The sequence below is a fragment of the Leptodactylus fuscus genome, chromosome 2 (assembly GCF_031893055.1).
Source record: "Leptodactylus fuscus isolate aLepFus1 chromosome 2, aLepFus1.hap2, whole genome shotgun sequence".
In the NCBI taxonomy this organism is placed as follows: domain Eukaryota; kingdom Metazoa; phylum Chordata; class Amphibia; order Anura; family Leptodactylidae; genus Leptodactylus; species Leptodactylus fuscus.
This window is the reverse complement of record NC_134266.1, coordinates 138,591,428-138,645,238: the sequence shown is the minus strand read 5'-3', so window position 1 is coordinate 138,645,238 and position 53,811 is coordinate 138,591,428. Positions and strand designations below refer to the sequence as shown.

Sequence of the window (53,811 nt, the reverse complement as noted above, 5' to 3'; positions counted from 1 at the left end):
GGAGTTCTGCACTCCCTGGTGGGTCTTAAAGATGATATGGAGACCGGATTTCCAAATGTAGAATAGATTTATTTTAAAACAGTAGCACGATGCTTTTCGGGCCTCTACGGGTCCTTTTTCAAGTGCAAAACAATGCTAGACACGCCGGTCTCCATATCATCTTTAAGACCCACCAGGGAGCGCAGAACTCCATTCCAACATGAACCTCTGGTTCCCAACATCTAAATAAACAAACCACAAGACTTGTGGAACAATGTCCTTTAGACAGTCCAGACCAAAGTGGATAAGTTTGGCCATAATGCACAGTGCCACATTTGGCATAAACCAAGCACAGTATATTAAACACCTCATATTCAATGTCAAGCTCTGCGGGGTAAGGGTCATAATTTGCGCTTGTTTTGCTTCTGTATAGCAGAATATTCTAGAAATAAATGTGAGGCCATTTAGCCAACACCTAAAGCTTAGCTGAAACCTGGTCATGCAGCAGGACACTGACCTCAAGTACAGCAGCAAATCTACAACAAAATGGCTAAGAAGGAAAAGCATCAAGGTGTTGCAATAGCCCAGCCAAAGTAAACACCACAACCCAATTGAGATTCTGTACATAAGCAAATGCTGACAAACCTCAATGAACTGAAGCAACGTTGTAAAGAGCAGTGGGTCAAATATCCTCCAGAATGATGTGAGACTGAGTGTGAGTCTTACAAAAATGATGCCTTTAAGTTATTGCTGTCAAAGTTGGTTCTACAAGTCACTGATTCATGGGATCAGCCTGTGAGGGGTCAGCCTGTGAGAGCCATTCACAAATGGCACATCATGGTAAAAGGGGGATCCTTTGTAAAAAGAGCAGATTGTTACTAGATAAAATAAAGAAATGCAAAATCTTTACTTCTGCCATTTAGAGATCACTATAAATATTGGGGGGGGGGGGGGATTCTATACCAGTTTTGTAGTGGAGAGGAATGCTATTGTGGTGCACATTTAATGCAAGGCTTTTTTTTGCGCCCAACATTTGCCACAATCCCTAATCCGCGACTCAATTGCCACATATTCATTACGACTCATGGCAGTTTTCTAACAGTTTTCTTCTTCACATGCTTAATATACAAGTGAGTGACATGTCTGGGTGTACATACTTTTTCACACATGACTTTTCCAATTTGGCTTAATTTTTGGCTTGCATGGAATTCATAGGAATTGTACTTTATATCTCTGGGTGTAGTTTGATCATATGGTCATGTGTTCCTCCATTCCTTCGCCCCCTACAAATAGTACAAGAGAGGGTAGATGGAAGAAATTTACACATGACTACAAGAACAAATTATACAAGGATGGTCTGAAGTCTCTAACCACAGAGATCCAAGTTTATTTTTCTGAGATGCATAGTAGACTTGGTTACAAAGGTGCAGATTCCTGAATCTATTCTCTTATATATTAATGTAAGTTTACTAACTATAACCCAAAACTGTAGGCTGGTGAATGGAAAGCAGCACAACTTTTGGTAGCAAAATGACTTTCTCTATGACTGTTCTTAGCGTCAAGCAACTAAACAAATATATAATGGACATTGCTTATACTTTAAGCACCACACAAATGACATGAATTCATCCATGACATATCAAACGGTATATATAGACATTTCTTGTTACCTTAGGCATTGGCAGAGACAGGCAGGTTCATATATATATATATATATATATATATATATATATATATATATATATATATATATTATTTTGTGAATAACATCTATGCTATAAATCCAGCAAGGTTGGACAGAGCTGAAATTCTGTACACAATGAAATTGTGTGTGTGTGTTATAGTTGCCAACACTGTCAGTCTCATATCACCATTTGTTAAGTAGCTGATTCACCATCTCCCTCTTTCGTGAGATCAGGACTGTGTTACTGAATAGGAAGAAAGTCCCAGGAGACTGTGGAATGGGAAAGGTAGTGAGGTGCATGCAGGGAGCTCACTGGAGCCATGAAAGAAATAGAAGGCTATTTTTGCATGTCACATTGCAAGAGAAGCACTATGGAGGGGTCACTTTTTGCTGCCTCTTTAAACTCTTCCAGGGTGATTTGGTCATCTCTGTCCTTGTCCATCTTTGTGAAGATTTTGTCAACTCTCTGTTGTGGAGTTAGGCCATCCTGATTCATGCGCATCATTATTACCGTGCCAACCATTTTGTAAATAGCCTAAGGGTTAATGGGGAGAGAGCAAAGATAAAATTAACATCCTGATATTTATTACTGTATTATCCTCTAAAAAATATATAGACCTAATATGTTCCACTCCGTAACATTGTCCCTATTTATAGCAAGATCAAATGCTGCCCCTTTGGAAATATCCTCAGCAGAAGATCTATTCACGGTCCTTCAGCAATTATCTTCTCTTATTGTTTTACACTACCTGCAATGTCATATGATTCTAATCTTAAAATAGACACAGAATTAAATATTGGACCACTGTGGGGACAGTATATTCAGTTAGAACACTGTGTACCCTAAGTGGACAAAATTGTGGAAACCTAGACTAATATGGACAGAAAAAGGTGCACAACATCAGGTAGTGATAGAAGAATGAAAAGACTGTGTCCAAGCAAGAAAAGAAAGTCATCGGTATCTATACAAAATGAAATGTCTCAATGTGGTTTTAAGTTGAGTGCAAGTACTTGTTTGGCCCAGGCTGAAAGAATTTGGTCTAGATCAGTGATGGCTAACCTATTGTGCTCAGTGTGATTCGTAAAAATAAACCTAGCTTAACTCATCTTTTTATGGCCCCCACAAAGCATATGATCCCCCTAGTTATGGAACCCACACGGTTTATGACACATATTTATATCCCCCACACACAGTATATGACCTTTTTTAAAGCCCACCTGCAGCATATGACCCCATTTTCTCTCCTCCCTCCCCCACAGAGTAGTGGTTGATAATTTTTACTCACTTGTCTGTGCTCCAGTCCTGGCTGATCTCTGCTGGCGCCTCCAGGGTGCACTGTAGCTGATGCTGAAGAATGCCGGGACGCTGTACGTAACATCCTGGCTTACTTCAGCGTCATGACGTAAATGTAGCACCAAAGGGGGGTGGTCACTAGGGGAGGCAGTTGAGGGCGGCCAGGACAGAAGCGTGGACAGGTGAGTAAAAATTATTGGCAGCTGCTTATTGCAATAAGTATCTTCTGATTAAAAAAAGGACCACCCCCAGTTCTTTTCATGAGGCACCGCCTGAGACCATCACCTTAGGTTGCCTCATGTAAGGTGTGCCCCTGCAGCTGCCACTTGGTTCAGACAATGTGTGCTGCCCAAAATAGACTATAATAGGGTCTGTGTTTTTTCCACAAGAATAATGCAGAGAAAAAAGTGCTGCACAGTAAGTAAACCAAAACATTTACAACATTTTTCAATATGTATATGTTACATATAAACAATATACATTTAACTTCCATATGATTTCACAAGGGAATATTTTCTTGGATGTGTTGAATGTTGGAATTATTGTGTACACATATCTTTCCCAAGGGTTTCATTATGACGTACAAACCTCACTTTTATGTATCGTACCTCAATAATCTCCAGCATTTCCAGTCTTGTAATCTTCCCGTCTCCATCTAAATCATACATCTCAAATGCCCAGTTTAGCTTCTGCTCGAAACTTCCACGTGATGTGACACTCAATGCACAAATGAATTCCCGGAAATCAATAGTACCATCCCCGTTCTTGTCAAATGTACGAAAGGCATGCTGAGCAAATTTAGAAGCATCGCCATATGGGAAAAACTGTAAAACAATATAAACATATATTGTAAAAGAGATAGATAGATAGATAGATAGATAGATAGATAGATAGATAGATAGATAGATAGGCAGTGAAATCTTAGTGAGACAAACAGCCATTTTATTTAACAGATTATCCTCAAGCATATACTGTAATGTTAGCAGTATGTGTCACAGTAATAAATACCTTAATATACAGCTGTTGGAATTCTTGTAAATTAAGAATACCAGATGGACAATCTTTCAGGAATCCTTTATACCAATGCTTCAGCTCTTGTTCTGAGAATTCTGTGCTCTGCACTAAGTCTTGTAGCATCTCGGGGGCGAGCTTACTGTTTGGTTTTCCCATTTTGCCAGTAAAAAGGCTTTAAAACAAAAATTGAGATATTTAGTGATACAATAATTCAGACAATTTTCTTGTCATTTATCACTTGCTCTAAAATTTAAATGGGTGGTCCAGTACTAGACCGTATTCACATGTCCATAAATCATGGCTGTGAGCTGCCTGTGTTGTCCATGGACAGAACATGGTCCATAGATTTTAATAGACTTAGGCCTGGTTCACATCTGTGTTCGGTATTCTGTTCAGGGAGTCCAAATGGGGACCCCACAAACGGAATAACAAATGCATTGACAAGCAGTGAAAGCACACGGACCCCATAAACTTTTGTACAATAAAGAAGACATGGTTATCCATCTGCGCATCAATGAGATTTGTCACATTTCACCCTACCTGTGAGCGCAAATGATTTTCTGTTCTTTTGAATCCTTGGCATAGGACGTCCATCACAGGGCGTCACATATTGGTTACTGCCACCTCTCACCAGTTTTCGCTATATTTGGATGTTGTGACTCATTCACAACCACCTCAGGTGAGGGGCCATGCAGGCTTTTTGTCAGTACAATTTTTAGTGTATTTTTGAGTATTTTACAACAGATCTACACTATGGTCTGCCACTCGCAGCGCTACACCTCTAATGAGGCGAGGTGAGGCGACCGCCCCAGGCGGCAGCACGGGCAATTTTTTTTTTCTCTAAACTAACGCAGGAGAGCTGCAGCTTTCCTGCGCTGGTTCAGATGTCTGCATCTTAGCGCAGGTGGCGTCATCACGCCACCTACGCTGAGACGCAGACATCTTACTGCTGGGTGAAGAGGAGGCAGCAGCAGGAGCAGCGCGAGGTCGGTAAGTAAAATATATATTTTTTTGTTTTATAATAGGCCGCTACCTGCTGGAGTATCCCCCAGCAGGTAGCAGCTTATTTACCAACCTCCCCAGACCTGTTCACTGCCGTCCCTGCTTCTCATTGTACTATAGGCTGCGGAGGGCGGTAGCTAATAGACCCGAGCCTAGGCCGCGATCCCACAACCGCTATTATTATACTCAGAGGTCTTTTCAGACCCCAGAGAATAATAATCGGAGCCCCAGGGGAGGGGAGGGAACATAATAAACAGTGTTACTTACCTCTCTGGGATCCAATGTTAATCCTAGCAGGCTTCGGGCCTATATGGTAATGTCCCAGATGTCACGTGGTCTGGGATATTACCATTTAGGCCCAAAGCATGTTCTAGCAGTACTATATAGGCCCAAAGCCTGTGCTAGTAGTAATAGCCTGCTACTGCTAGCACAGGCTTTGGGCCTGTATGGCAACAGGCTGTTACCGCTTCCATAGGCTTTGGACCTGTATGGTAATATCCCAGACCACGTGATGTCTGACACATTACCCGCGGGACGATTTCCGCGGGACAGTCATGATTTGGGTGACATGTCCCACGGTCCCGGTTGGAGGGAGGTATGTCCCGATTTCAACTCATATCTGCGTCCAGAGGACGCAGATCTGAGTTGAACACATATGCGGCTGAAGCAAGGAGATGTCACAGGTCAGCTCCTCGCTTCGCCGCTGCGCGCCTCTCTCCCTGACACATATGCGGCTGAAGCCAGGAGCTGACCTGTGTCAGCTCCTCGCTTCGCCGCTGCCGCCGGTCTCGCTGACACATATGCGGCTGAAGCCAGGAGCTAGGTCAGCTCCTGGCTTCAGCCGCATATGTGTCAGCGAGACCGGCGGCAGCGGGGAAGCGAGGAGCTGACACAGGTCAGCTCCTGGCTTCAGCCGCATATGTGTCAGGGAGAGAGGCGCGCAGAGAGTGGCGAGGGAGCGGAGAAGGTAAGTTTAATGTGGAGGTGGAATGTGAAACTGGGGGCAGATGAAGAAGAGGACGGCATGACACTGGGGGCAGATGAAGGAGGGGACGGCATGACACTGGGAGCAGAGATGGAGAGGACGGCATGACACTGGGGGCAGAGATGGAGAGGACGGCATGACACTGGGGGCAGAGATGGAGAGGACGGCATGACACTGGGGGCAGAGATGGAGAGGACGGCATGACACTGGGGGCAGAGATGGAGAGGACGGCATGACACTGGGGGCAGAGATGTGGAGACATGAATCTGGGGGCAGAGATGGAGGGGACATGAATCTGGGGGCAGAGATGGAGGGGACATGAATCTGGGGGCAGAGATGGAAGGGGGACATGAAACTGGGGGCAGATGAAGGGTGTATATGAAACTGGGGGAGAGAGAAGGGGGACATATAATTTACGGGTGACTGTAGGAGGATTATACTGTGTGCGGGCACATGAAAAATTAACGAGTGGGTGTAGTCAACACAAAAGTGGGCGGGGCTAAATTTTCCGTGGCACGCTACGCGCGCCGCTCATTTTGTCCCTCTTTCAGTTCTTCAAAAGTTGGGAGGTATGACATTACCATACAGGCCCGAAAGCATGTTAGGATTAACATTGGATCCCGGAGAGGTGAGTAACACTGTTTATTATGTTCCCTCATCTCCTCTGGGGCTCCAATTATTATACTCGGGGGTCTGAGACCGCTGAGTATAATAATAGTTCATTGGTGTGCAACTGTGGGGCATAATAGAGCTTGGAGGGTCCACTGTGGACCTTGTAACCTCTATTATGCCCTACAGCGCCCCCCCCCCGACACATCTAAGGCTAGTCTTGGAAAAACAAGTCTCGAGGCTCCAAGAGTTTGTAGAAGGTTCCGAATTTGGAGGTACTTAAAAAAAAATCATTGCTAGGGAATCAGACTCAGTACGCAACATAGCGAAAGATTTGAGGCAGTCATTATCATATAATTGTGAAATCCTATAGAGACCTCTATCAATCCAACCACGTACTTTCAGCTGGAGAAGGAATGTGATCATGTAAAGCAAAGGCATTTTTATCAAGGGGATCAGGTCCTCAATGGCAGTGTGTGACAGGAGATATTTCCAAGCCCAAGTAGAGGCTTTAATGCTCAACAGAGGGGCCTGGATACAGGAAGGACCGGAGTCCCTGGAGTGAAGAAGACTCATGAGCGGGGCTTCCAACAACGTTTCCTCTATCTGTGCCCATCTCCAATCAGACGACTCAGCCCAGCTAACTTTGAGCTAACTTCTTGACGGTTGCTGCATAATATTTTTTAAGACTCACGCTCCCCCACAAGACCAGAGCCTGTGCATGACATGGAGGCGGATTCTGGACCTTTTACCCTCCCAAATAAAGTGAGATAAAATACACTGGAGTTTCGTTAAGTAGGAGTCAGGAAGGGGGATTGCCACCGTTCAAAACATGTACAATATCAGGAGCAACGCCATCATTTTGACAATGGCTATTCGGCTTGCCCAAGTCAACATGGGTTTGGAGAATGATACCAGAAGGGAAGATACCTTATTCAAAAGTGGGACATAATTCATAGAGTACAAATGAGAGCTCGGGACAGTCAGAGCAATACCCAAATATGTGACACTGTCTCCTTTCCATTGATAGGGAAAGTCGCGGTGGAGGTCCTCCCGTAGGGAGGGGGGGCACTACAATAGGCAGGATCTGGTATGCTACTTCCTCAGCAGGCCACTCCAAAGAAGATGGCTGATGCTACCATAGAGTTGAAAAAGGCCCTAAGAAGTGGCCCCTGGACTCCATAGGCCCTCAGCCTCCTGAACTGGTAGAGCCTGCTGTGACCCTTTCTGTGCAGCGTATCCAGCTAATCAGTCCAGCTTATTATTGATGAAAGAACAAAAGGACGGCGCTCTCAGGTCCAAAGGAATTATTATTGAGGAGCACAACCAGGTACTTATAGGTATTGACTATCCAAATGCCTGTCCCCTGGATGTCTACTGGATTCAGGGCACTTCTCCACTTACTAAAGTCCACCACCATCTCCTTGGTCTTCCCAGGATTAATCCTGAGGTGGTTCCGCTGACACCATTCCACAAATTCCTGGTTTAATTCTCTGTACTCCCTGTCAACTCCATCAGTGATGAGGCCTACTATTGCGGAGTTATCGGAGTACTTTTGCAAGTAACAGCTAGATGAGTTGCAACTAGAGTCAGCAGTGTACAGTGTGAAGAGGAAAGGGACAAGAACTGTACCTTGTGGTGCCCCCGTACTACAGATCACAGTGTCAGACACACAGTCCTGGGCTCTCACATACTGAGGTCAATTTGTGAAGTAGTGTAGTATCCAGTTGGAGAGGTGGTGGTCCACTCCAACAAGGTACTGCTTGTCTCTCGTCAGCCCTGGCTGACTGGTGTTGATTTGTTGAACATACTGGAGAAATCAAAGAACATTATTGTCACAGTGTTCCCTGTTTTCTCCAGGTGAGAGAGCTCTATGAAGAAGGTGAATTATGGCATGGGGAGGGGGGGGGGGGGTGTGTCACGGAGCAAAGGTATACGTCTTCCTCCGGATGGTCTTTTGAATCAACACGGACGCAAGAGGTCGGGAGACAACAGCAATTTATTGTAATCCACAAAGTTAGTAGCCGGCGGCGGTCACATCAACCGTAATAACAATAAGTCCACAGAAGTCACAATCCAATGATAGCTTTGGCTCCTTGGTCCTGTAACTAAATCCTGGCTCTCTGCAGAGCTGTGCACAGGCCGGCTAACACATACTAACTCCTAGCTACAACTATATACTAAGACTGTTACACCTATATCTGTGGGTGGGAAGGGCTGAGTCACAGATCCTTCCCCCCTCACCTATACCAAGGAGAGCAGACTCCCTGTCTACTATGGACAATGCACCATCCAACATCTTCTTGGAGACACTGATCAGATTATCTCCACCCATTGTCCTCACTGGTCCTCACTAGTTAGAGGTATTTGCATACAATGTGCTAACACACTAGACCCTAATCAGCCAACTACACATTGATGTATATAACAGGTTAGAGAATACATTCCACATGAAATATATATTACACATGGCCTATAGTATGGACTCTAACCATCCCGTGACAACCCCTCCCCCTCTCAAAACATGTGCATGACACAATTGGCCTACACAGGTAAATTGGGGAATGCACATCAGTCTCTATAGCTCATATGTCCTGCCGGGATAACCCATCCGCGTTCTGGTGTTGGTTCCCTCGGCGATACTGAATGGTAAAGTTGTAGGGTTGAAGGGCTGGCATCTGGCAGAAAATCCGGTCGATCCATGTTGGCGTCTCTCTGAGCTTGGCTTCGGGTCACTGCTCCCACAAAGTGGCACTGTAGATTTCCAACATCGTTGCCTAACAGAACATCGGCCGGCAGCCCGCTCATCACACCAATTGTGCATCGTTTTGGTCCATAACCATAGTCGAGTTCCACGGTAGCTTTAGGAATATGTTTCCGAGTACCTCCTGCCAACTCGATAGAAAGGCCAGGGCCCTCCTCTAGGGCCTCGGGTCGAACTACTCGGGGGTCCACTACAGTTAGGAAAGCTCCCGAGTCCCGGAATCCAACAACTGTTCGGCCATCCAGTAGGACCTCCTGCAAGTGCTTCCGCTGAAGGTTTGTGGGATGTGTGGCGGAAGGCTGAATCCCATAGACCCCTGGAGGTGGAACAGATGGGTCATTCATGGAGTCATCTGGAAATGGGGCCAAACTTTCTGTCCTAGGGGTGGTTCCCAGGTAGTGAATAGGCCGGGATGCCACGGTGGCCCGTGCCCCCATGTTAACAGGGCAACTAGCTTGCAAATGTCCAGGCCGCCCGCACCCAAAACATCTGCGCTCTAGCATTCTTCCAGTAGGTCGTTGTCTAGGGACAGGGTTGTTCATAGCTGGAGGCCGATGGGCTGGGGCAGGGGTAGAGGGAGAATTGTAATCCTGAGGCCGGGCACGAAAGGTGGGTGGCTGGATGAAGGGTGTCTGGCGGACTGTGGTAGTTTTCCGCTCCTCTGCAAACAACCTCTTCCACTGCGGCTTGATGGTCAGGCCTTCATCTGCAAGGGAAGCAGCTTTCTCAACTGTGGCTGGGTTCCGTTCCAGCACCCACTCACGGATCTCAGCGGGGCACTGGGAAAAGAACTGTTCCTTAAGTATGACTTGGAGGATCTTATCGACTGTGACAGCCTCCTCTCCTTCTAGCCAGCGCTTGCATGCTTGCTTCAACTTGTGGGCGAACATGTGGAAGGAGCTTCCCCCATTGTAAGACAAAGAGTGGAACTGAACTCGGTAGGTCTCTGGAGTGACTGCATAATACTTCTGCACCGCTCTTTTAATGGCCTCATAGTCCCGCTGATCACTAGGGTCCATGGCTCTGAGAGCTTCCGCAGCCCCATCTCGTAGGTGCCCCACCAGATACCGGACCCAATCCTTCTCTGGGACTTCCATCAGGTGGCACTGGTTTTCGAAGTCCTGAAAATATCCATCAACATCCCCAGCCGCTTCATCAAAGGTCTTGAAGTGTTTATGGGAGACATATGGTGGTTCTCTCACTGTTGGGCTAGGGGTCGACGTTTGATTATAATTGCGCGTAGTTATCTCAGCCATTTGCATTTCATGCGCCATTCTTTCCTTTTCATGCGCCATTCTCTGTTCCTCCTTCTCCGTTTCCTGAGCCCTCTGTAATGCTCTACTCCTTTGCTCTGCAGTTGCTCCTAGCCCCAGCACTGCCAATTCCTCCTCATACAAAACAACCCATCTGCTCTTTTGGGTCTGTACCTGCCACTCCCGTATCTCTACTGTCTCCTGGGGGCAGCCCTCCTCATGGTCGCTTTGCAGGGTCATCTCCTCCAGTGCCTCGATCAGTTGATCTTTCGTTCTTCCCTGGTAACTCAGGTTTAGTTCCCGGGCCCTTACTTGTAGACTTGCCATAGTCCAGTTCCTGTATTCTGAGGTTGTGGCTCCATTAATCGCTGAGCTGCTGTAGTCCATCTCGCTGTCCGCTGTTGATCCCACCGCTGCCAACCAGTTGTCACGGAGCAAAGGTATACGTCTTCCTCCGGATGGTCTTTTGAATCAACACGGACGCAAGAGGTCGGGAGACAACAGCAATTTATTGTAATCCACAAAGTTAGTAGCCGGCGGCGGTCACATCAACCGTAATAACAATAAGTCCACAGAAGTCACAATCCAATGATAGCTTTGGCTCCTTGGTCCTGTAACTAAATCCTGGCTCTCTGCAGAGCTGTGCACAGGCCGGCTAACACATACTAACTCCTAGCTACAACTATATACTAAGACTGTTACACCTATATCTGTGGGTGGGAAGGGCTGAGTCACAGATCCTTCCCCCCTCACCTATACCAAGGAGAGCAGACTCCCTGTCTACTATGGACAATGCACCATCCAACATCTTCTTGGAGACACTGATCAGATTATCTCCACCCATTGTCCTCACTGGTCCTCACTAGTTAGAGGTATTTGCATACAATGTGCTAACACACTAGACCCTAATCAGCCAACTACACATTGATGTATATAACAGGTTAGAGAATACATTCCACATGAAATATATATTACACATGGCCTATAGTATGGACTCTAATCATCCCGTGACAGGGGGGTAGAATGACATTCTGGGGTAGGAGGAGCTGGTGTATGATCAAATCTATTGAAGAATAGATTTAGACAAAAATAGGCATACAACATGGGCAAGGTTATGGTGATTGTGATTTTATTGACATAAGACAGTACAGGATAAAGCACCTAATTTATTAACTTCTTAGGTAGTGGATCCTTGACTACCGGCAGCACACTAGCTCAGCGAACAATGACAACATCTGCATGGAGTTGGTATGTTCTCCCTGTGTTTTCATGGGTTTCTTCTGTGTATTCTAGTTTCCTCCCACAAGACATACTGATAGGAAATTTATATGGGACAGTGACTGACAATGTCTGTAAAGTGCTGCAGAAAATGTTGGTGCTCTATAAATAAGAGAAATAAATAAAAAATATATATATATACGGCCAATTTTAGGCCCATCTCACTTTTAAATGTAGATGTTAAATTATATGCCAAAATTGTAGCCGAGCGACTGTTGCGAATTCTTCCTGAGTTAGTTAAACCTGATCAGGTGAGGTTTGTTTTGGGTAGGCAGGCCCCGGATGGAACTCGCAGGTTTATCAACCTTGTCCAAAAGGCTGAGCGGAATAGAGCACCATCATTACTGTTAGCTTTGGATGCTGAAAAAGCCTTTGACAGAGTCCACTGGAGCTACCTTTTGGACAGATTTGATATGGATCCTGTCTTCAAAACCACTATTCTGGCCTTATATTCCTGTCCCTCGGCTCGCGTGCTCTCCTCAGGGTTCCTGTCTGACCCTTTCCTCATCTCTAATGGCACCTGCCAGGGCTGCCCCCTATCTCCTATCATATTTGCTTTGGTGATGGAACCGCTGGCTGAGTATATTAGATCTGATAATCGCATTGAGGGTGTCTCTGTTGGCCGCAAACAACACAAAATTGGTTTTACGTGGATGACCTCATTTTAGCGTTGTCCTCTCCTGGTCCCTCCCTGCGTGCTACTACGAACGCCCTGGAACTTTTTGGGAGAATATTCTATTATAAGGTGAACCCCACTAAATCCTAGATATGAAAAGACATCTCCTGTGAGTATTACTGCACAAGATATTACTGCATTGTATTTATAGTAATGTTACTGCTAACACCCCCAACAACCCCGCTTTGTGAGGCGGACGATCAACAGATGAACAACACCCAACCCCCACCCCCACCCCCCCCACCCCCGCCCTGGGCTCAAAACGGAGGGGATGGGGGGTGGGAGTCTTTTGATCGTCTGCCTCAGGCAGCAGAGAGGCTAGGTTCACCACTGGCCGCTCGATGTCTTTTTTGTCCTTTTCTCTGCGAGTTGCTACAATCTGTGACTTTTTTCCTGTCCACCTGTCTGTCTTGTTAATCATTTTCCTTCACTGGCTTCATTATAGTAATGGGAGCTTTGTGTCCAGGCTCCTATATTGGAGCTAGGCCTGCTGATTATTTAATGTTGTCTAATAAGATAAGATAATCCTTTAATAGTCCCACAATGGGGAAATTTCAGTGATACAGTTTCATAGATGGTACAGTAGTATATAACAAGAGAGAAACACATAGAAGCTCATGGCAGATAGAGAAATCCTAGGAATCATAGCAACTAAAAAAGAAAGAGACACACTGCAGGATCATTTAGTTCTCTGTGTGAAGTGATGTTAATAATACAGCCCGACCGTGGTTGGAGGACATGAGGAGGGGGGGGGGGGGTCACAGCCTGTAGATATAACAGGCAAAAACGTGTTTTTTTTTGCAGAGGTGGGGGACATATGCAGCTATTATGATAACATGTGGCAGTTCCTTTGGTAGATGGTGAGATCTCATGCTCACAGCTGATAGTTCGGTATCTTGCATCAGCGCTATTGTCCATTAACCACAAAAAAATGCCCCAAATATCCTTCATCAGAAGCCCTCCTCTTCCTTTCTTCTTACCACTGTGTTCTACTGCCCAGAGAGGTCTGAAGCCATCCAGGTAGACAGGGTACTGCTCTCTTGCCAAGCTTCCATAAACACATGGGTAGGTGGGTGATGGTAGGTTCCCAGGTTGTAACAGAGTCCCACGTGTCCACAGTAAAAGAAAGAAATACCAGTCAGCTGTAGGCATCTTCACACATCAGCAATAGACTCCAAAAATCATCTCCTTGAAAAGAAGAAGTCCACACTTCCATGTAGGTTTCTCCTCCATGCCACATGGTGTCCATGCTGTCCTTAGCTCCTGGGGGGATGGTAACAGGCACATGTGCACAGGAAAAACTCCAGGTCTTGAGTCATTGTCCATGCTTAACAATAGAAACAAAATACTCCACAGGATCTTCCATTCGATTTATAGTTGCTAATTCATAGTGCTAGTTTGCTTGGTTACAGGATTCTTGAAGATACAGAGAAAAAGAGTGAAAAAGGAAAGATAAAGTTGCTCCCAGCTTGGAGCACTGTATCAGGCAGCCACACACAAGGCGGCTTACTGTATTTTAGGTTTCATTACTAGAGATGAGCGAACACTAAAATGTTTGAGGTTCGAAATTCGAATCGAACAGCCGCTCACTGTTCGTGTGTTCGAACGGGTTTCGAACCCCATTATAGTCTATGGGGAACATATACTCGTTAAGGGGGAAACCCAAATCCGTGTCTGGAGGGTCACCAAGTCCACTATGACACCACAGGAAATGATGCCAACACCTCTGGAATGACACTGGGACAGCAGGGGAAGCATGGCTGGGGGCATCTAACACACCAAAGACCCTCTATTACCCCAACATCACAGCCTAACAACTACACACTTTACACACTCAATACCACCTCTCTGACAGTAGGAAAACACCTTGAAACATGTGTATTTGGCACTTGCAGTGAGGAGAGCTTGTCACCAGCAGTGAATTTGGCCCTTGTAGTAAGTTGAGGTTGGCACCAACATTTGTTTTGAAAATCAGGGTGGATTGAGCCTCTAACCAGCAGAGTTTGGGCAAATTCATGGTGGAGGGAGCCTCTAAAAACCCCAGTTTGGACCAATTCATGGTGGAGGGAGCCTCTAAAAAACCCAGTTTGGACCAATTCATGGTGGAGGGAGCCTCTAAACAGCCCAGTTTGGACCAATTCATGGTGGAGGGAGCCTCTAAACAGCCCAGTTTGGGCAAATTCATGGTGGAGGGAGCCTCTAACCAGCCCAGTTTGGGCAAATTCATGGTGGAGGGAGCCTCTAAAAACCCCCGTTTGGACCAATTCATGGTGGAGGGAGCCTCTAAACAGCCCAGTTTGGGCAAATTCATGGTGGAGGGAGCCTCTAACCAGCCCAGTTTGGACCAATTCATGGTGGAGGGAGCCTCTAAAAACCCCAGTTTGGACCAATTCATGGTGGAGGGAGCCTCTAAAAACCCCAGTTTGGACCAATTCATGGTGGAGGGAGCCTCTAAAAACCCCAGTTTGGACCAATTCATGCTGGAGGGAGCCTCTAAACAGCCCAGTTTGGGCAAATTCATGGTGGAGGGAGCCTCTAAAAACCCCAGTTTGGACCAATTCATGCTGGAGGGAGCCTCTAAACAGCCCAGTTTGGGCAAATTCATGGTGGAGGGAGCCTCTAAAAACCCCAGTTTGGACCAATTCATGGTGGAGGGAGCATCTAAAAACCCCAGTTTGGACCAATTCATGGTGGAGGGAGCCTCTAAAAAACCCAGTTTGGACCAATTCATGGTGGAGGGAGCCTCTAAACAGCCCAGTTTGGGCAAATTCATGGTGGAGGGAGCCTCTAAAAACCCCAGTTTGGACCAATTCATGGTGGAGGGAGCCTCTAAAAACCCCAGTTTGGACCAATTCATGGTGGAGGGAGCCTCTAACCAGCCCAGTTTGGACCAATTCATGGTGGAGGGAGCCTCTAACCAGCCCAGTTTGGGCAAATTCATGGTGGAGGGAGCCTCTAAAAACCCCAATTTGGACCAATTCATGGTGGAGGGAGCCTCTAAACAGCCCAGTTTGGGCAAATTCATGGTGGAGGGAGCCTCTAACCAGCCCAGTTTGGACCAATTCATGGTGGAGGGAGCCTCTAAAAAACCCAGTTTGGACCAATTCATGGTGGAGGGAGCCTCTAATCAGCCCAGTTTGGACCAATTCATGGTGGAGGGAGCCTCTAAAAACCCCAGTTTGGACCAATTCATGGTGGAGGGACCCTCTAAAAAACCCAGTTTGGACCAATTCATGGTGGAGGGAGCCTCTAACCAGCCCAGTTTGGACCAATTCATGGTGGAGGGAGCCTCTAAACAGCCCAGTTTGGGCAAATTCATGGTGGAGGGAGCCTCTAACCAGCCCAGTTTGGACCAATTCATGGTGGAGGGAGCCTCTAAAAACCCCAGTTTGGACCAATTCATGGTGGAGGGAGCCTCTAAAAACCCCAGTTTGGACCAATTCATGCTGGAGGGAGCCTCTAAAAACCCCAATTTGGACCAATTCATGGTGGAGGGAGCCTCTAAACAGCCCAGTTTGGGCAAATTCATGGTGGAGGGAGCCTCTAAAAACCCCAGTTTGGACCAATTCATGGTGGAGGGAGCCTCTAAAAACCCCAGTTTGGACCAATTCATGGTGGAGGGAGCCTCTAAAAAACCCAGTTTGGACCAATTCATGGTGGAGGGAGCCTCTAAACAGCCCAGTTTGGGCAAATTCATGGTGGAGGGAGCCTCTAAAAACCCCAGTTTGGACCAATTCATGGTGGAGGGAGCCTCTAAAAACCCCAGTTTGGACCAATTCATGGTGGAGGGAGCCTCTAAAAAACCCAGTTTGGACCAATTCATGGTGGAGGGAGCCTCTAACCAGCCCAGTTTGGACCAATTCATGGTGGAGGGAGCCTCTAAAAACCCCAGTTTGGACCAATTCATGGTGGAGGGAGCCTCTAAACAGCCCAGTTTGGGCAAATTCATGGTCGAGGGAGCCTCTAAAAACCCCAGTTTGGACCAATTCATGGTGGAGGGAGCCTCTAAAAACCCCAGTTTGGACCAATTCATGGTGGAGGGAGCCTCTAAAAAACCCAGTTTGGACCAATTCATGGTGGAGGGAGCCTCTAAACAGCCCAGTTTGGGCAAATTCATGGTGGAGGGAGCCTCTAAAAACCCCAGTTTGGACCAATTCATGGTGGAGGGAGCCTCTAAAAACCCCAGTTTGGACCAATTCATGGTGGAGGGAGCCTCTAAAAAACCCAGTTTGGACCAATTCATGGTGGAGGGAGCCTCTAACCAGCCCAGTTTGGGCAAATTCATGGTGGAGGGAGCCTCTAACCAGCAGAGTTGTGGGAAAGCAGGGTGGAGGGAGCCTCTAACCAGCAGAGTTGGTGGAAATCAGGGTGGAGGGAGCCTCTAACCAGCAGAGTTGGGGGAAATCATGTTGGAGGGAGCCTAGTATTAGCAGAATTGTGCAACGCTTATGGTGGATGAGTATGAGGATGCGGAGGAATTGGAGAGGTTGAGTACAGACATGGAGTTTCATGTTGGGGTGCTTTACACAGGTGGGCACAAAAATGAAGGCTCTATCCAGTGGTGGTTCATTTTTATCAAAGTGAGCCGGTCGGCACTCTCAGCTGACAGACGGGTGCGCTTGTCAGTGATGATGCCACCGGCTGCACTGAACACCCTCTCAGATAGGACGCTGGCGGCAGGACAGGACAGCACCTCCAAGGCATATAGGGCAAGTTCAAGCCACAGGTCCAACTTCGACACCCAATACGTGTAGGGCGCAGAGGGGTCGGAGAGGACAGGGCTGTGGTCGGAAAGGTATTCCCGCAACATGCGCCTATACTTCTCACGCCTGGTGACACTAGGACCCTCTGTGGCGGCACTTTGGCGAGGGGGTGCCATCAAGGTGTCCCAGACCTTAGACAGTGTGCCCCTCGTTTGTGTGGACCGGTGAGAACTTGGTCGCCTACTGGAGGAACTGTCCTCCCTGCCGCCAACGTCACATGCTGGAAACATCTCCATCATATTCTGCACCAATTGCCTGTGGCAAGCATTGATGCGATTGGCCCTCCCCTCTACCGGAATAAAAGACGAGATGTTGTTTTTATACCGGGGGTCAAGGATAGCAAAGATCCAGTACTGGTTGTCCTCCATGATTTTGACAATACGCTTGTCGGTTGTAAAGCACCCCAACATGAACTCAGCCATGTCTGCCACAGTGTTAGTTGGCATGACTCCTCTGGCCCCACCGGAAAGTTCAATCTCCATTTCCTCCTCATCCTCCATGTCTACCCATCCGCGCTGCAACAATGGGACGATTCGAAGTTGCCCGGAAGCCTCCTGTATCACCATCACATCATCGGACAACTCTTCTTCCTCCTCCTCCTCCTCCTCCTCCTCCATTAAACGCGATGAAGCGGACAGATGTGTGGACCTACTCTCCAGCTGTGACGGATCGGATGCTATCCCTGACTCCTCTGTGTGATCTGAGTTATCCCTGATGTCAATCAGGGATTCTCTCAGAACACACAAGAGCGGGATTGTAAGGCTCACCATCGCATCCTCAGAGCTCACCCTCCTTGTGGACTCCTCAAACACCCGTAGGATGTCACAAAGGTCTCTCATCCATGGCCACTCATGGATGAGAAACTGAGGCAGCTGACTTTGTGGCACCCTAGGGTTTTGTAGCTGGTATTCCATCAAAGGTCTCTGCTGCTCAACCACTCTATTCAACATCTGAAACGTTGAGTTCCAGCGTGTGGGGACGTCGCACAAAAGCCGGTGTTGTGGCACATGCAGGCGTTGCTGGAGAGATTTTAAGCTAGCAGCGGCTACTGTCGACTTGCGAAAGTGGGCGCACATGCGCCGCACTTTCACCAGTAGCTCTGGAACATTGGGGTAGCTCTTTAGGAAACGTTGCACCACTAGGTTGAAGACGTGGGCCAGGCATGGAACATGTTGGAGTCCGGCAAGCTCCAGAGCTGCTACCAGGTTCCGGCCGTTATCACAAACGACCATGCCTGGGCCCAGGTGCAGCGGCTCAAACCATATTGCCGTCTCATCGAGGAGGGCATCCCTCACCTCGGAGGCAGTGTGCTGTCTGTCCCCCAAGCTGATCAGCTTCAGCACAGCCTGCTGACGTCTACCAACGCCAGTGCTGCAACGTTTCCAACTCGTAGCTGGGGTCAATCTAACAGCGGAGGAGGAGGCGGTGGCGGAGGAGGAGGCGGTAGAGGAGGAGGAGGAGGGGGGTGTTCTTCTCGTGTCCCTGCCAGGAATGTTAGGCGGGGAGACGAGGTACACCGGGCCAGTTTGGGAAGCAGTCCCAGCCTCAACTACATTCACCCAGTGTGCCGTCAGTGAAATGTAGCGTCCCTGTCCGCATGCACTTGTCCACGCGTCGGTGGTCAAGTGGACCTTTGTGCAAAGCGCGGAACTAAGGGCCCGCCTGATGTTGAGTGACACGTGCTGGTGCAAGGCGGGGACGGCACACCGGGAGAAGTAGTGACGGCTAGGGACGGCATAGCGAGGTGCCGCAGTTGCCATCAGGTCCAGGAAGGCGGGAGTTTCAACAAGCCGGAACGCCAACATCTCCTGGGCCAGCAGTTTAGCGATGTTGGCGTTCAAGGCTTGCGCGTGTGGTGGTTAGCAGTGTATTTCTGCCGCCGCTCCAATGTCTGAGAGATGGTGGGTTGTTGTAAAGAAGCGCCTCATGGTGCCTTTGATGGTGCAGGAGAAGGAGATAAGACAGGAACAGGGGAGGATGAGGGAGAAGTCAACAAAGTGGCGGAGGCAGATGAAGTGGTGTCCTGGCTCGTCCTCTGGAGTGCATCGCCAGCACAGTCAGCAGTGGCAGTGGCAGAGGCAGTGGCAGAGGCAGTGGCAGTGGCGTGAACGGCAGGCGGCCTTTGTCCTGCCGTTGCTGCCTGCCACTGATTCCAGTGCTTGGATTCCAAATGACGGCGCATTGAAGTGGTGGACAGGTTGCTCTTCTCAGAGCCCCTAATCAATTTCGAGAGGCAAATTGTGCAGACAACACTATATCTGTCCTCGGCGCATTCCTTGAAAAAACTCCACACCTTCGAGAAACGTGCCCTCGAGGTGGGAGTTTTTCGGGGCTGGGTACGAATTGGAACATCTTGGGAGATTCCGGGTGTGGCCTGGCTTCGCCTAAGCTGCTGACCTCTGCCTCTGCCTCTAGCTACCCTTTTTGGTGCTGCACTTGCCTCAACATCCACACTACTTTCCCCGCTTGACATCCCCCCTGTCCAGGTCGGGTCAGTGTCCTCATCATCCACCACTTCCTCTTCCAACTCCTGTCTCATCTCCTCCTCCCGCACAATGCGCCGGTCAACTGGATGCCCTGACGGCAACTGCGTCACATCATCGTCGATGAGGGTGGGTTGCTGGTCATCCACCACCAAATCGAACGGAGATGGAGGAGACTCTAGTGTTTGAGCATCTGGACACAGATGCTCCTCTGTTAGGTTCGTGGAATCGTGACGTGGAGAGGAAGGTTGAGGGACAATGAAAGGAGCGGAGAACAGCTCTGGGGAGCAGGGACAGTTGGGGTTATTGTTCTGTGAAGCTTGGGAATTTTGGGAGGAAGGAGGACAAGACTGTTGGGTAATAGGAGGAGAGGAGGCAGAGTCTGACTGGCTGCTGGACAATGTGCTGTAAGCGTTCTCTGACAGCCATTGCAAGACCTGTTCCTGGTTCTCGGGCCTACTAAGGTTTGTACCCTGCAGTTTAGTTAATGTGGCAAGCAACCCTGGCACTGTGGAGTGGCGCAATGCTTGCTGCCCCACAGGAGTAGGCACGGGACGCCCTGTGGCTTCACTGCTACCTTGCTCCCCAGAAACATTCCCCCGACCTCGCCCACAGCCTCGTCCACGTCCCTTTCCGGGAGCCTTGCGCATTTTGAATTCCCAGTTAGAAATTGGCACTATATACCAGTAGCAAAAATTGTGGGTGCACGTAACCCCAATATATTCTTTGAATTCCCAGTCAGACAATGGCACTATATACCAGTAGCAAGAAATGAGGGTATTTATAACCCCAATATATTCTTTGAATTACCAGTCAGAAACTGGCACTATATGGCAGTAGCAAGAAATGAGGGTATTTGTAACCCCAATATATTCTTTGAATTCCCAGTCAGAAACTGGCACTGTATACCAGTAGTAAAAATTGTGGGTGCACGTAACCCCAATATATTCTTTGAATTACCAGTCAGAAACTGGCACTATATGGCAGTAGCAAGAAATGAGGGTATTTGTAACCCCAATATATTCTTTGAATTCCCAGTCAGAAACTGGCACTGTATACCAGTAGTAAAAATTGTGGGTGCACGTAACCCCAATATATTCTTTGAATTCCCAGTCAGACAATGGCACTATATACCAGTAGCAAGAAATGAGGGTATTTATAACCCCAATATATTCTTTGAATTCCCAGTCAGACAATGGCACTGTATACCAGTAGTAAAAATTGTGGGTGCACGTAACCCCAATATATTCTTTGAATTCCCAGTCAGACAATGGCACTGTATACCAGTAGTAAAAATTGTGGGTGCACGTAACCCCAATATATTCTTTGAATTACCAGTCAGAAACTGGCACTATATGGCAGTAGCAAGAAATGAGGGTATTTGTAACCCCAATATATTCTTTGAATTACCAGTCAGAAACTGGCACTATATGGCAGTAGCAAGAAATGAGGGTATTTGTAACCCCAATATATTCTTTGAATTCCCAGTCAGAAACTGGCACTGTATACCAGTAGTAAAAATTGTGGGTGCACGTAACCCCAATATATTCTTTGAATTCCCAGTCAGACAATGGCACTATATACCAGTAGCAAGAAATGAGGGTATTTATAACCCCAATATATTCTTTGAATTAGCAGTCAGAAACTGGCACTATATGGCAGTAGCAAGAAATGAGGGTATTTGTAACCCCAATATATTCTTTGAATTCCCAGTCAGAAACTGGCACTATATGGCAGTAGCAAGAAATGAGGGTATTTATAACCCCAATATATTCTTTGAATTCCCAGTCAGACAATGGCACTGTATACCAGTAGTAAAAATTGTGGGTGCACGTAACCCCAATATATTCTTTGAATTACCAGTCAGAAACTGGCACTATATGGCAGTAGCAAGAAATGAGGGTATTTGTAACCCCAATATATTCTTTGAATTCCCAGTCAGAAACTGGCACTGTATACCAGTAGTAAAAATTGTGGGTGCACGTAACCCCAATATATTCTTTGAATTCCCAGTCAGACAATGGCACTATATACCAGTAGCAAGAAATGAGGGTATTTATAACCCCAATATATTCTTTGAATTCCCAGTCAGACAATGGCACTGTATACCAGTAGTAAAAATTGTGGGTGCACGTAACCCCAATATATTCTTTGAATTCCCAGTCAGAAACTGGCACTATATGGCAGTAGCAAGAAATGAGGGTATTTATAACCCCAATATATTCTTTGAATTCCCAGTCAGACAATGGCACTGTATACCAGTAGTAAAAATTGTGGGTGCACGTAACCCCAATATATTCTTTGAATTACCAGTCAGAAACTGGCACTATATGGCAGTAGCAAGAAATGAGGGTATTTGTAACCCCAATATATTCTTTGAATTCCCAGTCAGACAATGGCACTGTATACCAGTAGTAAAAATTGTGGGTGCACGTAACCCCAATATATTCTTTGAATTCCCAGTCAGAAACTGGCACTGTATACCAGTAGTAAAAATTGTGGGTGCACGTAACCCCAATATATTCTTTGAATTACCAGTCAGAAACTGGCACTATATGGCAGTAGCAAGAAATGAGGGTATTTGTAACCCCAATATATTCTTTGAATTCTCAGTCAGAAACTGGCACTGTATACCAGTAGTAAAAATTGTGGGTGCACGTAACCCCAATATATTCTTTGAATTCCCAGTCAGACAATGGCACTATATACCAGTAGCAAGAAATGAGGGTATTTATAACCCCAATATATTCTTTGAATTCCCAGTCAGACAATGGCACTGTATACCAGTAGTAAAAATTGTGGGTGCACGTAACCCCAATATATTCTTTGAATTCCCAGTCAGACAATGGCACTATATACCAGTAGCAAGAAATGAGGGTATTTATAACCCCAATATATTCTTTGAATTCCCAGTCAGACAATGGCACTGTATACCAGTAGTAAAAATTGTGGGTGCACGTAACCCCAATATATTCTTTGAATTCCCAGTCAGAAACTGGCACTGTATACCAGTAGTAAAAATTGTGGGTGCACGTAACCCCAATATATTCTTTGAATTCCCAGTCAGACAATGGCACTATATGGCAGTAGCAAAAATAGTGGGTGTATATAGCCCCAATTCTATTGCTAGGGGACTTGCAGGGTATTTCTGGGGTGAAGGTGGGGGGGCACACCGTTGGAACGGGTATCGGGGGTATATATCGGGTATACGGGAATACACTGACAGTGTATTCCATTCAGGATCCTGGGAAAGCTGGGTTGCGGCGATTGAGCCCGTCAGTGCCACGTTACACTGACAAGCTTCTCCCTGGAATTTAGCTCTTACAAGAGCTGTTGTGGTTGTCTTCTCCTTCCTATCCTAGCCTGTCCCTGCCTACCCAGAATCTAAGCCCTAGCTAGCTGGACGGAAACCTCCGTCCTCGGTGAATTGCAAGCTCAGAATGGCGGCGCTGTTCTTTTAAATTAGAGGTCACATGTTTTCGGCAGCCAATGGGTTTTGCCTACTTTTCTCAACGTCACCAGTGTCGTAGTTCCTGTCCCACCTACCCTGCGCTGTTATTGGAGCAAAAAAGGCGCCAGGGAAGGTGCGAGGGGAATCGAGTAATGGCGCACTTTACCACGCGGTGTTCGATTCGATTCGAACATGCCGAACAGCCTAATATCCGATTGAACATGAGTTCGATAGAACACTGTTCGCTCATCTCTATTCATTACTGTTTACTGTCATTTGCTTGTAGCAGTATAAATATGCGCTGCACAGAAGGGGTCCCAGCAGGCTCTACCTGCTCAGGAGGCTGAGGGCCTTTGGAGTCCAGGGGGCACTTCTTAGGGCCTTTTTCAACTCTATGGTAGCATCAGTCATCTTCTTCGGAGTAGCCTGCTGGGGGAGTAGCATGCCAGCCAGGTCCAGAAATAGACTTGACAGGCTGGTTAGAAGGGCCAGCTCTGTACTGGGGAGCCCTCTGGACCCAATACAGGTGGTGGGAGACAGAAGGATACTGTCCGTGGTGAACTCCCATCCAATGTATGAGACCGTGACAGCACTGGGCAGTACTGTCAGTGACCGACTGCTTCATCCCAAGTGTGAGAATGAGCACCATTGGAGGTCCTTCCTTCCAACAGCGGTCAGGCTGGTTAATCAACATCAGGCTAAGTGAAGATCACTGTGCAAAGAGAACTAAATGATCCTGAAGTCTTTCTTTTCTTTTAGTTTCTATCACACCTAGTATCTTTATCTATCTGCTATTCTGAGCTTGTATGTGTTCTTTTTCCTGCAATATATTATTGTATTATCCATGCTGCTGTAACACACTGAATTTACCAATGGTGGGACTATTAAAGGATCATCTTATTTTATCTTATGGCATATAGTGTTATTACTGTTTTTATAAGACAAGGTCAATATGATGTGTATTGTGCTAGAACTATGACATTTATGTTGAACTGTACTTAATACAGTAATTGAGGATATGAAGGAAGTGTAAGGCAGGACTGTATTAGGAAGGTCATTTTGTGATAATTTTACATCCTTTTTTACTAATCTCTCATGGGAAACCAGCTTTGCAGTATATTATATTGTTAGATATCTTTATCCTATTTGATCCCTGGGCAGTCCTAATCCTTTACTAACTACTGCTTGACTTGTCACCATAATACTCTTTATTCCTAGGTTTTATATTGAATCAAGTCATATTTTTAACATTGACTGAGAGGATGACATACAACAGAAGGAGAGTAGTATGAAAAAAAAAATAAAATTTTTTTTACTGAGCCACAGAAAATGGAAACAAATAGAAAAGAGAGAAAAACCTGCAATAACAAGGACCCAATAGAAATGAATCGATCCATTGCTAAGGGATGTAAAATGAACTACCGTCCATTTTCCATCCATTAAAAACTGATCAGTGGGTTGGGTCAAAAAAGAAAGATAAAAACTGGTGCAAAATGGATGACATTTGGCTATTAAAAAGGAAAAACGGATTATAACGGATGCAAAATAGCAGTTAAAAACAGGCTTGTATGTGTTTTTAACGGCTGTTAGATCCGCCAAAAATGTCATGGTCATGTCCACAAGGCCTAAAATGGATTTCAATACAATATACATCCATTAATAACAGACCCATTGATTTATGTTGGGTCTGTGTTTCTATAAAAATGGATAAAGAAAAACTAAGGCCTTATTCACAAAACAGTGAAAAACAGGTGTATGATGTAAAACAGATTGATGTCCATTTTATGTCCATTAAAAAGGGATCAGTTTGCTCTGTCAAAACAGAAAGACCAAAGTAATGAATCTGTTTTTTTCACGAACGGTTAAAAACTGATACAAAACTAAAAACTGAACAGAAGCAAAATGGCCTTTAAAAATATACAAGGAGGTCTGCTTTAAATGGCTCTCAGACTCATCAAAAAAACGTCACTATCGTGTGCATAAGGCCTTACCCTATATTCACACAACAATGAAAATTGGTCATGTGACAGCCGTTTTTTATCAGCTGTCAAATGGACGCATTAATTTGTCAGATGAGGCAAAAAATGTCTGTAAAACACGTACTAAATGTGGTGTAAGACATGTATGGAAAACATATAAACAGAGAATATCCATAATCCTGGTGAAGCTCATCCAGTTTGTTGTGGATTTGTGGAGTAATCCCAGGTGACCATAAATAAAGTTTTCTAGACATGCTCTGTCCAGGAAGGAGGGGGGGGCAGAATGTGCTGTGATATTATCTGTTGTCAGTTTTCAGTGCAATAATGGGCAATGCTAGGTTCACACCTGCGTTCACCTGTCCGTTCTGAGCTTTCCGTCTTCTGCATGCCAGAAGTCGGAAAGCTCAGACTGGGTCCGGCCGTGAGCGCCGGTGAGCGTTTTATGCTCTCCGCCGCGAAACCGGATTTTTTAATCCGGACACAGAGTACTGCATGTCCGACTGTGTCCGGATTAAAAAACCCGGTTTCGCGGCGGAGAGCGCAAAACGCTCACCGCCGCTCACGGCCGGACAGCTTTCTCACCCATTCAAATGAATGGGTGAGAAAGACTCCTGCAGGGAAACCTGAACTACGGAGAGGAGAACGCTGATGTGAACAAGCCCTCAGTGGTATTATCTATACAGTTTTTATATATATATATATATATACTGTTGCAATCCTACCTGTGGTGTAAATAAGGTAACTGCTGCAAAATTAGAGTTAGCACGTTTCATGGTATTATTAGGCTTACTGGTGAGAGCAAAAATTGCAAGATTTTGTACTTTAGAATAGAGATGATGAGTGAAATGAAAAAAAAAAAAATTCTTTAGCATCATTGGGAAACTTCATTTTTAACTAATCACATCCTTGCATAGCCTTTAGAAATGATATTCTACACCTACCTTTAGTATGTAAATTGCCTCAGTGGTTTTTGAATAAGTCCGTTTTTATTCATATGCTAATTAGACTGGGTGCACAATGCATCGTGCACCCTCTTTGCTATTGTTTCCTATGGGTGTATACAGCACAGGCTGCTGATGACTCAGCTTCCTGTCTGCACACGCACATAGGAGATAATAGCAGGGACGAGTGCTGCTAGGAACTTCCTGTGCTGGCTGGAAGCTCATTAGCATATGAATAAAAATGGACTTATTCAGGTGTGGAATAGCCTTTCTAAAGGCTATGCAAGGATTTAATTAGTTAAAAATGACTTTTCCCAATGATAAAGCCCCTTTAAAAACATGTTTAACAAATATTTGGTTTAAAAATAGCTCATTTTGGCAGCACATTCCCTTAAAGAGCAGTTTTTAAATACTGTACTTTATTAATTTTTATGTTATTTCTTGTAGAGATTCCAGTTTTTTCATTTGCAGTTGAAACATCCTGGGATCTAATGCAAAAGCTGTGGCTGTGCCCTTAACCAAATAATGTACCGGTAGGAGGTAAAATTCAATCAATCTGCCTATCATGGCCTAGAATCATAAACAGAAATATGGATATATTCATCATTTTACCTTCATGAGATGACTCATCTTAAACATAACAATCATTCCTTGCTTCCTGATGGTCAGTGATTCATTCTTTGACTAGTGAGTAATTCTCTGTTGTCTAGTAGACATAGTGGGTAGACTACAGTATATTCCCAATGGTGTAGCTCAGGGATTCGAGGCTGCATTTCTCAATATAGCTATATGTGACATTGCTAATCTCAGTATATCGCAGTCAGCAGGGTATGAAATGGGGCCATCTGAAAGTAAGCTTGTTACATTTTACAAAACAGGGCAGATTTATGAATGTGAATGCAGCAGAATTTTTGCTCAGATTGACATATCATGCTTCATATTTATAAAGTGTTTTAGACACCTTGTCTGCAGCACTCGATAAAGGGGCTTTGTTTAGTAGAAGAGGGGACAGGGATTATTGGGAAGTGGGCATGGTTTACAATTCGCCCCACAATGACTACATTTTGGAGCAAAAAAAGTGATCTAAAGTGAGCCAACCAAAAGGTGATATAATATTAGGCAACAGTGTCTCAAATTGTGCCGTTGAGATAAATATGGCACATCTTGTCTAGTTTCAAACTATCTAAATTTTAAACATTAGAGATGAACGAACAGTAAAATATTCAATATTCGTTATTCATTTCGAATAGCCGCTCAATATTCGATCGAATATCGAACCCCATTATAGTCTATGGGAGAAAATGCTTCATTCAGGGGATCCCACCATTCGACTCAGGAGGGTCACCAAGTCCACTTTCACACCTCTGCAAATGATGCCAACACCCTGGAATGCAACTGGAACAGCAGGGGAAGCATACCTGGGGCCATCTAACAAGTCCAAGTCACTGTTTTACTCCAACATCACAGCCTATCAACTACAAACTTTGCACACTCAAAAAAACCTCCATCAAAGTGAGAAAATACCTGGAAACCTTCTTTCTTCTCCAAATGGATGGACAGAAACCCAAATTTAAGCTAAAGAAACATTAACAAGCACCCCTTTAACCCCTTAAGGACCAGGCCATTTTTTGGTTTCGCATTTTCGTTTTTCCCTCCTCACATTTCAAGAGCCATAACTTTTTCATTTTTCAGTTCACAGAGTCACATGATGGCTTATTGTTTGCGGGACAAATTGTACTTTGTAATGGCACCATTCAATATGCTGTGCAATGTACTGTGAAGCTGGAAAAAAATTCAGAATGAGGTGCAATTGGAGAAAAAAATGCATTTGCGCCATTTTCTTATGGGTTTAATTTTTACAGCGTTCACTGTTTGGTACAAATGACATGTTACCTGTGTTCTACGCGTCAGTACGAACGCGGTGATACCAAATTTATATAGTATTTGAAATGTTTTGATACTTTTAAAAAAATGATAAACTTTGCAAAATAGAAAAAAAAATTTGTGTCATCATGTTCTAACACCTGTAACTTTTTCATATTTCCATGTATGGAGCTGGTTGTGGTGTCTTTTTATGCGGGACAGGATGACGTTTCTATTGATACCATTTGGGGAAAGATCTGATGGTTTGAACACTTTTTATTCAATTTTTTTATAGGAGGCAAAGTGTTGAAAAAAACGCTTTTTGGCTGTTTTTATTTTTTTTGCCGCTACGCCGTTCGCAGTACGGGATAAATGTTTTAATATTCTAATAGTTCGGGCATTTTGGAGCGCGGGGATACCTAATATGTTTATGTTTAATGTTCTTTAATTACTTTTATAGCTAATCTAGGGAAAGGGGGGTGATTTGAACTTTTATATTTTTTTTATTTTTTTAATACTTTTAAAAACTTTTTCTTTTCTTCTGTTACATTTATGATCAGACCCCTTAGGTACCTTGAAACCTAGGGGGTCTGATCGCTCATACTATTCACTGCAATACTACAGTATTGCAGTGAATAGGAAAATCGCAGCACTTCTATTAGACGATGCCTCTGGCATTGTCTAATAGATCTTGTGCAGAGACAAGCCTGTAAGCCTTCAATAGGCTTCCGGCTGTCATAGCAACCGATCACCGCCCTCATGTGACGTTCAGGAGGGCGGTGATCGGCGAAACATGGCGGCGCCCATGCCGCCGGCGCCGTTTACACACTGCGGTCACGTTTGACCGCAGTGTGTAAAGGGTTAACAGCAGCGATCGGCTCGGGCACCGACCGCTGCTGTTAGTGGCAGGTCCTGGCTGTATGATACAGCCGGCATCTGCCGTGTATGGAGCGAGCTCAGCGTGTGAGCTCGCTCCATAAATCCCCATGCGACCCATGACGTACAGTTACGTCAAGGGTCGCTAAGGGGTTAAGTCACATTGCCCATGACAACCACAGATGGAATAGGCAATGGGAAATCCATCAGATTCAGTACCCATCCTGAACTGTCAGTGTGTGTGTGTGTGTGTGTGTGTGTGTGTGAGAGATGTGGTAAGACCTTCCAAAATTCACTTTTATGGCCCTTAACGTGAGCCCTTCCAAATTAAGTTACAGACCCTTAAGCTGAGCTACCAGCAGAGATTGAGGCCATTCAGGTGACTTCAGCCTTCTACCTGCAGAGTTTTAGGCCCTTTGGGTGAGTAGAGCCTTGCACCAGCAGAGTGTTAGCCCCTTTAAAATTCTTAGCCCCTAAAACAGTGGTTCCAGAACCATCACTCTCATTGTGTTGGATTGATGCAGTGGATTGGCCTGAGAACCCAGACATTGATCTTGATTTGGATTGTGAGATTGATAACATTATGGAATCAAGTCCTAGGGGTAACTTTTATTTAGAGGGCCGCAAAGGTGGAGAATTGGCTGAAACCACTACTAGCGGTAATGGTCCTCTAATATCGGACTCTACATTACCTCTACAGGGTTCTGATCAGGTGTTAATAGTCCAAACAACATGTTCCAGTACTTTAGATGTAGATCAGAAACCACCTTCCATTCCGACACCAGATTTAACCAAGCTTCACCATTATCCTGCTGAGATGGAGCCACTAAAGGAAACCTTGCCTTCAAAGGCATGTTCTGGAGCTGCGACTGAGCCAAATCTAAACACAGAGTCCTTTGGAATGGAACAAAATTCACCACCAGTGTTTTTGGCCCTTACGGTGAGTTGAGCCTTGCACTTGTCCCATAACATCAGGCGGGCCCTAAGTTCTGCGCCAAGTTGCACAAAGTTCCACTTGACCACCGACGCCTGGATAAGTGCATGCGGCCAGGGACGCTGCATCTCAATAGAGGCACACTGGCTGAATGTAGTTGAGGCTGGGACTGGGTCGCAAACTGTGGCGGCTTGCCTTGTCTCCCCGCCCAATATTCCTGGCAGGAGTGCTGAAACACCACCCTCCTCCTCCGCCGTTGAATCGACCCCAGCTACTGGCGTGGGGAGACGTCAGCAGGCCATGCTGAAGCTCATCAGCTTGGGGGACAGACAGCACAGTGCCTCTGAGGTCAGGGATGCCATCCTGGATGAGATGGCAATGTTTTTTGCCCCGCTGCACCTTGGCCCAGGTGCAGGTTGGCGTATGTGATAATGGCCGGAACCCGGTAGCAGATCTGCAGCTTGCCAGACTCAAACACAGTGCACACATGGCCCACATTTTCAAATTATTGGTGCAACGGTTTCTAACAACTTACCCCAATTTACACAAGCTACTGGTTAAAGTGTGGCGCTTGTGCTCCCACTTTGGCAAGTCTACAGTAGCTGGTGCTAACCTCGATACACTCCAGCAACGCCTACATCTGCCTGAAGCACCGGCTGTTGTGCGAGGTCACCACACGCTGAAACCCTAGATACCGTATGTTGAGCAGGGTTTGTGAGCAGCAGAGACCTTTGATGGAGTTTCATCTACAAAACCCAAGGGTTCATCAAAGTCAGCTCCCTCAGTTTGACCACTTTTTGGCACAAAATGAAAGTCCATTCCAGCCAAGTATGGTGCAACTGGCCACAACCAGTTTTATTAGGGTTTTTCAGGCAAAACAAATAATACAAAATAAAATCCTAGCCGTCTGGCTTCTACCTTCAACAGCAGGTATCCTAACTATGAGAGCTGGGCCTTCTGCACAGCTCCCTAAACACAAAAATAGCAGTATTACTCACAACTTCACAAGTAGTTTCCCAGGAGCAGAGAGCCATATATCTGTGGGCTGACTGCCCTTTTATACACATACTTCTGGATAGCGAGGATTTAACACCACATATCCCAAAACCTGGAGTGACTGATGGAGTAGACACCAATACTCCCTGCTCCAGCAGCCAGACCTTTACCAGGGTTTTGGTAAGACCCACCAGCCAGGAGCGCAGCTTTGCTTAGCTGCACCTAGATTGTGTATGACAGGAACCTGGGAGAAATGTATACTCCTTCTACCACTTTTCCCCTAGTTCTGTCACAACGCTCAAACCAGATGTTCGGATTGTCCTTCATTAAAGTTTCCTAATACTTTAGGAAAGAAACTTGTGAGGGTGAAAGGTTGAGATATCGCATCAAACAATCCTTAACTGTACTTGTGTGACTGAGAAGAAAGCGACCAGTTTCCATGGAGAATAGCTAGACATCAGCGACCTGAGTATCAAATATATTGTTTAGTATCACACCGTGTTGAGGGGAAGTGGTTCAACAGAGGGAGAGGCAGTAAAAGGACCCGAAAAGAGATCCTGGGAGGGCGGAGAAGTAATGGCTGCAGTTGTACTACATTTATATAGCAGTTTTCAGTGTTCTAGTACCAGTGTCCGTTGCTTGTACTGCTTGAGTTATTGGTTGAAATGATGTCACAGAAATAAATGAAAAATACAAGGGGTAGACCCTTAAAAATTGGATTGAGCTGATATAGCCTGACTGCATTTCTGGGTCTCCCACCTAAGTTTTGGGGTTACACACCGTGAAAAACTGAAAAGAGCAAACATAGCCTGACTGAAATTTCTTTCTCTCCCACTTAGGTTTTGGGGTTACACACCCTGGATATCTGGATTGAGCGGACACAGTCTGACTTAATTTCTGTCTCTCCCACCTAGGTATTCGGGTTACACACTGTGAACAACTGTATTGAGCGGACATAACCTCACTGAATTTCGGTGTCTCCCACCTAGGTTTTGGGGGTACACACCCTGGATATCTGGATTGAGCGTATATAGCCTGACCTAATTGCTCTGTATCCTTGTTTTGGAGTTACATAGCCTGAAAAGCTGCTTTGCATGTATATAGCAAGAAGTAACTGCAGTGGATTGCTGCAATTTTTCAAGAAACAACAAAATTCAAGGTTTTTTTTCAGCTATATGAACTTGTAAATGCAGTGGATTGCTGCTATGTTTCAGCCCCCCCCCAAAAAAAAAAAAAAAATCAAAGCTTTTTCCAGCTATATGAACTTGTAATTGCTGTGGATTGATGCTATGTTTCAGGCCCCCCCCCAAAAAAAAATAAAAAAAAAATAAAATAAATAATTCAAGGCTTTTTCCAGCTATATGTACTTGTAATTGCTGTGGATTCTGGCTATTCTGTGTGCGGACAGCCAAAAATGAAAGCTGTTTCTCCACTATATATGAACTTGTATCTGTTGTGTATCCCTGTTTTCCACCGTCCGGGGAAAGCTGGACTGATGTCCCTACAGTGTATAGCTCTGAGAAGAGCTGTTGGTTTTCTTCATTAGTTCTTGCCTGCCTATCTGAAGCTAATCGCTATCTAGCCCTCAGCAGATATGTTTCTCTGCCTATGTCTGACCGCAAAAATGGCGAATAGGGCAGCGGCCGTTCTTATGAATGGGAGGTCACATGTTTTCGGCAGACAATGGGTTTTCTCAATTTTTTTTAATTTTTTTTTTAAATGTAGATTGTGAGCCCCACATAGAGCTCACAATGTACATTTTTCCCTATCAGTATGTCTTTTTGGAATATGGGATGGAAATCCATGCAAACACGGGGAGAACATACAAATTCACCAGGACTCCAGCACTGCAAGGCTGCAGTGCTAACCACTGAGCCACCGTGTGGCCCCTTTTCTCAATTTTTTTTTCACTGCCTCCGTTGTCGTAGTTCCTGTCCCACCTGCCCTGCACAGTTATTGGTGCAAAAAAACGCGCCAGGGAAGGTGGGAGGGGACATGAATTTTTACTGCGTATGCGGCCTTGTATTCGATTGTGAATGAATACATCGAACGCCATGATATTCGATCGAATACCTATTCGATCGAACGGCGTTCGCTCATCTCTACTGCCTACATGATTTATGGCATAAAAGTGAAAAGAGGATAAATTGCCATAACACTGTACAGCCAAATATTTAGACACCTCTGACAGGTTAGAACACATATTTTTCGTACTGTCAGCCACATGCTGGGGTTCCGTTGGATACATTTTAATATCACTTTGTCAGAAGAAGAACACAGCAACTCCTTTTATTGTCTATTTCAGTGCTGGACCCACATCAAATTTTTCTGTATTTGCCAGCCCTGGAATATAAGGCTGGGTTTCCTTTGGAGACTGCTGAAAATTCTGGAATAAAAGTCCAGCACAGAGGACTTTTTTCTCCGCTGCTTTCAATTTTCAGTCAGCATACAACTGGTGGACAGTGGACACCCGGTGGACCCTATTATAGTTAATGGCATTTGCTGGTGTCTGTGTGTAACTACTGTTGTAGTAGTCCAGCTCCTCTGACAGACCTAAAAGACAGAGTCGAACACTCGAGTGAACCTAGCCTAGGGAATTGTCGGAATTTGTTTTTGTTATACACAGTGTTACCATGACTGATTTTATCTGATTGGGTAAACTGTATCAATTTCTGTTTCTTGTTTAAACAACTGTGAGTACTGTTCCATAGCGAACACAATTTTATGGGAGCTTCTATTTGGGTAAAACAATTGTAAGAGAAACGTTGTGTAAGGGAGCCTTCACACGATGTAACGCTGCGCTCATTCTGACCGTAAAAACACGTTCAGAATGAGCGCATAAAAAGCAGCTCCCATTGACTTGAATGGGACCCGGCATACATGCGCTCCCCATTGAAATCAATGGGAGGCTTTTTTCTCTATGCTTTCAATGTATTACGCGTGTAATACATTGAAAGCATAGGGAAAAAAGCCTCCCATTGATTTCAATGGGGAGCGCACATATGCCAGCTCCCATTCAAGTCAATGGGAGCTGCTTTTTATGCGCTCATTCTGAACGTGTTTTACGATCAGAATGAGCGCAGCGTTTCATCGAGACAAGGCTCCCTAACTGTGATATTAGACTGCCACCACTATATAGACTAGAGTAATCTGGGATTTCTTATTCATTCTGCAACAGCACAAATGGGTCCATATCCCTGTCTTAAATCCTCCTAGGACCGGTCCACCCATGTAGCAATGAGATAGTTAGTTAGCATAATTGATGGGTTAAGAACACCCCCACTTCCATTATTTCCTTGTGTTTTTATTTGTCCTCGTTTTTTAATAAAAGAGGCCCACAAGGGAGTTATCCATTAAGGCCAGGGCCCCATGTGGCATAAACACTGCGGTTTGGCAACAACCACAGCGTTTTACCATCTCTGCAAAGAAAGTAGATGGGATTGTAACGAATCCCAACCAAACATTGCGGAAAATTACGTGCAGCGGACACTCTGCAATTTCCAAAACTGTTGTGATTTTGGAAATTGCAGCAGGTCAATTATATCTATACCGCTACGTTGGACCTTAGGCTAAAGGAGTGTTCTTTTGGGATAAGGTCCCATGTTGCAGAAATGAAGCTTTTTTTCTTGCAGATTTTGCTGCGTTTTTTTTTTTGAGCCAAAGTCAAGAATGCCTAAAAAAGGAATGGGAAATATATACGAAGCTTATACACTTCTACGTTTTTCTTAATCCACTACTGTTTTTGGCTCCAAAAACTGCAACACAATCTACAAAAAACCTAGTAACAGACAGATGGGAATTGACACAAATGGACTTTATGGTAACCAGAAGCAATGCAAAACTTCCAATATTCTGTTCTTTGAATCTCCAAGATCACCTTTATGCAGAGGAGGCATTCTCCTTGGGTTGGAGAATTTCTTTAAGTCTTTCCTCCATTCCAGATTATCCAGAGGCTTCTGCAGAAAATATTGATGGATGGACCATCAGTGATAAAACAACCCCTGCAAAAATTATGGAATCACCAGTCCCTGAGGATGTTCCTTCAGTTGTTTAATTTTATAGAAAAGAAGCAGATCATAGCCATGAAAAAACTAAAGGCATTTCAAATGGCAACTTTCTGGCTTTAAGAAGGACTAAAAGAAATCAAGAAAAATAATTGTGGTAGCCAGTAAAAGTTAGATTTTTAGAACAAGCACAGGGAATAAATTATGGAATCACTCAATTATGAGGAAAACATTATGGAGTCATGAAAAACAAATGAACAAAATAAGACTCTAACACATCACTAGTACTTTGTTGCACCACCTCTGGCTTTTATAACTGCTTGCAGTCTCTGAGGCATTGACTTCACAGTACTTTTAAAAAATGGGATTTACATAGTGAAAAGAGCTACAAGAAAGCCATCAGTAACACTTAAACAGAAAAAAAAAAAACAAAACAAAAAAAACAAGGTTACAATGGACTAAGGACAGTCAATCGTGGACTGTGGAAGAAAATCATATTCAGTGATGAATCTTGAATCTGCATTGGGCAAGGTGATGATGCTGGAACTTTTGTTTGGTGCCCTTCCAATCAGATTTATGCCTGCAGAGCATACTGTGCCTACTGGCGTAAGCGGCCACCAAAAAAATGACCACCCGCATGTGAAGTTGGTTCTGCCCGAGGCCCACTGGAAGAGCCGACATGCTCATGCGTTAAATTTTGACCCCCCCCCCTCCGTGCGCCATAAGATGTGTGAAGAGGCAGTTGCTGAAGAAGATGGAGGCGGCGCTAGAGAGAGTTCTCTCGCAGCATTGGGGACGCCCCCAGTGCTGTTTGAGCACTGGGGCCCGCCCCCAGTGCTATGAGAGAGCTTATTTGCATAATGACGAAAACCAGGATTTCAAGCAAACGGCGGCACAGAGAAGACATCAAAAGGTAGGAGAAGAATAGCCTTTCTTAAGGCTATTCAGACGTGTTAGGGACAAAAAAGTCCATCTGAATGATAGGATCCCTTTAAAACTCTTTTTTTCTCACTATAATTCAGATGGAATTTTTTGTTCCTAACACGTTGGGATAGCCTTAAGAAAGGCTATTCGTCTCCTACCTTTAGATGTCTTCTCTGCACCGCCGTTCCGTAGAAATCCCAGTTTCGGCGGTATGCAAATGAGTTCTCTCGCAGCACTGGGGGTGCTGCCAGAGAACTCTCCTGCGCCACCTCCATCTTCTTCAGGAACGTCCTCTTCCTGTGTCTTCTTCGGGCACAGGTGGTGAAACTTTTCAGACCACCGAGTATAATGATCGGAGGCCCGGGAGAGGTAAGAAACATTAAAAACACTGTTACTTACCTCTCCACAATCCGGGCAGGCCTCAGCTCAGGCCTAGTTGTCTGAAGTCTCTGACGTCCCATGACCCTGGCCTGTGTCCCCGGTCATGTGACGTCCGACGTCATTAAAGAGTGCCGACAGCGGATGCCGACAGCATAGGAGCCGGGGGACAGGTAAGAAACAGTAGTTTTTTATGTTTTTATTCCCACGGGTCTCCGATAATTATTTATGGGTGTCCACAGTGGGGCATAATACTGTGTGCAGGGGCCACTATGGGGTGCAATACTGAGTGCAGGGGCCACTGAGGGACATAATAGAGTGCGCAGGAATGCGGAGGAGGGGGTCAGTCGAGGTCGTCGGTGTTGGTGGGGCCCCATGTCAAAAGTTCGCCACGAGGCCCCGCCATTCCTAGTTACGCCACTGGCAGGAATACAGAACAAATAGTGGCTGCTATATACGTTCAACCCAGCTTTTCAAGGGGTGTCCCTCCACAAAATAGCAGGAATACAGAGCAATTCGTGCCTGCTATATACGCTCAACCCAGCTTTCCTCGGTGTGTAGACCATAAAAAGGGCATTACTATATATCTAAAAATGTGTAAGACTAGCGCAAGGGGACAGGGGCATGGAAATGGGGAGCAAGGTTGCAGTCAACCAACAGCGTCTACCGTGCCTACTGCTCTGCGGCAGTAAGCGTTGCGCTTCCCCACAGTCCCCGGCTTGATGACCACATTAAGTAGGGTGCAGGGCACAAGACTAACCAGGCTCGAGCACCAGGAACAGGTGTTACAATGGCTGGCGGATAATGCTTCCAGCACATTCTCCACCAGCCAGTCAGCCTCTACCTCAACTCCTCCTCCTACCCAACAGTCTGGTCCTCCTTCCTCACAACATGCCCAATCTTCCCAGTAAAGTAATCCCACCTTTTCCACCTCCCAGGAGCTGTTTTCAGGTCCATTCACTGTCCCTCTCTGTCCCACCACGTCTTGAATCACCGGAGGTACCAGATGAGTTTCTGTGTCCTGATGCCCAAACACTGCTGGTCAACAACAACAACAACAGGAGATGGCGGATGCTCCAATCGGCCCTCAGTGACGACGATGACGAGACACAGTTGCCATCAGGGCAGCCTGTTGCCATCATCGGTGTGCAGGAGGATGAGGAATTGGAAGAGAAGGTGGTGGACAATGAGGACACTGACCCAACCTGGACAGGGGGAATGTCAAGCAGGGAGAGCAGTGTAGATGTGGAGGGAAGTGCAGCACCGAAGAGGGTGGCTAGAGGCAGAGGCATGTCCAGAGGCAGAGGACAGCTGCTTCACCGAAGCCAGGCCACAGCCAGCAGGGCCCAAAATGTTCCCTCTTCTAGCCAGCCTAGAAAAACTCCCACATCAAGGCCACGGTCTTCGGTGGTGTGGAATTTTTTTAAATGTATGTGCAGCGGAGAAATATAGTGCGGTTTGCACACTCTGCAACTCGAAACAGAGTAGGGGCTCTGAAAAGAGCAACCTTATGACCACTGCCATGCGCCGTCATTTGGAAGGCAAGCACTGGGCTCAGTGGCAGAGAGCAAATGCAGGACAATTGTTGTCTGACATTGCCGCCACTGCCTCTCCCACTGTTGCCAGTGCTGGCGCTGCAGTCCAGACCACCAGCCAGGAAACTTCCACATCTGCCTCCACCACTTTGGAGACTTCTCCCTCATCCTCCCCTTTTGCTGCCTCAGCTCCTTCTCCTGCCTTAGCTCCTTCTCCTGCACCATCATGTGCCTCTTCACAGAAACCCACCATCTCCCAGACTTTTGAGCGCAGGCCCAGGAGATGTTGCCTTTTCGGCTTGTAGAAACTCAGGGCTTCCGTGACCTGATGGCAAGTGCAGCACCTCGCTATGCCTTCCCTAGCCATCACTACTTCTCCCGCTGTGCCGTCCCCGCCTTGCACCAGCACGTGTCACGCAACATCAGGCGGGCCCTAAGTTCCGCGATTTGCAAAAAGGTCCACTTGACCACCGATGCGTGGACAAGTGCATGCGGACAGGGACGTTACATTTCACTGATGGCACACTGGGTGAATGTAGTTGAGGCTGGGACCGGGTCACAAACTGGGGCGGTCTACCTCATTTCCCTGCCCAACATTCCTGGCAGGGGCTCTGAACCACCACCCTCCTCTTCCACCATCACATCGAACCCAGCTACCTGCTGGAAATGATGCAGCACTGGCGTGGGGAGACGTCATCAGGCCGTGCTGAAGCTCATCAACTTGGGGGACAGACTGTACACTGTCTCCGAGGGATGCCATCCTTGATGAGACATCAACATGGTTTTCACCGCTACACCTGGGCCCAGGCATGGTCATGTGTGATAATGGCCGGAACCTGGTAGCAACTCTCGAGCTTGCCAACCTCCAACACATTCCATGCCTGGCCCACATGTTCAATTTAGTGGTGCAACTGTTTTTAAAAACATACCTCAATTTACCCAAGCTACTGGTGAAAGTGCGGCGCTTGTGCACCCACTTTCGCAAGTCTACAGTATCCGCTGCTAGCCTCCGAAGCCTCCAGCAACGTCTCCATCTGTCAGAACACGGGCTGATGTGCGACGTCCCCACACGCTGGAATTCGACATACCACATGTTGAGTAGAGTGTGTGAGCAGCAGAAACCCTTGCAGTTTCTGCACCACGAGTGGCCATGGATGGCAGACTTATGCAAGATCTTGCACGTCTTTGGGGAGTCAACCATGAGGGTCAGCTGTGACGACGCACTCGTGTGTGATGCGAGAATCCCTCATCGCCATCAGGGATAACGCATTGTACGCTGAGGAGTTGGGCATTGGAGCAGAACCATCCCAGCAGGATAGTCAGGGCACACTCCTGTCTGCTTCACAGCGTATATTGAGGGAGGAGGATGATAAAGTGGCAGATCTCATTGTCACACAGGAGGCTAGTGGGGAAGTTCAGTGCATCCCATTGCTTCAGCGCGGTTGGGGCGAAATGGAGGAGAAGGGGGAGGAAGAAGAGGAAATGGAGAGTGACCATTCCAGTGGGGGCAGCCAAGTTATGCCAAGTAACACTCTGGCACACATGGCTGAATACATGTTGGAGTGCTTTTCAACTGACAAACGCATTGTCAAAATCCTGGAGAGCAATGACTACTGGATTTGTTCAATCCTCGACCCCCGGTATAAAAATAATATTTCTAATTTTATTCCGGTAGAGGGGAGGGCCAGTCGCATCAGTGACTGCCACAAGCAATTGGTGTAGAATATGATGGAGATGTTTCCATCAACTCTCGTTGGCGGCAGAGAGGAGAGTTCCTCCAAAAGGCTAACAACTGCCATCTGGTCCACACCCGGCAGGGGCACACTCTCCAAGGTCTGGGACATGTTAATGGCACCCAATCACCAAAGTATTGCCACTGAGGGGCCTAGTGTCACCAGGAGGGATAACTATAGGCGCATGTTGCGGGAGTACCTGGCCGACCCCAGCCCTGTCCTCTCCGATCCCTCGGAGACCTATAATTATTGGGTCTCCAAGTTGGATTTGTGACTGGAACTTGCGCTGTATGCATTGGAGGTCCTTTCCTGCCCTGCTGCCAGTGTGCTTTCAGAAAGGGTCTTCAGCGCAGCCGGTGGCATAATTACGGATAAGCGCAGCCGGCTGTCAGCTGACAGTGCTGACGCTGATCAAAATGAACAGCCACTGGATAGACCCATCATTTTCATGTCCACCGGTGTCAAGCACCCCGACATGAAGTTTTATGTGTGTTCTCACCCTCTACATTTCCTCCTCATACTACTCCTCCACCATCAGCATTGCACAATTCTGCTCCTACTAGGCTCAATCCACCCTGATTCCCCCAACTCTGCTGGTTAGAATCTCAATCCACCCTGATTCCCCCCAACTCTGCTGGTTAGAGGCGGCGGCCATTTTTGGGTAGCCCCTCTTGCAGTTCAATACAGGAGCCGGCCGGCGGCCATTTTGGGGTAGCCGCTCTTGCAGTTCAATACAGGAGCTGGCCGGCGGCCATTTTGGGGTGGCCTCTCTATGCTCCTGTATAGAACTACAAGAGCAAGAGAAGCCAGAAGAGGCGGAGTTGCTGCAGAAGGAGGTGGCGCAGGAAAGAGCTCTCGGGCAGCAATGGGGATGCGCTCATCGGCCTTTCAAGGGTCCATTCACACGGAGGAAAATGGTAAGGAATTTGGTGTGGATTTTCAGCGCTGAAAAAAAAGCCTCCCATTGATTTCAATGGTTTCCTTTTTCTGTTAGCAGAATGGAATACCAAAACAGATGTGAACCAAGCATAATACTTTGTAGAACTAATGGATATGTTTTGAGTGCAGACGAGTATTGATGTCTGATGATACCATTGCATCACTACATTATATGATGGCACTATATAAGCAACACTAAAGAAACATTAAATTAAAAATATTTTTCGTCCACTTCTTGCAAAAATGGAAGTAAGTAGAGAGCATATATAGGATAAGATAAGCTTATGGGTAAAATACATTTCAATGTAAAGTTTCAATAGTACATGTGCTTGTTCAATTTAACCCTGTGTTCTAATACAGTTGTTTCTAAAATAAAATGTGCTTAAGGCCGGTTACCCACGTAGCGAATCCCATCCACTCACCAAGGGAAAATACGCGCAGTGGAAATGCTGAGATTTCCAAAACCGTTGCACTTTTGACAAAAACAGCATGTCAATTATAGCTACAGAAATGCCAGAGGTTTCTCTATAGGTATAATGGAAGTAGAAAGTTTCCTCTGCAGACTTTCTGTGAAAAATGCTGTGAGAAAAACCTCATGAGGAGTATTCCCATGATCATAACTAGAGATGAGCGAACACTAAAATGTTCGAGGTTCGAAATTCGATTCGAACAGCCGCTCACTGTTCGAGTGTTCGAACGGGTTTCGAACCCCATTATAGTCTATGGGGAACATATACTCGTTAAGGGGGAAACCCAAATCCGTGTCTGGAGGGTCACCAAGTCCACTATGACACCCCAGGAAATGATACCAACACCCTGGAATGACACTGGGACAGCAGGGGAAGCATGTCTGGGGGCATAAAAGTCACTTTATTTCATGGAAATCCCTGTCAGCTTGCGATTTTCGCAAGCTAACTTTTTCCTATAGGAATGCATTGGACAGCGCTGATTGGCCAGAGTACGGAATTCGACAAATCAGCGCTGGCTCTGCTGGAGGAGGCGGAGTCTAAGATCGCTCCACACCAGTCTCCATTCAGGTCCGACCTTAGACTCCGCCTCCTCCGGCAGAGCCAGCGCTGATTTGTCGAATTCCGTACTCTGGCCAATCAGCGCTGTCCAATGCATTCCTATAGTCTCTATATATCTCTTAGTCACAAAGTTCACATTCTCATATGACCCGGATTTGAAATCCACTATTCGTCTAAAATGGAGGTCACCTGATTTCGGCAGCCAATGACTTTTTCTGATTTTTTTCGATGCCTCCGGTGTCGTAGTTCCTGTCCCACCTCCCCTGCGCTGTTATTGGTGCAAAAAAAGCGCCAGGGAAGGTGGGAGGGGAATCAAATTTTTTTGGAGTTTGCCACGTGATGTTCGATTCGAATCGAACACATCGAACAGCCTGATATCCGATCGAACATGTGTTCGATAGAACACTGTTCGCTAGAACACTGTTCGCTCATCTCTAATCATAACCATTTTTAAATTTGTAGATCGACATTTTTTCAAATATAGGTAAGTAAACATTTTGCAGAGTTTTAAAGATTTTCTCTATCTTGTGGTCACAAGTTGTTGTCTTGATCAGTTGCCAGTGGATACAACCATGAATGCAGGAACTTTCTAAGGTCAGAAAATCAGCCATGATTTCTTTATTGTGGCCAGGATATCTGCTCATACATGTAGTGTCCCTGTCTGATGACTCTGCTACAAGAAAATCAGAGCTGGGTTCCTGACAAGTCCCAGACCATAGAAAGTTTCTGCATTTGTGGTCGTATCCATTGGCAACCCATCAAGACAACAGGCTGTCACCACTAAGATGGTTAGAGAAAATCTTTAAAACTCTGCAGAATTTTTAACTACTTATATTTAGAAAAGTGTTCAACTTTTAATATAGATATGATTATGTTCATGGGAATACCCTTTTAATGTTATATGTGGGTATAAACTGCTGTTTGGGCAGACAGCTGGGCACAGAATGGAAGGATTGCTGTGTGTTTTTTGCAGCACAGATTTAGATGGTTTGGTTTTTGGACATCATGCCACTTTCGCAGAGCTCTGAAAAGCAAGTTAAGTGGAATCCATTGACATGTGACCCTATTTTGGAAACTACACCCCTAAAGGATTTTATCCAGGTGTACAGTGAGTATTTCTAATCCGCAACTGTTGCTATAATTTATTTTCCAGAAATAAATACGCAGATGATGGTGAAAGGAGAAAATGGCAATAAGAATATAAAGTATAGAATATATAATTTCAGTGCATAATATGTTGTGCCCAGCTTGTATCAGAGATGAATGCTCCAAAACTGTTGTGCCAGGGATAATTGCTTAACAGTTTTTGGAATGTGTATCTCTGCTGACACAATCTGGGCACAACATATCAGTCACTGAAATGGTGTATCTCTGGAAAATTGCAATTTTTACTTTTCATTATCAAATGTGTATTCATTTATGGAAATGAAATTAATGCAAAGTTCAAGGTTTAAAAATGCTCGCTACACAACTATCACTTAAATTGTGTAGTTTTCAAAATAGGGTTACATGTCTGTGGACTACAATTTACTGGCAATTCAGGGGCTCTGTAAAAGTGACATGATGTCCAAAAACCAACATAGAAGGAGATTCTATGGCCTGGATGCTTTTCTCGGACAAAACAATATTATGGGTTATGGGTTCTAGATTTTAAGGACACGTTGATCCAGGGTTTTATCCTTATTGCCAGATTGGAGTTGGGAAGGAATTTTTTTTTCCCTGAAATGGGGCAATTGGCATATGCCTCATGGGGTTTTTTGCTTTCCTCCGGATTAAAACTGTAGTGTTATAGGTTGGTCTTGATAAATCGATATCTTCATCCAACCTCATCTACTATGTAACTATTATACTGTGTCATTTGTATTGACCATTTAGGAAAATCAGATCAAAATATAACTTGCATAATGATTTGAATTGTGGTGTATTTCAACTTTTCACCAAAAAAAGTACACTTTAAAACTATGATTTCTGTTCAGGCTCTGTATCAGTCTGACATGATTTCAGAGGCAGTAACCTGTTCCACTAATACCTGGAGATGGGGAACAAGTTCAACCTCTGGGGTCTGTTGCTCCACCATCTTGTGACATTAGTACAGCGATGGTCACTGTGCTATGTGCAATTTCCTTTTTTCCACCAATGAGGTCTTCTTTGTATATAAAACTAACTATCCAGTATTGGACTGAAGGCCCTAAGACCCACAAGAGGAAATTGTTTCAGGGTCCCACCCAAAAGCTAACTGCTAATAGCCTACACCAAAGCATCTTCACTGAAATTTGGCATATGTGCTGACTGACTATGCCGTGTTATTGAGCATTTTTCCAGTATTGTCATCCACTATAGTACTGTGCATACCCAATAGCTCCATGGCCGATTCATGCACAGTACTGTATGGGAAAAACACAGCCATGGAGCACTCCATGTATGCACAAGATTATAGTGAGGGAGCTTTGCTGCAGGCATAGCACACATGGTTGCAATCTGTACACAGTAGAGTATAATATACTCCACAATATCTGCACACAGTATAATGCCCCACACAATATATGTTCCCCAGAATGCCTGCCCCCCAGTATAATGGTCCACACTATCTCCACACAATATAATATACTCCTCAGTAGCCCCACATAGTATATTAGGCTTACCACAGTGCCCCCAAAACATAATATTCCAAAGTGGCCCCACACAATATAATCTACTTCCCAGAGCCGTCTCCCTCATCCCCAGTATAATGCTCTGTAGTGGACTTTTCAGACCCCAGAGTATAATAAGTAGAGACCCAGGGGAAGTGATGGAAAATAAACAGTTTTACTCATCTTCCCTTACCTCTCCTGGGCATCCTCATTTTGTTCCACGTTCTCCACCAGCATACCCCACATAGCCACTGACACCCAATCACAGGCATCATTGGTGATGTCTAGAACACATGATGTCAGAAAGGGCCAGAAGATGACACTAAACTATTAGGCTGTCAGATGTCCAGGAGTGGTGAGTATAAATATTTTTTTTATTTTTACGCACCTTACTTGGACAGGCCTCTATTGGACAGAGCTGCCGGGCCCCCTTCAATTAGGGATGTGACTGGGCCTTCGGTCCTCCTGTGGGCCAGTCCAATGCTCTATCTATGTAGTGCAACAAACGAACAGCACTTCTAAAATAAGTTTAAAAAAGGTGAGGATTTATTCCATAGCAACGTTTCGGTCCCCGAAATGCAGGCTTGAGAAAGGTCCTGCAGTTCTGGGACTGAAACATTGCTATGGAATAAATCCTCACTTTTTTTTTTTTTTTTTTTTTTTAAATTTTATTTTGGAGTGCTGTTCTTCTGTTGCATTATTTACATGCGATCATATGCCTGATCACTTGGAACTTGCATCCACTGACCAGGTCAGGTCTCTTTCTTTTTGTGCTGCTCTTAAAATTGTTTTTGTATCTATCTATCTAACTCCAAAAAAGCAGGCGGCACACCAGGAATAGTGAAAAAAAGTGAAGGAAGTTTATTGCCTCATACTGCGACGTTTTGGCTCCAAAAGCCCATTTCTTATATTGAACGGGACAAATCCTTTTGCCATTGGTGAGCACCCTATGCCTAGAGTGGTGCAGTCATATATGTTTTTTGTGTAGTCTATCTATCTATCTATCTATCTATCTATCTATCTATCTATCAAAGAATTTGCATTTGAAAATAGGTGAGTACATCTCTACACTTTAGAGTACAGAATAAGGACATGAATATGCTAGTTATGCATTTCTGTGATGTAAGGCTATTTTTTTCCAGGATTACATAACTGATTTTAAATTCAAGACATTGTCAAGTTTTGTTTTAGCTGTATTCCTGCTTAGGGAAGAACTATAAGGCTCTGTCCACACTGTCATCAGGTTTTCTGTTCTTAATAGAACCATAACAGCTTTGATTGATCAGTATATTCTGGTGGCTGCTATTCAGGGTCATTTTAACACAAGGGTGGAATTTTTTTTCTATGTTAAAGGGGATCTCTCATCTCAGTCTTTCAGCCAGGCTGCTTGCAGTGTCTGCTTCTCACTTCCATTATTACTCTCCCTCCCACCTGCTGAACGGGACACACAACACTTCTGAGATCCGATAATATGCAGATTCTTGTTCCAAATGGACTCAGTGTTATCTGAGTGTTTACATAGAGAGATAACAGACCGGGCTGTATCAGTAAACTGCAATTAGCTGAAGCCGGCAAGAGCAGTAAGTAAGTGATCTCGCTTGTCCTATAGGTCCATGGTTATAGCAACACTGTGTAAACAATGGGAGGAATAAGGTCACATACCAGGCAAACAAAGCAGAATTTCTAAAGCAATATATTTAGGAAAAGGCTTCAATTTACATAAGCTACCAGCATAGATAGGATCCTTGAAATGGGACAACCCCTTTAAGTAGTGACTATAACCTATGCCTTTGTTCCCTTTGATGCCGGATCAAGTGTCTTTGTGCCCCAACACAATAATAACGCCTTTCAATTGATAATACAGTAATCTCTCTGCATTTTTCAAGCAGAAAACCCGATGGACCCCATTATAGTCTATAAGCGGGTAACTGCTTTTTAAGTGGATTGGGTTACTGTTTTTAGGATCCCCAAGAAGAACAGAAACCCCAACACAGATATGAACCTAGTGTAAAATGGATTGAAGATGCTCCTCACTTATGCCAGATTCTAGTTGTAACCACCATACTAAATATTTACTATTCTTTACAGCTGAACCTCCAAGGGTATCTTCACACTGAGTTTTTTGCAACCTGAAAAATCTGCTTCAGGAATTCATAATGTGTATTTTGACACGTTTTTTGTAGCAGTTTTTTTCCTTGTTTTTAGTACTCCTAGACACTGTATGGATCTGGAAACTTCACTTTAAAAAGGTCAGCATTTTTTATGCAGTTTTACAAAAACTATGTCAAAAAACAATTTATTTCAGCCCCATGTAGCATCCCACAGTAAAAATGTGCTGTAGAAAAAACTGTGGTGGCAATGCATTGTATTTTTTCCCCACAGAGTTTTTCACAGAGGTTTCCTCTGCGGACTCTGCTTCAGTTACACCTATAGGGAAACCATAACAAAAAGGAGTGAGTGAGCAGCTCACCAATGGACGTATTAAAAGAACACAACCTTTATTGATATGCATTAAAAGAAAGGTATTTTTAAAAAATGAAACAGCAACCACTTAAATAAGGATAAAAATGTTTGTGTGTATAAACTCAAAACACATAAAGTGGCCAGGCAGTACTGTGTCTCTATAATTGACACTTGACTCTGCACTATTATGAACCACTAGTGTATTAAATACACAAAAGGGAGGATACAGGGCAGGACAGGAGTAGTAGGGGAATGGGCACTCAAACACAGCCGTCAGAAACCACTCGCTGATTATTTGTACGAGTCCTCCTATTTCCCCAGTGATGTAACCGAACACCTGCCTGCCTATGAGCTCAGAACTAATGTCTAGCCTAGGTTCATTAGTATTCGTTTAACCTACAGGCTACTAACTATCCACAGCTCATTTGTTTTTTCTTTTGCCTGACGCGTTTCAACTATGGGCTTAGTCACTTTTCATTAGCCCATTGTATCATCAGAGGCATTTCTAATATCCAGTCTACCCACAAGGATTATAAATTGCTGGTGCAGACCCTCCCGCTCCCTGCCACGGCACTGATACTTGACCCTCCCGCTCCCTGCCAAGTATCAGTGCCGTGGCAGGGAGCGGGAGGGTCTGCACCAGGTCTGCTTGCAGGTCTCTCTCTCCATGTTTCATGCGGAAACCGAGCAGAAACCACACGGACCCCATTATAGTCTATAGGGTCCGCAGGTTTCCCAGGTAACCGCTTTTTTATGCATATAGGTTTCCATTTGGGGGGTCCCCAAGTGGACTTCCCAAATGGAAACCCGAACACAGATGTGAATAGGGCCTTACAAAGGTAAACAAACATGACAGAAGATAGCTTCCGTCATGTTATTTACATATAATGTCAATGGGAACGGACATAGAATGAGTCTATGACCGTTCTCTGCCACAGTTTAATGTTAACATGAACAATGGTAGTATGAAGGCCCCCTTACAAAAAAGCAATGGTTTTTAAAATCACAGTGTGTCCCCTGTGAATATTTTTTGCAATGTGTGGATGGGATTAGCCATAATACCACCTGTTTTGCAGGTACTATAAAATGCAGTGGTCTTAGCTGCAGGGTTTCTGCTGCGGCAAAATCGCCGCATTTACGCTTCGTGGACCCCAGCCAAAGATAGGTCATGTCGCTTTATTTTCGTCTAGCTGAAAAAAAATCAGCTACAGGAAACAATCTTCTACTGACTCTGAAATCCGCCTCTGAATCCTCCGGTAAAAAACTCTGGGTGGACTCACCCTTACATGCCTAATATTTATCCTTACTAGTATCTATCTAGTCAAATCTACCCTCTGGGTATGTTCACACGGTGGAAACCTTTTCCACCATGTGACTTTTCCGTGCAGTGCATCGGCATGCTGTCGTGGCATCCCACTCCTCATTAGTCCCGGATGAATGGGCCTAATCAGGGGTGTGTCTCGAGCCACGGACACTGCGGCAAACTCAGCCACGGAATCTGCGGGAAGATTAAAAAAAAATCACTAGCAGGAAAAATAAGCGAGTGACTCCCACTGAAATGAATGAGAGATGTTTTTGCAGGCGGATTTTGAGGCGGATTCTGCATCAAAATCTGCCTGCAAAAACCTATGTGTGAACATACCCTTTATGGGCTAAATATGTCAACCAGAACAAAAACCTTTTTGCAGTTGTGTCTGTTACAAGTATCAGGCTAGCTAATATATATATATATATATATATATATATATATATATATATATATATATATATATATCAGCCTGGAGTAGAGACTGGTTAGAGGGCTGCATAGACTACATCGCTTGCATTGAAATAAGCCCTAGCTATTAGGTCTGCAGAGGTTTTCAGCAAGCAGAGGCAATGGTAAAAATGCTATAAAATGAATCTAATCGATGACAATATTGGCAAGCGTTAGGCCCATGGTGGTCTATATTAATGTCTTTGTGTATATTTCGAATGTTTCTGCATGGTGTGAATAGCGCTCAGTACCAGATAACTGCCGTTTGCTTGGTACGGTGATTAGAATTGTCCTTCTTCCCCTTAGTCTCTCCCACTCCCTCAGAAATGCAGCCTCAGCCCCATCTTGTGTCCTGTGTAAGTGTGAGCTGGTGCTGAGGTGGTTTCCATGGTAACTAGTGCCTGGTACACACAGAGCTCCCAGAGTGCATTCTGAGGGTGTTTATATGCCTCACTTTCCCCGCAAAGCCTTGTCACCCCCACCCCCCTGTGATATTCACACTGAAAGCCCACACGGTTCTGTTAAGGGAGGGTCTAATCTCATGTTTGTTTATGTATATGGAGCAAAAATCATGCCTATAGCGATATTACTATTTGCTTTTACGTTCCTTTCAATGTGTATGTTCATTGGTGGAGACAAATGTACCTTATAGGCATTGCCATCAATATGCGTAGCATTGAGTTGATACATGCCAGTGGCATACATCTTAGTATGTTGGCATGTGTCACACCTGTTGCATACGTGTGCGCTATGCTGTTTAGTGTCCAAGAAAACAATTGTATTCCCCGATTATGGAAATCCATTCTCATTCCCCAATGAATATTAACATGATCTCAGTGTTGCAGACGGAATTGTTAAGCACGACTACATAGGATCTATTGGATAAGCTACATTGTAATGTATGAAAGCTGCAGAATGGCAAATCATTGCTTAGAGTTCTAGTGTGCAATGACTTGTGCGGAGCGTCAGAGTACCTGCCATATGGCACTGTGCACACCCTCCTTTACACAACACTTATATGTATAGCATAATAGCAATGCACTCACCTTACAAACAGCTAGCCTCCGGTCTGATCTTCTCCCACAGTCTTGAGCTTGTTCTTGGATCTTTTGTCTGAGATGTCTTGAATGGTCACGATGAGCTGCTTTTGGGGGGCAATAAACAGAACCTGGATCACGATGTTTCACAGTCTCTCATTTGCATAGTCCCACCTCTTGCACAGATTAGCTTCTGTCATTGGTGGCTCTATCAATCATTCAGGTGTGATGCCTTTGTGGCTCAGTATTACACTGTAACAGGGGCAGGTTTGGCTATTGGTAGCTTAGGGGCTTGCAAATGACTGTTTAGTTCAGTAAGGGTATTAAGGGGCTGCACACATTGACTTGTTTCCATGGAAACAGAATCTGTAAGAAAAATGTGCAGCGCTCCAATGGAATGATGCAATTGATATTCACATGTGTACACTTCCAGAGATACATGCATTTCCAAATACACCCAGATACTGCATGAGATGTATGTTACTTCCCATCACTAAAAACATGTCGTTTTTACACTGCGCTGCGGTAAGAGAAGCATTTCTCTTTTCTTGATAAAACTGACATTTATGGGGAACAAGGTTTCGCTTCCATATGATGTTAAGATCTCAGTAATAAACACAGCCTTGTATGGAAATGCAAACCATGTAGGGCATAAAATATTTCTTGCATGTAGGCTCTGTTCACAGTAGGATCACGGATTCCATTTTTACAGGAAACATGATGGATCCTCACAAGGACTCATGTGAATTATATTGTATCCTTTATTGTGTAAAGGATACAATATATAATAATACAGCATAATGTACTAGAATGGTTGTCAATAGAGCAATGAAAATCTGATCTAGAAGGATTTAAATGTGACTGAAGCCTTGAGGCGGATGCCTTACACGCCGCAGTTTAGCAGCAGTAGAAACGCCACGGTAAAAACCGCAGCATTGTACAGTCCCTCCAGTGTGGATGGGATTCTAGCAAACGCTGGCAGAAAGTCTGCAGAGGAAAACTCGGAGGACTTTCTGTTAAAAGTTCTATGGGAAAAACCTCGATGAGTTTCCACCACAATATTTCATGTAGTGCTGTTTTGCTGCGGCTTACTACATTGGGCCTTAAGGGGTTTTCCCATAAACGTATACATTTGTAGACCATTTACAGTTAAACATTTTTTCCAAACATACATAACTAAAAATGATGTACAGCATTAAATATTTTCTGTAATTATTTTAGTGGTGGTAGACTTGATAGGTTGTCAACGGGTGCAGCCATGAATGCAGGAACTTTCTATATTCTTTTCTTCCAGTATAAATTTTTATAACACACACATAGATAGATCGATAGATCGATAGACAGATCTAGATATATATACACACACACCAAAAAGAGGTTAAGACTGCACATCCTAGTGTGAACAGGTGCTCACTGCAAAGCAATACATGTATAAATACAAAAATGCAGGGCACTCCACACACAGCGCACAGGCATATGAAAATCCTAAAGGGCAATAATAATATAATAAAAACACCTAATATGCTATATAATATAGAGGTTCTTTGTTATACATATTTGATCAAATAGCATGAAGCCCACCTGCTACGATAAAGCGACATCAATTAGATGGGAACTTACACTAAGCAGACATACCTCTCTTGGACCTGGACAGGTCTACAGTGTGCACACAGGGCAAACTACCTCTCTCGGACCTGGAACAGGTCTACAGTGTGAAGACAGGGTGAGTAGGGTCCAGAGCACACTCTATTTCGAAATAGCCTAAGGCAGATGGAGTAAGTGGAGAAAATATACAGTATATACTATTTCAATTGGATAAACCTGTGCAATTAGAAGGGAGTGCTAGTCAAACCATGGAGGTAACCACCTCTAATTGCACAGGTCTATCCAATTGAAGGATATATATATATATATATATATATATATATATATATATATATATATATATCTCCACTTCCTCAATCTGCCTTAGGCTATTTCCATGGGTTCATGTAGATCTGTTCCAGGTCCGAGAGAGGTAGTTTGACCTGTGTGCACACTGTAGACCTGTCCAGATCCAAGAGAGGTATGTCTGCTTAGTGTAAGTTCCCATCTAATTGATGTCGCTTTGTCGTAGCAGGTGGGCTTCATGCTGTTTGATCAAATATGTATAACAAACAACCTCTATATTATATAGCATATTAGGTATTTTATTATACTAATATTGCGCTTTAGGGTTTTCACATGCACTTGTGCTGTGTGCAGAGTGCCCTGCATTTTTGTATATATATATATATATATATATATATATATATATATATATATATATATATATTGGACACATCTTCTCATTCAAAGAGTTTTCTGTATTTTCATGACTATGAAAATTGTAGATTCACACTGAAGGCCTCAAAAATATGAATTAACACGTGGAATTATATACTTAACAAAAAAGTGTGAAACAACTGAAAATATGTCTTATCTTCTAGGTTCTTCAAAGTAGCCACCTTTTGCTTTGATTCCTACTTTGCACACTCTTGGCATTCTCTTGAAGAGCTTCAAGAGGTAGTCACCAGAAATGGTTTTCACTTCACAGATATGCCCTGTCAGGTTTAATAAGTGGGCTTTCTTGCCTTATAAATGGGGTTGGACCATCACAACTGTGTTGTGCAAAAGTCAGGTGGATACACAGCTGATAGTCCTACTGAATAGACTGTTAGAATTTGTATTATGGCAAGAAAATAGCAGCTAAGGAAAGAAAAACGAGTGGCCATCATTACTTTAAGAAATGAAGGTCAGTCAGTCCGAAAAATTGGGAAAACTTTGAAAGTGTCCCCAAGTGCAGTTGCAAAAACCATCAAGCGCTACAAAGAAACTGGCTCACATGAGGACCGTCCCAAGAAAGGAAGACCAAGAGTTACTTCTGCTGCGGAGGATAAGTTCATCCGAGTCATCAGCCTCAGAAATCGCAGGTTAACAGCAGCTCAGATTAGAGACTATGTCAATGCCACACAGAGTTCTAGCAGCAGACACATCTCTACAACAAATGTTAAGAGGAGACTTTGTGCAGCAGGCCTTCATGGTAAAATAGCTGCTAGAAAACCACTGCTAAGGACAGGCAACAAGCAGAAGAGACTTGTTTGGGCTAAAGAACACAAGGAATGGACATTAGACCAGTGGAAATCTGTGCTTTGATCTGATGAGTCCAAATTTGAGATCTTTGGTTCCAACCACCGTGTCTTTGTGCGACACAGAAAAGGTGAACAGATGGACTCTACATGCCTGGTTCCCACCGTGACGCATGGAGGAGGAAGTGTGATGGTGTGGGGGTGCATTGCTGGTGACACTGTTGGGGATTTATTAAAAATTGAAGGCATACTGAACCAGCATGACTACCACAACATCTTGCAGCGGCATGCTATTCCATCTGGTTTGCATTTAGTTGGACCATCATTTATTTTTCAACAGGACAATGACCCCAAACACACCTCCAGGCTGTGTAAGGGCTATTTGACCAAAAAGGAGAGTGATGGGATACTACACCAGATGACCAGGCCTCCACAGTCACCAGACCTGAACCCAATCGAGATGGTTTAGGGCAGTGATGGCGAACCTTTTAGAGACCGAGTGCTCAAACTGCAACCCAAAACCCACAAAATTTTCGCGGAGTGCCAACACGACAATATAGACTTAATACTATGCGGATCCACAATTGCGGACAGTTACTGACCAAAAATTACAGTCATGTGGGGCTTTACAGAGCTTTCAATAATACAAACAACGTTGTACTGAAATGTAAAGGTCTCGGCATTTGGTACTTTGAACAATTAATTTTCACTATTTACATCGTACAGGATCTGTTTTATAGTTACCGTGTAATATTCTTACATCCTGTACTAATATCACGTCTGCTATAAAACAGATACTGTGTGATATAAATAGTGAGGGGACCCCAGACAGTATTATATGCTCTGCAGTGGGCCCACCACACAATATTATATTCTCCACAGTACCACAGTAGCCCCCCAGTGTTATATGCTCCACAGTAGGTGTCCCACCCCCACAGGATTATATGCTCCACAGTGGCATCCACACACAGTATTGTGTGCTTATAAATAGCCCCCCCCCAGTATTATATGCTCTTTAGTACACCCCCCAGTATTATAAGCCACCCCAGTATTATAAGCCCCCCCAGTATTATACACTCCCCCCAGTATTATAAGCCCCCTCAGTATTATACACTCCCCCCCAGTATTATACACTCCCCCCAGTATTATACGCCCCACCCAGTATTATAAGCCCCCCCCAGTATTATAAGCCCCCCCCAGTATTATAAGCCCCCCCCAGTATTATAAGCCCCCCCCCAGTATTATACACTCCCCCCAGTATTATAAGCCCCCTCAGTATTATACACTCCCCCCAGTATTATACACCCCACCCAGTATCATACACCCCACCAAGTATTATAAGCGCTCCCCCCAACATCATATACACAGTGAGCCACTCTCATACTCACCCCTGAAGAGCCGCCGGCATCCACCTTCTTGTCACTGGCGGCGCTGATGACGTCATCGCGCCCGC

General features: G+C 44.9%; 1 protein-coding gene across 1 annotated transcript; it reads right to left on the bottom strand.

The window, feature by feature from the left end:
* Positions 1-1,728: 1,728 nt before the first annotated feature.
* On the bottom strand, positions 1,729-49,527 carry HPCAL4 (hippocalcin like 4). Its single transcript, XM_075264804.1, has 4 exons — positions 49,261-49,527; positions 3,966-4,143; positions 3,566-3,781; positions 1,729-2,198 (listed from the first exon to the last, which is right to left on the bottom strand). Exons 2-4 carry the CDS (start codon positions 4,125-4,127, stop codon positions 2,001-2,003), a joined length of 576 nt encoding a protein of 191 aa, XP_075120905.1. The 5' UTR covers positions 4,128-4,143; positions 49,261-49,527; the 3' UTR covers positions 1,729-2,000.
* Positions 49,528-53,811: the final 4,284 nt, after the last annotated feature.

Coding starts and splice junctions, on each gene's coding strand:
- HPCAL4 (XM_075264804.1), bottom strand. CDS start 4,127: ATGGGAAAACCAAACAGTAAGCTCGCCCCCGAGATGCTACAAGACTTA. Junction 3,782..3,965: donor TCCAACAGCTGTATATTAAG/GTATTTATTACT, acceptor ATTGTTTTACAG/TTTTTCCCATATGGCGATGC. Junction 2,199..3,565: donor AAATGCTGGAGATTATTGAG/GTACGATACATA, acceptor ATTAACCCTTAG/GCTATTTACAAAATGGTTGG.